Genomic DNA, 72,089 nt, shown 5'->3' with positions numbered 1-72,089 from the left:
GCTAAATCGCGATCATATTGTATGTAATTATTTCATTGTTCATAGATACAAAACATTGAATCTCTACATATTTCAATGAAATAGAGCTAAGAAGCAGAATCGACTTTCTTATATGAAGACCAAATAATAAATTTTTAATATCAGTTCATTTTTATTATCTGTCGTTATCGAAAACCTCGGTTAACGCGTGCAAGGACTTTAAATTTCTGTTTTCCCGCTCTTTTTTTTACAAAAGGCTAGCGTTGTTGACAAGGAAAAGAATTGTGTTAAGTATCAATTCCCAATCAAAAATTTTAATAAGGAAATTACGCAACATTAAATACTTAATTATCAAATCCAGAATAGTGTTTGGTTGTTTATTATTATTTTTATTTATTTTATACTTTATTGTACACCACAAATATATTACAAACAAAGCATAAAGATAATTACAGACAGTGAAGTACAATGGGCGGACTTATGGCTAATTAGCCATTTCTTCCAGTCAACTCAATGTTAAATTTATTTTCTATATGTAAGTATTTTCCTATATATATACATATATATGTACTAGCTGTGCCACGCGGTTTGCTAGCGTTATTAACCAAATTCCAAAAAATGAGGAGGTTCTCGTTTTTTTTTTATGTTAGTTACTTCAGAACTTTTGACTGACCGATGATTTGATAGACCGTGGACCGTGTAAGGTAGTGGGTGTTTTGATCCCATTAAAATTTATTTGAGATCTAATAACTACTTTTCGAGTTTTTCTAATAATGCGTTTTTACTTGACTATTTTTTCGTCGCCCTACGTTGTATTATACCGCATAACTTTTTGCTGGGTGGACCGATATTGATGATTTTTAATTTAATCGAAAGCTGATGTTTATCACGTGGTCATATTTTAATTACATCGAAATCTGATTCCAACTTTTTGAGTAATCTTTGATAACGCGTATTTACTTGACTATTTTTTCGTCTACCTACATTGTATTGTCGATGTAATTGAAGTCGGTTTGTTCTTCATTTGTGAGCAAACACAATTGTTTGAAGGTAAAAACTTAAACTGAATGAAATATTGCGTAACCTATAACCTTCCTCGGTTATCCGATACAAACATATTTTTTAAATTCGAACCACTAAGTTCTTGAAATTAACACGTTTAAACAAAGCAACAAACTCTTCAGCTTTCTAATCTATTTTTATACTAGTTGTCCTTCTGCGTTAATTTAACAAAAAAGGCACCAAAATACTATATAGTCTATTGCCTTCCTCTAAAAATGAAATCTCTAAGACAAAAACGACTTTTCAATTCGAACCAGTAGTTCTTAAGATTCGATTGAAAATTTTGGAGATTCAAACGTCTTCGGCCTGTGTATTTGAAAGCCAGTTGGATAGTTATCCCGCCATCAGTCGGCTTTTTGAGTTCCAAGGTCGTAGTGGAACTATGTTACCCCTTAGTCGCCTCTTACGACACCCACAGGAAGATAGGAGGTGGCTATATTCTTTACTGCCGTAACCACCCAGGACATATAGATTAATATATTCATTTTGAATAATCAAAATACCTACATGATACATGAGGATAATTAATGTCATATATTTATATATATATATATATATATCATTTTCGCTGTTAAAAATGCATCATTAGTAGAGGTCTATGTAAGAAAGCTGTTTACACAAAATAAATTTCTGAACGCACGCATCAATATTTGACAACCAATGTTTACATATGTCAATCTTTTTTCATAACTGACATTATTCTACATTTTTAAAATCTAAATTACACCATTAACCAAATAATGTGGATATATCTTGTCGATTCGGAACATTGAAACAGCATGAAAATTAAATATTTGACCCTTACGAAACCTATGCACGTTTTGTATTGGTTTTTTTTTTCTATTATTTTATTTTTTCGTCAATTTCCCAATGTTTTAAAAGTTATTTCGCTATTCTGGACGGAGACAAATATAATAAATCAAAAAATCGGTCCAGTGGTTCTCGAGTTATTAGTGTTCGAACAAGGCCGACTTTGTTATATATATATATATATATATATATATATATATATATATATATATAATTATGTATAAATGAATCTCTATTGCCCCCGGTTACGCCATAACTTGAGAACGACTTTACTGATTTCCTTTATCTATTTTTTTAAAGCTTTGTAATACTTTGTAGAAGTTTCTCACGAAATGAAAATTCAAGAAAAATGCGTATAAAATTGGAAACCTACAAGAAAAGTTAACGACTATTTTAACTTCGCGCGTACGATGACAGCTCTTGCGTTTGACAGTTAAGACAGGATAACGTCTCACGGGTCAACTTGTATCAGTATCATTACATAGTATAAAACAAAGTCGCTTCCCGCTGTCTGTATGCTTAGATCTTTAAAACTACGCAACGGATTTTGATGCGGTTTTCCTTAGTAAATAGAGTGATTCAACAGTAATAACAGTTAGCAGTACAATAGGAATTAAATTACTGAGCTGCAGCAACTTTTTTCATGGATATGGAATAATTACATTTCAAGATGAATTACAAATACATTACTAGCTGTTAGAATGAGTATATATTTAATATATTTTTTTATTTTTTTATTAAATGGTAGTTAAAGTAATTATAATAGGAAAAAATAAATAATTTAATAAAATTAGTTTTTATAGTTAGGTATTGAAGTTGGCATTCTTTCGTGGAATTTAACATACCGAACGAGTCCTACCTTTATATATTTTAGAACTGTCAAAACTTATAAAATTCTTGTGATAATCTAGGCAATTTGTAAATATCTAGAATTTATGAAAGTCGCATATTTTTTTTCTTAAATAACTATTTTTTTTTAAAGAGCCGTTACGGCAACAAAAACATATACGTTTTATTCATACTTACACACACAGACACATACACAGTGAGATCTGAAGAAATACACGCATGATAAAAGTAGAAAGGTCAAGACCACGACAAACATCATAGCTATAGTATAGTTTAAAAATAATGTTACTATACTGTAAACGCTGATGTCCCACTACTGGACAAAGATCTCTAAATGAATCGGGATGGTTTAGAAATGGACGACGAGTAGTTTAGGTGGTGACTTAAAAATGTATTTGAAACATGAGAGAAGTCACAGTACGCTGTCGATGAATATGTGATTTGTCTTATTGAAGTAAAACCTATTTATGCATGCTTAACTTGGGAAGTAATCTGGTGAATGCGTGACGAGAGCGTTACAAAAAGTGTGATCTAGCGAGGCAAACGGAAATTGAGGGGGAGGGGGTTACTGTAGGGGCAACTAAAGAAGTTCAGTCGCGTTGTCTAAAGCACACTTGCTTTTTTAGAATGTGTTACATGCAATATGTAAATTAAAATATTAAAATTATTATATCAACACAATATTTTTTAATTAGTATCTTTCGGACAAAATTCATCATATTTTTTTAAGGGCCTGTTTCACCGCTTATGGATAAAGTTTATCCTATAAATAATCTACGATTAGACTTTAACACCAGCAAGTAAAATAAGCCATTAGGACATCTTTCACCTCAAAAGATAAACTACAAGTTTAAGACTAATACTTGCGAATAAAAATATCTCATAAATACAGTGGAATCCGATTGTTAAAAAGTATTGGATATCGTCATCCGTCAAATAGCGTTATCCGCAACTGGTGAAACAGGCCTTAAATGGAATAAAGCGTTCTGGTATTCCAAAAGTGTTCCACAAGGGTCTAACTTAGATTCATTATTATTTTTCATATATATAAATGACTCCATTCTATTATGAAAACAATCAGATGTAGTATTATTTACTAATAACGCAATTATATTCATTAACCTAACAGAGAAAAAGAAAATAGATTTACTCTTAACATTAAACAAAATAAATTTTTCGCATTATTTTTTCGTCAACCAAAAAACTGAAATTAAATAATAAATGACGAAAACCCAGTATGACAGTACAGTTTTTTAAATCAAAGAAATTTAGTTTCGGAACTTTGATGGAATATCCATTTGTCATCCCCCACTGGAAGTCTCCGCTTTGCTGCATACGCGGTAAGAAAGATTCACCAGCTAAGCGACATTGACATAACTTGATAAGTTAATTCTTGCGCTGTAATACTAGGGGGCTCGAAACTCTCTCCGAAATTTTTATATCAAATTCACATACAACTATGTTAAAATATATTTATATCTATACTCATGTGATAAAAGGTGAAGAATTTTTTTTGTCGCTTTTAAAGAATAAAGTCAAAAACAACTGGATCGATTTAAAAACTTCTTCAACCAGTAAAACAATATTTTATGACTAAGTGACATTTGCTAATATTTAATGGAAGAAAACAAAAAAGCCAAAGTCGTGTAATTCACGCAGACGAAGGCGTGAACGAAAAGCTAGTTTATGATAATATTATTTTAATATATTAATATTGATTATTATAATAATAGCACAGGAAAGTCACAGATCATCTAACGTGTAATGAAGCTAAAATGGTAATGAGCTAGCCACTTCACCAGGAAGATAGATTCGTGTTGCAAGGCGTGGGCAGAATAGTGACCATGGGGTGAAATGCGTCCACAAGGAAGACCGCAGATGCATTGGTGTGATGACATAAAGAGGACTGCCGGTGTAAAATGGCTGGAAGCGGCATAAGATCGAAACAAATGGCATGATATGGAAGCCTACACCCTAGAGGATGAAAATGCCTGAAAAGAAGATTATAATAATGAAAACCTTGTCGTGTATTTTATTAATACAAATAGGAAGGGCGAACATTTAAAATAAAATATTCAAACTTAAAATGACAATGATTTTATAACAAAGTTCCACGAAATAAAAACAAATAAATTTAAAGTTGTTTTATACAAGATTTTATCACTTACTCATTATTCAATAAAAGATTGTATAAATGATAAAGGTGCGATAAGAAGCGTGGGTTTCATTGTAGGACTTTTAATTAAATTTACAATTCATAAAGTACTTTGAGATATGATAGGAAATGTCGATTTTCTTGCCATCTCATATCATTAGAATCTGTGTAATGAACAATGGTGTCAACTATAACTTTCAACTATGATATACTACTTGGATTGACATCGCTCTAGTGTAGTACCTACTGCGTGTGCCTCTGCCGACCCGTAGTGGAGCAGCGTGGTGGATTAAGCTCTGAACCTCCTCCTATCGAAAAGGAGGCCTTTGCCCAACTGTGGGATGTTGCAGGCTGCATCGTGATCCTACTTGAAAAAACGTAAGCTTACTGAATCGAAGTACCGTGATATTTTTCTTTTGGGAATATGTCGATTTTATTTTTAAAGTTTCCTTTTATAGAAACCTTGTCCTATATCACATTCCGTGTCGTATCATGTTCCATGCTGCTTCCTATGTCATATTTCGAACATAACAGAAAACAATTAACGGTCGTTCTGGAGTTTATTTATTTATTTGAAACTCTACCGCCACCTACATGTATATAACACTTTCGAATACATGGCTTAAAAACACAAAAAAATTACAAATAATGAAAATATTTGAACTTGAAATATACATTAATACACTTCAATATTTGTGATATTTAAAAAAAAATGACAGTTTATCATCATCATAACCAAAATAATCAAAATCAGAAATAAAGAATAATTATCATAATCAAAATAAATAAAAATTAGGAACAAATTAACATAATCTTAATATATATAAATCTCGTGTCACAATGTTTGTCCTTAATGGACTCCTAAACTACTTAACCGATTTTAGTCAAATTTGCACACCGTGTGCAGTTTGATCCAACTTAAAAGATAGGCTATATTTTATTTTGATATATTATGTTATTATTATATTTCAGAAAAAAATAAGGCGATACGAAGTTTGCCAGGTCAGCTAGTAATTTATACATAAATGAATACAATTTATATATACATTAATAAAAAAATTGGAAAATATCAAAGGAAAAAAAATTACACCCTATCACAACAAAAATAGTCGAAAGTTATGCGACATTTTAGCGGATCAATTTATAGAATAAATTATTGGAGAGCTTTTTTTCAGTGGGACCGCTGTATATCTACTAAAGAACATAAACCTACGTAGCATAGTACCTTTTTTGTACTCCATTTTGTTTTTGTTTGACAAAAAAAAATTGTTGAATCTCTAACTAAGAATCACTATACTAATGTGATAAAGCTTATAAGTTAGTGTGTTTATTTGTATATTTAAACACGCTAATCTTAAGAACTACCGGTTCAAATTGAAAAATTATTTTTGTGTTAGATAGCCTGTATACAGAGGAAGGTTATAAGGCTACCTTTTTTCCTCAGATTAACGTTTGTGAAACCGCAGGTCAATGCTTTTTTTCTTTTTATGTCACTAGGTCGGCAAACAAGCGTACGGCTCACCTGATGGTAAGCGATTACCGTAGCTTATAGACGCCTGCAACACCAGAAGCATCGCAAGCGCGTTACCGACCCAATCATCAATCCCCCCAGGAGCTCTGGTCACCTTACTCACCAACAGGAACACAATACTGCTTGAAAACAGTATTATTTTGCTGTGATCTTCTATAAGGTCGAGGTACTACCCCAGTCGGGCTGCTCCATATTTTGAGCAGGAAATTCCTGCTGTGCCCTACCTCAGTTAATAATGCTACTTTATTTATGTACCTACAATTTAAAACATTTAATTAGTAAATGGATTATAACGAAATTGTTAACAGCGGAAACGATTCGCCTGTTTTTTTTTTCATATAACTTGAAACCCGGAATGTACGCAAACCTTCTAAGGTTGGATTAGTTTAAATGTGCAATGGCTTGTCTTAGGCTGGCGAAGACATTTACTTCTGATTTATTATGTCAGCAAAGCATACTTAAAACTTCTATACGCACGCTTGAATTGAAAAGTAAGCTGGTGAATGCGTGACGAGAGCGTTAAAAAAAGTGTGATCGGGCGAGGCGAACGGAAGTTGAGAGGGAGATATAAGTTAGTAAAGATAGAAAGAGAGAAAGATACGTTTCGTAAGTTTTACTTCAGTCGTGTTGTCTAAAGCACGCTCGTTTTTTAATACACATATAAGTAGTTTATCGAAAAAAAATATCAATTGGCTGCTACCTATAACACTAGCATTAAGTTGCTTACTCTAGGAACAGACGACCGCGTGTGTATGTTATAGATTTTTTTAAATACACGGTCGTCTGTTCCTCTTGTGTTATAGGTAACAGCTGATTGTTATACATAGGTTTTGGTTTGATAAATATACACAGACTATCTCACACATAGATAGAAATTATGATATATGTATAGACTCAGGTGGGAGTCAAACCCGCAACCCGCGGAAGCAGAGCCACTACAAACTGCTCCAACGGACTAGTCATATTTACTTATTAATATCAACTTGTTATTTTTAGTGACATCGACTAAATCCATGATTTATTAAAATTTCTGTCTCAGCCTCTATTAAACGTCGTGGTAGAGACATATAGGCAGAGAAATAACTATATTTGTTTCAGGTAAAACTTGACAGTCTCTATAATATAAAGTTGCATCATCAAAATCGTCATATTGTCAATAGATAAAAATATGTAATAGTACGTATTTAGTACTGTATATAAAAGAAAATGTTTATATCAATATTTAAAAATATGATTTAATGACATTAATTATCTATACAAATAAATAAAATTGGAGTGTCTGTTTGTAATATTAAAATAACCGCTTTTTACTAAAGGCATATACAGCATAAATATACCAAAATGACATTTTTTAATTTTTTGTCTGTCTGTTTGTTCCTGCTAATCTCTGAAACGGCTGGACCGATTTTCACGGGACTTTTACTGGCAGATAGCTGATATAATAAGGAGTAACTTAGCCTACTTTTATTTAAGAAATTTATTTATTTTTTAATTCTGCAAACTGAACAACATTTTTTTTAAGTTCCACGTGGACGAAGGCGCGGGCACCAGGTAGTTAATGAATAAATTAATCAATTGGCGGAAATTGTTAATTTTGATTTTAAGTATATTTATTATAATGTACTTAAAATTAAAATTCATATTAATATATAAAGTTTCAATTATAAAAAAGTATGTAGGTACTCTTTATCACGTAAGAGTTATATATATAATCAATACATATATTTACAAAATATATCAACACATCAATTATAATAGTATATTAATTAATAACAACATAAAAAAGACTTCAAATAATAAACGATAGTTTCCCAAGATTGTAAATTATGAAACGATGCAAAACTACAAGAATTCCGAAGGCCAGTTACGTCCAGTGAAGTTATAGCCCCACGTCACCGCCGGTCGCTCCCCCAAATAAATGAAATTTAACTGAATGAGGGAAAAAAATCAATACCACAGTATCGGCCACTATCGCTGCTAATTTACCGAACCGATAAAAATAATAGCCGGACATATGACATGTGGACGAAGCTTTATATTCCTGTCAATATATGCATGTGTTTGTGTGTGTGTTCAAGGCGATTATAGTTTTTTATTTGAGTGTGTTTTTAAGTATAAATGTGTGTGCTGAAATATGTCAGGTTGATTTATTTTTTTTCGATATCATAAACGCGGCCTTATGTCAAAATATTAATTAAAAAGAAACTTACGGGTAGAGCAGCCGTCAAATATTTTGAAAGTTAAGCATCCTAGTTCAGGTCGACGAACCCGGCGTTTACACCGACAGACACACAGTCCGCCATCTTTTCTCCGAACGTCAATTTTGATATATATATTGTATGTGTTTATTTTTTTTCCGAACCCGAACTGTCAAACTCCCGAAACTTTGGTGAACTGAAACTTCTGCTTTGTATATTGTAATAACGCCTATCTATAAACACTTTTTGTATAAAACAGTATAAAAATATTAAAATTATGAACGATGGAAAAACTTGTAAATTAAAACGAAATATAAATGTATATTAATAATAATAAAAACGTTCAAGCCGCTCCGAGTGCGAGCGCCTACTGACTTAAAATTTTTGGGAATAAAAACATGCTACAATAGCCTCCCGGAGGGCCGGGCAGTCTTGATACTTGTGTGAAAGCGTTGCCGCGTTTGATAATAATATCGAAATCATCATTATCAACAACATTTGAACGAATTGAAAGGTCTTTGTTTATGAATGTACAAATATTGCACTGAATATACAAAACTAAACGTACTTCCAAGTCACGAAAATTTTTAAAAAATCTTGTTATTATTTCATTATAATGAAAATAATATGAATAATACATCTTTTTGATGTAGGACACGGCAGAAAACGTCTAGCTCAAATTTTGCGTTTCAAGCGGTACCCTATATACGCGTGCAGCACCAAAAACATCGCTTACTTTTACCGACTCTACCCTTGAGGCACACAACACTACTTCAGATCAGATAGGCTGCTGTAAATTTTAAGCAGGATACTTCCTGCTGAGTCCAACTTCAAATGCAAAATCTACAAGTCTACTAATCATTCGTACTCTAACTAGTTTCAACCACTAGTTCTATTTCAGGTACGAGTTATCCTCGAATCGGTGTCGAGTTTAAGGCATTTGTAAAAAAATATGATTTTTAATTAGCGTTATTCGATAACTCGTTGTTACTAAGCATTTAAGTAGCAATTTGTTTTTGGTTTAAACGAACATTTTAATTTTAAGAAAATTCTAATTAAACAATTGATTTATTGATAGAATCATTCTGTAACATCGCACTGCTAGCCACGGACCTCTTTCTCCATGTAAGACAAAGAAGAATGAAAACCTTTCTTTCTACAAACTTATTAATTTATGTCTATATGTCGTCGTTTTATTCTGTCTAAGTTTTTCTTATTTTTACATAACTCAATTTACAATGCATTAATGTAATATACTTATATATCCAATACATTAATTGTACACATACATAATATAAATAATACTCAAAAAAAGTGAAAGAAAAGTATCAAAACAGTTCGAGCGCTGTACCGCACGCATGTGTGCGTGTGAGGGGGCTCAGGCGGGCGTCCGGGGGGGTCGCAGGGGGTGAAATTTTTCGTTTTTCGCCCACTTTTCCGTCCCGCTCTAGTTTTTCCTCTCCCTCATTTTTTCTTCGCCGCTTTCTTCCTAGTGCCCCACCACATGTGTGCTGGATGTAGCACTGTTACGAATATCAGAGTAATCCTCATTTCCGGTATATTTTGAAATTCATTAAATGTATTTTATTATTGAATATGTTTTGAAGGTATTTGTTACTTTAGTGAGATGGGTTTTAAATTTACTTCAAAACAGTTTTAACGTCGAAAACTGCTATAGGTATATTGTCATAGCAAACATAATAAAATCACGAACTTTTTCATTAAAGGAAGCTTTAAAAGCACTTTAATCATTATTGCACAGTAATTTATGACAATGTTATATATTTTAGAAATTTTGCTGCAAATTCGTTACAACTTCGCTAAAATTATTGATAATAAAACTTATATAGAATAACAATACTACTTATAGATATTGTATATAGAAAAAACCTACACAAAACACTAACTAAGACTTTCAGGCATTGATCTATACTTTCAGAGCAGTAAACGTAAAACCCGTATCCAAGTTCGTTTAGCGTCAGAGACATAAAATACATATTTTAGTTTCTATTGATCTCATAACTTTTATTCGTATTATTTAGACGTTGACCTATCTTGAGAATTGTCAAATGCGAGTAGTTGAAATTGCCGTTACGTTATTAAGAACCTTCTAAAAATATTAGACGAATTAAAAAAATTGCCGAATTATACGTGCCGTTTCGTGTTTCGAGTTTAGATATTCATATTAATTAAATAAAAAACCAGCAAAGTATTAGAACAACTTAAAATCAAATTAATTAAATTGATGCAATGTAACCAAACTCCGAGAACACATTTAGCGATTAATTTTTATCTATATAGATATATGTAGTTTAATGTTAAAACGTTCGATATACTAGAAGACGCGTGGCGCGCCCGCCCCCGGCAGCGCCTTGCCGCTGTACAGCGTGCTACACTTGCTAACTTATTGTGTTTTTCTTTACATTTCATTATTAGATTATTATAATACCACTCCTTACATCAAATATATTTTACAATTATCTTGTAAACGTATACATTATTTATCGTATGTTATTATTATTTTAAGTTTTTAAGACTTCAAAATAATTCTTTAAAAGTTCTTTATACGGTCACGAATGACATAATGTATCTTTATATGCTATTAAAAGAAGTTAAACTAAATACTAAAGTGTAATAATAATTATATAGTGTTTGAAAATCATTATTAATAGTTATTTTAGTAAAGTTATTGCAATAAATTGTTATATGAATAATAAAATAATACTTTTTTTTACGATAGACTTATATGAAATAATCTATACTTATCAAACTGATTGTAAAATAACCAAAAAAATCGAAAATCAAACGAAGCACACGGAAACACATATATAATAAATACTTAAAATCCAAGGCCACAAATCACTAACAAAGAGGCGAACACCCCGTATACCCCGAACAGAACTAGGAAACGAGGGGGTAAGTACACACCCCCACCCCTGGGGGAGTACATCGCAAATACGCGAAAGCAATAGGACTTTTAAAAATTCTCCAGAAATATGATTTATATGTTGACGGCAAAAACGCCTCCTTTTCTCTTGCTCAAGGACGGGCCTGATTCGATTTTTAAACCAAGTCACTTTTTATTTTTCAGCGAAACTTCATTGTTTCATTGTTGTATTCACTCTGTGTACCTTCATTAGCGAACGTAAATCTAATATGTATTTAGAGTAGTTTTACCAAATATTATTTTGCTTAAAAAATTGCAATTATTTAAAAAGTTATTAAGTTCATTTTGCGTATTATTGTTTCTAATAGTTTACACGCGTATAAAAATTACAATCTCAAATCTCTCAAATCTCAAATAATTTTTCTCAATAATGTAATTTTTTTTTAATTATACTATTTTATAGAATACTTTTTACTTTTATTATTTTCTTTTTTAAAATTAGTTGATTATAAGTCTGTGTTGCAATTTAAATAATTGATTTTTTCGTAAATAATTTATTAATTAATAACTTGCTTTAATCATTTTTTTTGTATCGAAAAATTTACATCACCATTTCACATAAGAAAACACTATTCTAAAAAATACAACAATAGAGTAATAAAATTTAATTTAAGCCAATGTCAAAATGAATTATTTTAAATATATTGACTTGCGTCAAGAAAGCACTCTTATTGCGGCCGAGCAATAATTTTGCTTATTAATTGCTCTTGTTATTGCTTATTGCTAGTATCATCTATTTAAAATTTGTTAAAAACGTCGTGTATATTAATTTGCTTAGAGAGATTGGACTGTATAATCTTTTCACTGTAACATTATGTACATAGTTTCGTCTACAAACACATATTATGCCTGATAGTAAAGCTACATGAGAGAGAACCTACATATATTGACAGAAATTAGGCACGTCTACGCTAGCTAGCAATAGAGCCGCGAGACGGGCTCGGCACTCAGTTTCTCTTGTTCCTCTTGTCTCAGTTTCCTTGACAAAAGTACCTCATTACCTTGGTCGTTTAAGAGTCAGTTATCTTGGTATTTTAATAATTTTAATAGTTTATATCATTTTACAAATTTACTACACATTATTGTACAAATAAAAAACATTCTAGGTAAATAAAATTCAATCTACTAGAGACTGCCTCTTGGTACCCAAATGCTAAATGAGCCTCTTCTCAAGCTTTTTTGAGGAGAAGGATTTGATGCCGTGGTTGAGATGTACATGTTCTTTCTCGCAAACAACGCGTTGGCGCAGCGATCACAGCACTGATTGTTGCGCTTACGGTCGCGGGTTCGATAAATAAATTAAGTTGTATCCTAAAATTTTTAAGAGGATGTTGAAATAAATCATTTAAGCATTCATAAAGCCATAATCAATAACTTTAGTGTCGATAACTATTTTAGCGAAAGTAAACGATAACGACTGTTTTTTAGTAAACTTAATCATAAAACATTTTAAATTATTGTTTTTTTCATATCACTACATAGTATAAAACAAGGTCGCTTTCTCTGTCCCTATGTATGCTTAAATCTTTAAAACTACGCAACGGATTTTGATGCGGTTTTTTTAATAGATAGAGTGATTGAAAAGGAAGGTTTATATGTTATAATACGTGCATAATATAGTAGAGGAATACTGGTAGTTTTTGCAACCGTGCGAAGCCGGGGCGGGTCGCTAGTGTATTATATATCGAAAGTTAGAAATAAAGATCAGTATGCAAGATTGTTTCTAATAAAAGATTGGTAAAAACTTGTAATTATGAAACAGCATAATATAAAAGAAAAGTACATTTAAAATTTAAACTAAATATAGAATAACTTAAATATTGCTTAAAGAGAAAGATAGAGTCCATACAAGATAAAGTCCACGTGTAAAAATTAATCTTAAATTTTATTTATACTCAACGACAAATTTATATTGAAGTAAATATTTTAAATCTTGTGGCACTATTTAATACTTTAACATGCAATAATATGATGTACTATGAACTATTTATTTGGTATGGAGACCGCGTGTTGGGGAACGCAGTGTGGGACGCCCTCCGGCCCGCTGGACCGACGATCTAAGATTGCCGGTGTAGGCTGGATGAGGATTGCGGAAAACCGGGATGTCTGGTGCGTTGGGGAGGCCTAGGTCCAGCAGTGAAAGTAAAGTTCAAAAAATAATTAAGCACTTAAAAGGTGCTAATCATATTTGAACCTTCAACAAATACGTGTTTCGTCAACTTTACTATATAAACAATTTTGGCTACCTAATTCAATATTTCCTATATCCAATGGTTTTACTAACGTAAACGTTAACCTTCTCTGTTAAAGCTGTCCAACTTTGGAAATCTCTTCCTCTTCCTATTAGACAAGCTCAATCTCTCTTCTCCTTCAAAAATACTTTAAACTACACTATTTGTCACTAAACAAGTCATGTTCGCCTATATCGTCTTTGTATGATATAATATATATTTATAATATATTTACCTATATATGTATGTATTTTATATATGTAAGTATTATGTGAAACCGCGTAGGCGCAACGGTCACAGCCATGGATTGTGCCTGTTGCGCTGGCGGTTGAGGGTTCGATCCCCGCACATGACAATCATTTGTATTGGCCATACGGATGTTTGCCATGGTCTGGGTGTTTGTGCAGTCCTTTTGGGTCTCCCCACCGTGCCTCGAAGAGCACGCTAGCCGTCAGTACCGGTTGTTACCATGTACACCAGATAGCGATCTTTAAGCTCTGATCCTCCTCATACATGGGGAAAGAGGCTTATGCCCAGTAGTGGGATATTACAGGCTGAAGCGATTATGTATGTTTATTATTAGATATTAGCTATTTGTAATTTATTTAAATATTCTAATTCGCACACCAATTATTTGTTTACTTCCTAACTGCAGTTTCTATTTCGTGTCCTATACCCAAAGGTTGTCTGGAAGAGATCACTCTTTCAGCGATAAGACCGCCTTTGTACATCTTTCATTTTATGTTTTTTTTTGTTGTTTCTTTTAATAGTGTATAATAAGTAGTTTCTTTTAATAGTGTATAATAGTGCTGTGTGGCTACGGCACTAAAGAATTTAGCCACCCCCTCTCTTCCCGTGGGTGTCGTAAGAGGCGACTAAGGGATAACAAGGTTCCACAACCATCTTGGAACTTAAGAAGCCGACCGATGGCGGGATAACCATCCAACTGCTGGCTTTGAAATACACAGGCCGAAGACGGGCAGCAGCGTCTTTGGTGCGACAAAGCCAGTACTGCGGTCACCAACCCGCCTGCCCAGCGTGGTGACTATGGGCAAAACACATGAGTTCACGTTATTTTTGACGTAAACTTGTGGAGGCCTATGTCCAGCAGTGGACTGTATAGGCTGTAATAATAATGATGAATAAGTAGCATTATTATTATTATTAACGATAATACACAATGTACTTACAGTCTATATATAGAACAATATTAAGAGAAGTTTAACAGTCTTATATAGAAGTCATCACAGAGTACTCGGCATTTAGGTTTACGAGACTCCACAGGTAAATGGCTACTAAACAGACCATTAACGACTAACTGCTGAGCAAATCTGAAATATAAAATAAAACTGCTAACATATCAACACAATTCAATTTCTACAGTAATATAATAAAAAGGAAGAATTACTAGTTTTTTTTTTGTAATAAATGGAATATGAATCTATTAATTTATCTTGACAACGTTACATTACGTATACGAAAGTATAATCTGAAATACTCGTAATTAGATCAAGTTTAATAACTTTAAAATGTCACAAAGAAACACAGTCTAACACTTCGCAAAGTGACGAGCTACTATGATTTTTCTGATTTTATTGTACACTTTGCGAAATAATATGAACTAGTCTCTGCGTAACTAGTATGGACGCCCAGTGGTCGAAATTCATATTAAATTAAAAAGAAAAAAAACATAATGAAAATAAAGATTTTTTTTTAAATTTTTCAATTTGACTACGACTTTGACAATCAACAAAAGAGTTTATTATAAGCGTTTGTGTGACATGGTAGTGTGTTTTTTTTTTATTGTTTAAATATATTTTTATGCATAATTTAAAAAATATATTATCATTCTGCACTCCTTCAATACTATTTTCAAGCAATGTTGAGTAAGGTGACCAGAGCTCCTGGAAGGAAATGGGGATTAAGTCGGCAACGCGCTTGTGATGCTTCTGGTGTTGCAGGCGTCTATAGGCTACGATAATCGCTTACGATCAGGTGAGCCGTACGTTTGTTAAATTAGACCTCTTTAACAAACAACCTACATTTGTAAATGAAGTGTAATAGCTATACGAGTAAATAAACACCTCACAGTCAAGTAACTCTAACATTACTATATCATGTATCCAATAACACATAACAAAGACAAACTCCCACACACGTCAAATATCTCTATGACCCATAAACAAGTTAGCCACGAGTCAAATAACAAAACAGTAGATACACGTGTCGCTTTCCTTCATTAAATTAGCAGGAAGAAAATGAAAAAAAAAAATCTCATTTAGTTATATTTAAATAAATCAATTTACAATACATTTTTTTTTTTTGTAACATAAATATCAAAGTCTAAAGTCAAAAGCTAATAACATTTTCAATTTCAATTTTCTACTAAAATAATGAGAAGGAAAAACATTTTTGTGCCTACACAGAGAGTCTTACAACGTTACACGTGTCTGAATTTATTATAACTTAACAAGCGTTTTCCTTGGCGACGTTCACTTATATCCATTTATTATTTTATAAAGAAAAATATTTTTATAATCTATAACCACAGACCACAGATATATAACGATATCAATTTTAATTTTTTTATTATTATTGTAGTATAAGCAAGCTATTGTGACTTGTATAAATAGATTCGTAATATCACAAGCTTAAATCTTACAGACTCTTGTACTAGTTGTGGATTACGCTATTCGACGGATAACAATATCCAACGGATAAAAGATTTTGATGTATTATTCTTTTTAACAATCGAATTTAACTGCATTTATAAGATATTTCTATTCGCAAATATGAACCTAAAAGTTATATTAAAGTTATTAAAGTTTATTGATTAAGGTCAAAAGTCAAGTCAAAGACCCCTTCTGCCTTCTACTGTTAAAGTCTAATCGTAACTTATTTTCAGTATAAACTTTATCCACGACCGGTCAAACAGGCCCTTATATTTTCTTGTGGAAATGATAAATAAACTAATTAATGTACTGTCGATGACCATTCTATAACGCTTCAGCCTTTAATATTTCACTGCTGGGTTTAAGCCTCTATCCCCTCTGCTGCTCCAATGCGAGTTGGCGGATATATTATCTACTATGAGTAACGATCGCTATCAGGTGTACATGATAACAACCAGAACCGACAGTTTAACGTGCTTTCCGAGGCACGGTGGAAATACCCACATGGACTATCAACTAGACCGGAAATAAATATTTGTATATACACAAATATCCACTCCGAACGGGAATCGAACCCGCGACCGTCGGTGTTTAGGCGCCACCGACACGGCACACGCACCATGACACCAGAGCGGTCGTCAACGTTGACGGTTTTATTATAGTGGTGAATAATAGTGTTTTATTAATGCCTAAATACTTTTTTGGTCATTTTGTTAATCCATGTTATGTTTCCCGCTGAACCTCGGAGAATACGTAAATCTATCCGATCTCTTTTATTATTATAACCATCTGAAAATTGATCATTATTGTCAGTAAAGTAATTATACAATAAACTGCAGGGGAGAGGCGTGGAGGACTTAAGACCTGCTCTGTTCTTATAATAAAAGACTTTTACTCAACTGTGGGATGTACAAACATTTTCAATTCATCTTCTCTTAGTATTTTATTGTGTTCAGTTTATTTGAACGTATAAACTGAAATGAATTTTCTAATATCTGACTCGATAGATGTTGTTCTAACTTGCGACAAAACAAATGCTATAGGATTTATGGTTTACGACCTGTTCTCATATCCATCAAACATACCCAAACAATTTCATAAAAATCAGTCGAGCCGTTTCGGGGGAGTTCAACAAACTTCGTGACACGATTTAAGATTACAGCTAAATAATACTGTTTTGAAGGAGTATTGTGTTCCTGTGGTGAGTAAGGTGACCAGAGCTCCTGGGGGGGATTGGGGATAGGGTCAGCAACGCGCTTGCGATGCTTCTGGTGTTGCAGGCGTCTATAAGCTACGGTAATCTGTTACCATCAGGTGAGCCGTACGCTTGTTTGCCGAACTAGTGATATAAAAAATAAAAAAAACACGAGCTTTTTTGTATATTAGATTAAATGGCTATCTGTTTAGCCAGGGATATCCATATGTATGTACTACACGCCGTATTGCAAACATTTCTCATTTTGTTATACCTTCCACTAGGGAGGTAAACAAGCTATGATCTATGTGATGGTAAGTGGTTGCGTTCACATACATTCAGACTGTAACATGCTGGCATGCTGGGCATAGGTCACTTTCTACATGTAGGAGAAGGATTGGAGCTTAATCCATTACGCTGCTCCACTGCAGGTTGGCGTTTATGTTCCCTACTATGAGTAACGATCGTTATCAGATATTCATAATAACAACCGGGACTGACGGCTTAACGTGTTCGCTGAGGCATGGTGGGGAGACCCACAAGGATCCAAACTGGGAAGAAATATTTGTACAAATACTATTATCTATCCCGAGCGGGAATCGAATTCGCAAACTGTCGATGTTTTAGGTGACTACACGCACCATAAGCGGTAAGTGATTACTGTAGACTAAAGACGTCTGCAACATCAGAAATATGTAAATCTTGATATTTTTATAGTACTAGAGTGGCAAACAAGTATACCGTCGATCCTCCCCAGGAACTTTGACAACCTTACTCACCCCAGGAACACAGCGCTACTGACTGAGAACACTATTATTAGGCTATAATTTCAATGAATCTTGATGTTATAAATATATATCCGAGGAAAAATTACTGAACCGTCTTTTAATTCTGAAATCTAATGATATTCTCGATACAGTTAATATGTAATATTTTAAATCAAGGATAGCAAGAGGTAGATCGTTGTAGGGAACACTTGGGGAGGAGCAAAAGAGCAAAACAATCAGGTAACCGGTGTCTAATACAAATAATAAAAAATAATTACGTTGCTTCCATAAACAACCATGTTTAGTATTTAGTAAGTAATACAATAGTTATAAGATGACATGTAACATATAAGATTGTTAATAAAGGCTTTTATTATTATATTACTAAATCATTCATTATTGCTTATAAAATAAATAAGGTTAAAAAAACATTCATTATTTACACTAGGTAACAATTTATTCAATTTTAATGAAACTGATAAAAATGTACTATAAATTAGACAGCTGAAAAGTCATAAATATAAATCAAAACCACAACTTATAGCCTCCACTGGTGACAGGGTGGCTGGTTCATTTTTATCCAATGGATTTGAATTGCGATTCTCTCGGGAAATGCTGCTATCATTCTTGATATCAATAATTCTTTCTAATCTTTAAATAAAATGCCATGATTGTTGTGATGTCATGGATATTATTTTTTTGCTAAGAAGAAAAGAAACTTGTGTCGAAAATTCTATAATTTCTTCAAATTTTGCATATTATTATGATTTTCCCTGATTATTAACGGATTGCTCCTGTCGGGAGTCCAGAAACACACAATACACAAGCACAAACGCTGAGATCACGACAAACATCCGTATCAAAATTTAACAATAAGCTCCTGTGCGGGGTTGTGAATATTCCTTACAATGAGTTACGGTTGCTATCGGTTTCTGTGATAACAACCGACACTAACAGCTTTACATGCTTACCAAATCACGGTAAGGAGGCCTACAAGGTTACAAAACTTACGACTCACGAATTTTAATCAGCGATATTTCAGTCGATTTGAATTGACGATTAGCACGTGCTAACTGCTATTCACAGTAATAGTAGTTATGAGCTTGATCACGCGCATAACAAAGATTTGTACATGCCAAAAAAATGTGTGGTCTGGGTGTTTGTGTTCCTGTAATTTTTTTTTTTATACAACTCGGCAAATAAGCATCAACTCACCTGATGGTAAGCGATTACTGTAACCTATACACGCCCGCAATATACAAGTATCACAAGCGCATTGCCAACCCTTCCCTCAATTTCCCCTAGGAACCTACCCCCAAATTCCCCCAGGAGTTCTGGCCACCTTACTCACCACATGAACACAACACAACTTGAAAGCAGTATTATTTAGCTGTGATCTTCTGTAAGGTCGAGGTACTACCCCAGTCGGGCTGCTCCAGATTTTGAGCAGGAAATTTCCCGCTGTGCCCTACCTCAGTTAATTTGTTATTAACAGTTTAACTAAAGACTTCAATTAAAGTAAGTTACAGCAAACAAAATATGGAGATGTCCGACTTGGAAGGTAGATCAACCTTACATAAGATCACAGCCAAATTATACTTCTTTCAAGTTGTGTTGCGTTCTTGTGATCAGTAATATCGAGGACAGACGCGGTCGATTGCTCCTGTTGTTGGAGGTGTCTATTGGCTTTTGTGTGGCACTTTTAAAGTATATAAAGAGACTTATTTTTCTCCGTATTATGCAACTATATAACATCGTATACCGATTACCAGCTATTTATTGATTATTTATTACGCACATTAAAACGTTTCCTATAAATTGAACCTCATGTATTATGTATGCCAGTTGGGGTTTATTTCTTATAAAATAACGAGAACCCTCATTATAATATCGTTTATAATGTTTAATATTATTTAATGATTAATTTAAGTATTTTATTTATATATTAATTTTAAACTACAATAACTAAAGGTACCGGCATTACCTGCAAATAAGTGAACTTGCAGAACCTGTACGCTAATGAATTTGTCAATCAACACTATTAGTCATATATCTTATACCAGCTGCCATTTTATCTTTCAGACGCTTAAAGTTGAAATAAATAGTATGTTTTCTGAAATTTCCTTATTATATAATCAATTCTCTTAAATTTTCGTTTCGTGAGAACTTTCTGCAAAGTATTTGATTAAATATAAGATTAACAGAATTGATCCAGTTGTTTACGAGTTCAGCGCTTAGCAACACATTCAGCGATTAATTTTTATTTAATATAGATAGATATGTAGATAGCTTATATACAGCCACTACTACATAAAGAAAATGATGTTATCCATCAGATTAACAACATTCGATCCTAAAATCTGTAGAACAAACAAACACTTAACTTTAATACTTAACGTGTAATGCTGATACTAAATATATAATAAATATTTGCAATGTAAGCGCAAAAAAAATGTGTTTATTTACGACATCACATTAGAAACCTCCAAAACTATCAGGGTCCCTCCACTATGTTATGAATGTATTATACATATAAACCTTTCTCTGGAATCACTCTATTTACTAAAGAAAACCGCATCAAAATCCGTTGCGTAGTTTTAAAGACCTAAGCATACAGACAGCGGGAAGCGACTTTGTTTTATAAAATGTAGTTATAACGAATTTTACAAAATATGTTTCAAATAATAAACAAACAGTCAGATGTGATTTTAATATACATATATTAAGAGAACTACTCTCTCTCTAATAAAATGTTACGAAAGATTTTTAACAAAATTATTACATTAATATTTTTTTTTTTTAATTATTTTTACGAGGAACCGCGATACCTAAGTCAAGAGGTCTAGTGATTGAACACGTAAATCCTAACTGAAAATTTTAGGGTCCAAATGTAACGCAACGCTAAGATTCACGCATCGTAACAATTTACTCTCATCATTTTTCGCTAACGGGCCAAAAAAAAAATATAACTTGAAAAAAAACATTTAAAGATTCATCATCATCAAGAAATGTGCCGTGAGATACTTTCAAGTCCCGAACGAGTTTCTGTGTTTAGATATTTAGCGGATTCAAAAGCTTCTAATAGTGAAATTATTACCTATACTTTGTACAGAACATTTATTTACCAGAATACAATACATGCTTACTTAAATATACTATGATAAGAGGTTATAAACGAACATACGTAATTAACATATTTATTGAAAAATGAATACATATTAAACATATGAAAGAACACTCTAAACAACCTTTTATAACTATTACTACATACTACAACTGTAATAAATAATGTTGACAGTTATTGATAGTCCGTCTTAAAAATAAAAATAAACATAAGCTGTTTCGGACTTTTTTAGACATTTTTGTAATATATAATTTTCTGTTACACTATTTTGATGTATTTCCTAAGGCTAGATAAATATTAGACATGAAAAAATACAAAAAGAATATTTCTACGAAACATAAATTGTTTTTATTGACCATTCATTATTTTCTCTATTTCTATTTGTGAAAATCGCATCAAAATCCATTGCATCGTGTAGAAGTAAGGGCTAATATTTTGGTTCATCTGTTCGCGGTTCACAATTAAACAAATACATACATCAACCAAAGAAAATTTAATGCTATATATCAATATAGATACATAATAATGATAGAGGTATATTATTGTGCGTCGAAGTATATTTAAATCACATTGCTTAAAATAATATTTCATTGTTATAAGCTGTCTACATTTTTAGTTAATTAAAAAGAAATGGATGAACTGTTCTGTCAGAAAAAGTAACTCTACCTTGTGATCCTCCGCCAATCAGGCCAGATTCTTCTCCTTGCTTTTTCCCTTTGTTTGGTCTCTACATCCAGCTCATAAGGACAATTGGATCTTATCTCATTTTCGATATATCAGGCAAACGATGCTTGAGGTGTCTGAGTAGATGTGTTTTTCAACTACACGGTCAATACAAGCTACGTGTTCCTTTTCAAACTTGGCTACTATTATAAATTTATACATTTTAAAATAAAGCTGTACTGAGTAACGATTTGATGTGTGCCCAGTGTATTGTACATCCTAATATGAATCCATTTTTTGCCTAAGCTAACCTCACTTCTAAGGTAAAATTAGATTCAGTTAAATTCAATTTAATCTAAATCAATTTCAGGGTTTAAAAATATAAAACGAAATATATTAAAAGAAAACTGAAACTTTAAAAAAAATTACCTTAAAAAAGTAAAAAAGGCATATCAACACCGTATAATAGAAACAAATCCGGACATACATTGAGTCCTAGTCAAACTCCTCACTTACTACTTTCATCTAGAATTCTTTGCTAGGTATTATAATTTAAATAGTTAAACACATTATCGTTTTTACATAATTCACACCCAATATTACACTACATCATTTTTTAATAATTTAATTAATATAATAATAATTAATGTCGTTTTTTGACTCCTATCAGTAATGTTTTTAATAAGCTCCACTTCCGCGTTCGTAGGAGAATCTTTACGAAAACTGTATTATTCATAATGAAAAAGTTTCTTATGTTAAAACGAACAAAAAGTTGTTTTAAGGTAATTTTTATTGAATATTTTACTTAAAGGAGAAATAAAACTTAAAGTATTCAGTTACGGTGATGTTTTGTTTTTTAGATTTTACAGAATACGCTTGTGGACTAGTATTAGTTTTCGCGTGAAAGCTAACAAACAAACTTACATTCACATTTATAATATTACTAGCTGACCCCGCAAACACTGTTTTGCCATATATGTTATCAACCCCCTTAATCCCCTTACAACTATGGGGTATGAAAAATAGATGTTGGCCGATTCTCAGACCTACCAGATATGTACACAAAATTTCATAAAAATTGGTCCAGCTGTTTTGGAAGAGTGTTGTAACTAACACGAAGAGAGAATTTTATATATTAGAATTTATGGGATATTAGTCGTATAAAACTAATTCAGTACACATTGTCATTTTTTACTTTAAAAACTGTCTAACTCGACAGACATTGTCCTGTCTGTCAAATGCGAAAGCTTAAATATTCGTCGAGTCTTCTAAAATTTTATAATTTTCAGCGAAGTTTTCTTAATAGGTCATTACGTAAGGACGTTCTACAGAGTATTTGAAAACTTGGAAAAAATACGAATTAAATATGTAAAAATATTCTCAATTTATGGCCTGATTACTCATTATCTTATCCATGTGCAATATCAACTAGGCCAATTTCAAGATACAGAATAAAATATCTAATATATAAAATTCTCGTGTCGCGGTGTTTGTAGTTAAACTCCTCCGAAACGGCTAGACCGATTCTCATGAAATTTTGTATGCATATTGGGTAGGTCTGAGAATCGAACAACATCTGTTTTTCATACTCCTTAGTGGGGGTGGGGGATTGAGGGGGTTAATAAAATATTATGAACTTTTGTGTGCATATCGGGTAGGTCTGAGAATCGGCCAACATCTATTTTTTCAAGGGGATTAATAACATATGGCAAAACTACGTTTGCGGGGTCAGCTAGTAATCATATATATATCTAATTTTAAATAAACGTAACAGCACTAGTACGACTTCTACCCAAATTTTTTTTTATCCAAACGAACAACTTTAATTAACCTCTTTTTACAGAATTTAATTAAAAAAAAAGTTAAAATTTTCAATTGAGATATATTTTATTAATAAAATAATATTGCAGTAAGGAAAATACAGTCTCGTGGGGAAATGTTTGCTATCTATAGATAGTAAAGACGAGGAGATGTATGGCCGTGGCCACTGATACCGCGTTCTTACATAAATATCTATTTTAAGGTTTTAAAATTTATTATCATTTTAAAGGTCGTAATCTCGACCGTACCACCCTCTGCTTCGTGTCGTCTCTACTCTACGTTATATACGCTAAACCATTTGCTCTATTTTAGCATTATTGAAAAACGTTAATACGAATAAATAATCAAAAAAACCTATATAAAATAGATTTTTTAAAGCCAGGAATGCACCCATGACTTTTCTAATGCTTAATTATTTGTTGGTTATAAAAATATATATTGTACACCTGTCATTAAGTTTTTCTTTTACAATAAGGTGAGCAAACGAGCGGACCATTCTATGTTAATGGCTACTGTCGCCCATTAACATCTGCAACATTAGAACAGTTACATGTGCACACATTTTTTTAACTGAGGTAGGGCACAGCAGGAATTTCCTGCTCAAAATATGGAGCAGCTCGACTGGGGTAGTACCTCAACCTTACAGAAGATCACAGCTAAATAATACTGTTTTCAAGCAGTATTGTGTTCCTGTTGGTGAGAAAGGTGACCAGAGCTCCTGGGGGGGATTGGGGATTGGGTCGGCAACGCGCTTGCGATGCTTCTGGTGTTGCAGGCGTCTATAAGCTACGGTAATCTGTTACCATCAGGTGAGCCGTACGCTTGTTTGTCGACCTAGTGATATAAAAAAAATGTGCATTGCTGGTCTTTGTCAATAAATGAACGTTTATTTTATCTATAGATATAAATAAAAAAAGAATTCCTCAATGTGTTGCTAATTGCAAAGCTCGAGATTAGAGACCAATTTGACTATTTTATTTTTATACTCTGTACAAGGAATGAAAAATAAAAATAAATGCAAAATATTTACGCATTTGACAGTTCGCAAGAAAGCAAGAACAACGTCTGTCAAGTCAGCTAAATATTATTCAATTTAAAAAATATTCGTTGCTTCAGTGGCCGCAACGTACAACCCCTATAAACGCCACCCTTCCCGTCCCAGGGCGGTTATTTTGCTCGCTTTAAAATATATTCAGCATGGCCTACATTTTGTTGATATCCGCAAAGAATGTTAAGATACAAATTGAAGCCTGTGACGATTACGATGGTGCTTATATAGGCGTATCATTTTTGTTGTCAGTTCTTTTCATATTTAACACTTTTTGAATAGAAAATTGTTGAAATGTAAAAGCGCCGACGTGGCCTAGTGGATAGAACACCGATTTGACTGGAGAAGTCGAAGGTTCTAATACATAATGTTTTGTTAGGATATACGCAAAAAAAATTAAAAATTAACAGATAAAAAAAATGAGACATATACCGTCAATACCGTCAGCGTCGGATCACGGCCCAGTTTTACTAGGAAATCACAGCAAAGACGATGTGCAGTCTTAAGTAATATATCGCCTGTAGGATAAACATCAAAAATCTAATTTTTGATGTTTTTTTTATGTATATTTTTATTTCAGATTTACTCTTTGCATGTTGTAATTACCTTTAAAAAGAAATACAATTAAACTTCTTTAATCAATTGTGTATAATAATTCTTTTGTTTTTATTGTTGTAATTTCTGTTGGTAATCCTAAAATAAATAAATAAGCGAAATGCAATGAATGATGTTTGAATAAGGCATGAGCAATTTAGAGCCAGTGGATACTGTTATATACTGGATAATTTCAAATAAAAAATACATACATACAGTTTTATAATTGTTCGCTTTACGTCTTACCGTCATGTTATAACGTCACACGAACGTTTTTATCTATACAAATAAATAAAATTTGAGTATCTGTTTGTAATATTAAAATAACCGCTCTTCACTAAATGCCTGTCTCCCTGTCTGTCTGTCTGTTTGTTCCAGCTAATCTTAATCGGCTGGGTCGATTTTAATAGGATTTTCAGTGACAGATAGCTAATCTAGTAAGGAGTAACTTTTATTTTAGAAATTTATTTGTTTTATAACCTCTGTGAACTGAACAATAACATTTTTGTTAAAATCCACACGGGTGAAGTCGCAGGCATACCTAGTAAATATATATCCTTAACAAAAAAATATGTATTTGGACGGTTACCAAAAATAGAGACATTAAATAGGCAACCGTGAACGTATCTTAAACTTATTTAATATGAAATGTAAAAGTATAAATACATAAATATTATATAACATACACACGTGTGTTCCTGTGGAAAGCAACTTAATGCTTCTGTTACAGGTAACAGCCGACTGTCATAGCTATTTTTTTTAATGTACATAAAATAATACAGATATATCTCACTCGACTCAACTTACCGTAAGAACAGACGACCGTGTGTGTATATTATAAGATATTTATTTATTACTTACGACTGTTAGGAGTTCTATAAAGAACTATAGACGGCGCCGTGGTTGCTTAGGACCGAATATCATCATCATCATCATTCCAGCCTATTACAGTCCACTGCTGGACATAGGCCTCCACAAGTTCGAGCCAAAAATGGGTGAACTCATGAATGTTGCCCATAGTCACCACGCTTGGCAGGCGGGTTGGTGACCGCAGGGCTGGCTTTGTCGCACCTAAGACGAACCGAATATAAAATTATCATATCAAAAATTTCGATCTAGAGAGTACATCGTTCCATAGCTTAATTGGCTAGAGCACCGATACGGTCAGTCGGAGATGCAGGTTCGATCCCCGCTGGAACGGTCGATTTTTGATATGATATTAAAAATTGTTTAGAATTCCCTAATGTGTAACACAAAAATAATTCATACGATTATTTATTTATTGTTCACAAACAAAAACGACTTCAAATACGCATTACTAGAGACTCAAAAACTACTCAGAAATCAGTAAAACGAAATCAGTTTAAAAAATTACAAAGCAGCGAATAAAAGAAACTCGATAGACCCTTTTTTAAAAGAACCATTAATAAAAGTCCACGGTATCACGTGACCTAACCGTAGTACAGCGAAAACCCTTTCCTGAAGTATGTACGCATTTCTGGAGGAATTATGAACAACTTAATTAATTTCGAACAGGAATTAATAGAATATTTAGAATAACTCCTAGAATTATTCAGAATTTCATCGAAATCGACTCGCCCTACCCGACCCTAGTGATCCTACTTTCGCTCCAGAGGTGGTGAGTTCGATTCTCGCCTCAAGTCTGGGCATTATTTATACGTATGTAAACAAAAAATATGTAGCTAAATCTTTTATTTTTAGGAACAAAAGACTTTGTGTGTGTTAAAGATATTTATCACCTAATGGTAAGCCGTTACCGTAGGCTACAGACGCCTGCAACACCAGAAGCATCACAAGCAATATTAATGTGTTCAAAGAGAGACCAATGAATTACTGTCATTTGCTATTACTACTATATTTCATAACAAACTGTACCCGCGACATCGTTCGCGTATACATTTTACCTTCATCCCCTTACCTAAGGGAATTGTAATGAATTTAAGGGTAATGTATCTAAGTCCTAACTATATAAAGTCCTGACTATGTAACTCAAGTATTACACACAAAATTAATGATAATTAATTTTGATATAGATAGACAGACATAAAAAAAGTTTTCGTTCCAGTATCGACTATAGAATGCCCTCCAAAAAATTTGACCTATTATATTTTGGCTCACCTAATGTAAATGATTACCGTAGCTTATAGATGTCTGCAACACCAGAAACATCGCAAGCGCGTTGCCGACCCTATCCCCAATTCCCCCCAATAGCTCTGGTCACCTTACTCACCACAGGAACACAACACCTCAGATACATTCTAAATAAGTAAAGAACAAAATGGTCGTCATTTGAACCAGTTGTTCATAATTCTAAGTGAATTTTGTTTTTATGACGTCATTGATTCATGAAATGCTGTTATGATTTCATGCAAGTGTCAGGTCAAAAATATGTAACTACTACGCTCGGAATAAGTCCAAAGCAATTCAGTGGTAGCTAAGAATTCACTGTAATTAATTAATTAAATAATAATTATGTAAACTGATATACTTATATACAGAAAGTTTTAATTTTTAAGACTTCGAAATTCGTTTTAAAATTCATTTAATCAAAATAGTTTTATTCAAATAGGTTTCATAAACACCTTCGAATTTTCATCACAAAATAAATTTTCTGAATATAGATTCTGTAGAGAAGAACCGGAAAGAAACTCCGTGGTTACTCTTTAAAAAATAATCTACTTATTAAAAAAATCTTCAAACTTATTCCTGTCGCAAACACCTTTGTCCGCACACTAGTTTTAAAGATATTTTTTGTACGTAAAATAACCTTGGAATAACAGCTATCGTTTCGTATATAGTTATAACAATAGTAGATATTTTTATACTACACTCTATTACAATATCTTTATTTCAAAAAGTAAGTATAGTAAAAGTAAGTATAGTAAAGTAAGTATAGTAAAAATAAGTAAGTATAGTAAGTATAGCTAAAAAACATAGTCAAACAAAAATTTTAATTACGTGTGGTGTTTTAATTACAGTGGAATTACGCATATCCATATAATATTATTCCTTAAAATCGGTCGATGTTTAATAAAAAGTAATTTTTCAATCTTTAAGTCATTACTCTAAAAACGAATATAATAATTAACTAGCTGTACCCTGCGCGCGTTACTACGCTTTTTTTTTGTCGTACCAACTCAGAAACCTTTGTGACCTCATGCACAACACTGCTGAAGATCATGACATGATCAAATGCATAGTTTAAGATTCTATAAAGTCAATTCAGACATACATTCATTCTTATATTTATAGATTAGCCAACAATTTTTCAGCCAACCCGTTCGCGATTTATTTTTTACTCTACTAAAATAAATATGAAATAATTTTTATTTAAATTAAATTTAAAAGATGAGCGAAGGTCGTTTCTAGTTCAGACCTTAGACCATTTAGTCCTCAATTTAGTCTATTATTTTAAAAAATAATATCGTCTTCCCTGTTCTATGTTAAATAATTAATAACTTAAACAAAACACACACACAGAGGAATGAGAACAAAGACGCGAACGTCATCTAGACGAGTAAATCTAACGATATTAACGAATATACAAAATGTATATAATAATAATACATCTAAAGCCACCCTGTTTCTTATTAAGAAAATCTTTAATTGAACGACGCACACACGCAACACACAGAGACAAACACTTAGTATATGAATAGTTTAGATATATAATAAAGTATAAATGATGAAAGTTACATATAGGAAAATATTATATATCTACCCGCATAGCTACAGCGATATACATCGTCGCTTGATGGAATACGACGACCGTCGAGACGCTCGTCACAGTAAAAATTAATATTTTTTTTTTTACTTCCTTGTGTTGAGAAATATTTTAATTAAAATTAAATTATTAATAAATGAGTTAGACTGGCTATCTTGTACTTGTTTTAAAGATAATTCACAAAATAAGACAATTAAAAATTTGTTTTATAAATAGGGTATACTAATCCCCTTACTTTTCGTGATTTGAACAGTTATGTATTATAGTAGTAACTGAGGTAGGGCACATCGGAAATTGCCTGCTCAAAATATGTAGCAGCCCGACTGATGAAGTAGCTCGATCTTACAGAAGATAACAGCTAAATAATACTGTATTAAAGCAGTGTTGTGTTCCTGTTGGTGAGTAAGGTGACCAGAGCTTCTGGGGCGAATTTGGGATAGGGTCGGTAACGCACTGGCAATATTTCTGGTGTTGCAGACGTCTATAAGCTATGGTAATCGCTTACCACCAGGTGAGCCGTTCGCTTGATTGCCGGCTTAGTTAGTCGTATATAAAAAAATAGCTTTAATTTTTTAAATAAATTAGTTTGATTTGATCGAAGACATATTAAAAACCTTCGTGGATTTGTTTTTTGTATGACTGTGTGTGTGTGTGTGTGTATTTACGACACATAATGTACAATGACTTGATGTAATTTATTTCATTTATATTTGTAAGATACATTTTTTTATAAAACTTTCAATATTAATTAATAATTTTATGTTTTACAATAATATAATAAGGAAAACAGGTAACATTCATTATTATTTCTTTTGTACAAGATTTAACTTATTTTTAGGTCGAATATGATTAACAATTTTTGTAAATAAATGAAATTAGATCATATACATATTATAGGCTTTTCTATTCTAATTGCATAAAAAAAACTGTATATCCGTAAAAAAATACACTATAAATGTAACTAATGTCATGTAAGACCGTAGAAAACATACAAGTTCTAAATTAGAGATCAAGTGAAAACATACGGGAATACTTGTGAGGAAAAAAATTAATAATCTCGAAACAAGTTTCCACGACGCCGCGTCCACGCCACCGCTGTACAGAACACACATACGCAGACCGAGGCGCTCCGTCTTAAGGACGACATATGAAGTAATTTTTTTTCCAACCGCCCTTCACCCTAAAACCCATCCTATATTCCTAACAATAGAGTCTAAAATAACATTAACCGCGAAATATTTTTTCCATTTCATATTTACGAATATGCCCCAAATTCCCCAAAAATTAGAACCGTGAAAGCGGGGGGAGGCAGGGTGAATTTTTCTACTCGGGGTGGGGGATGTAGATAGTTTTAGATATACGTTCGTACCCGTCAGCGCTTTTATTTGATTTGTTTTAAGTGTAATGACGTTAATTGCGGAAATTATTACACTAAAAACTCTTTTGTTGTAATTTAAAATAATAGAAAATAATAACTGCCTTTTTGTAATGGAATAAGTAGAAAGAGTTTTTAATTTGTAAATACTCTATTTTAGAACTGGCGTCTAACATCTTTTGAATATATAAGAGTGAAAAGACATAAATCTGATGACGCTACAAAATTATCCATGAAAAGAAATAATGAAAAACAAAATCATTTTATTTGAACGAATTCGTACAATCTGTTTAGATTTGTGTTTTGACGTTACCTGATACACTCATTAGTGGTAATATCAAATAAATTCAAAATCTGATACATCCATACTTTTCATTTTATTTGATTGGCTTTATATTTCTTAAGGTAAAACTACGCGTTTTATTTAGTTCATTTTTTGTTTTAAAATTAATTACATATTGAAAATCGTATCACGGCTAGTGACACCTGTGACATTCTAAGGATATTTAAACATAGACATTTCATTATATCTGACATAGACAGCAAAATAATACTGCAATAAAAGATTATTGGGTTTCTGTGGTGATCAAGGTAGCCACAGCTCCAGGGGAGGGTCAGGGGGGTTCGGCAATCACTTGCGAAATACAATGCTTCTAATGTTCCAGGCGCCATAAGCTACGACAATTGCTTTACGTCAGGTGAGCCGTATGCTTATTTGCCGACCTATTAGTATAAAAACTTTATGAATACATTTAAAAGAAAACGATGTTTAGAGTTTCAAATAGAATTTCTTATTGCAATTATATTGAAATATCTGAAACTTAAAATAAGAAACATAGTATGTATCCCGTTTTACATACATATACATATACTTACAGCTACGATACATTCTTAACATCGGGTGGGCCGTCCGGTTGTTTGCCACTCTATTCCTTTCAACAATACGAACTAAAGACCTTACAATAGTGTACAATTAGAAAAACAATGTAAATATTTTGGGTCTGCTGTCTCTGCTACAGTTCATGAAAGTTGTTGTGTACCTTCTAAGATTCTAGCTCAAAGGGAATTGAAAATTTTCGAATCTACGACTATGATAGATACGGCCCTTTCTGGATTTCTGGAAAAGATCCTTTGCAGGTAACAACAGGGTATCGCAATACTTTTGTACATAGGTTTACATGGTTATAACCTCCATCAATAACTCAACTCCGAATTTATAAAATTATACTCTAGGTCGTAGGATTAGCACGTCCAAACAAGAAAAAAAAACTAGATTAGTACCTCGCTTTTGGATATGGATTGACTTGGGGCCCTCTTTCACCAGTTTATGGATAACGCTGTTTGACGGATGACGATATTCAGAAACAGATTTCCTATTATTATTGATTTTCCTATGCATTATTAACTTTTCTCACTGTGTGGCTACGGCATTAAAGAATATAGCCAACCCCTCTCTTCCCGTGGGTGTCGTAAGAGGCGACTAAGGGATAACACAATTCCACTACCACCTTGGAACTTAAAAAGCCGACCGATGGCGGTATAACTGTCCAACTGATGGCTTTGAAATACACAGGCCGAAGACGGGCAGCAGCGTCTTAGGTGCGACAATGTCAGCCCTGTGGTCACCAACCCGCCTGCCTAGCGTGGTGACTATGAACAAAACACATGAGTTCAATTTTTGGCGCGAACTTGTGGAGGCCTATATCCAGCAGTGGACTGGAATAGGGTGCAGTGATGCAAATTTAATTAAAATCGGTTAAGTTGTTTAGGAGTCCATCGCGGACAAACAACGTGACGCGTAATCTTCTAATATATAAAATTCTTGTGTCGCGGTGTTTGTAGTTAAACTCCTCCTAAACGGCTTGACTGATTCTCATGAAATTTTGTGTGCATATTGGGTGGGTCTGAAGATCGAACAACATCTATTTTTCATCCCCCTAAATGTTAAAGGTAGTCCACCGCTAAATATATTTTTTTAATTTTAGATAAATTATTTCTTTTTTATTTTATTATGATTTTTATTATGGTTTAAAAATAGAAACAACCATAAATTTTCACCCTTCTACCACCAACCCCTATTTTTAAATAGCGTTTAGCGGCACAACGTTTGCCGAGTCAGCTAGTCTATATGTATTAAGATGACCAAAAATCTATCTCCTTATTATACCTTTCTTGATTAAACAGGAATAATTACAAATACAAATTCGATACTTCCTGGAAAACAAAGAATAGGAAACCGTGTTGTCGACCGGTGTGATTTTGTTTATTTGTGAACAAAACAAAAAGAGTCCGGAATTCAGGATAAAAATGTCTAATTACCGGAAACGGGACGAGACTTAAATTCCGAGACATATCCGAATTGTTGGGACTACGGTCTAGTCTAAATCGGGACAACAGGGTCCAATTGGCAAAAATTAATTTAAGAAAACGGACTAATTTTTTAAACCTCTCCAAAAATTGTTTATATTTGTTATTAAGCTTTTAATGTCAACATTCCATTATTGCCTTTAGATATCTAACCTTTATATCGTAATCATTTTCATTTAATTTTTATTTAGTTATTAAGCTAATTTAACGTCACCTTAAACATTTCACATATACACGTCATATTATTTGCCCATGATGTTCGGCTGGTGATTAACGCTCCCAAACTAAATTTATACATTTACATTCTTCCCATAACGTACCTATCATCTCCCTGCTATCATGGCCCACACTTATGAATATTTCCATAGTAGTCGTATTAGTTTTAAATTGTCAATGTCCGCTGTTAGAAAAAGTAAATCAACATACTTATGTCGGCATCGTTATTGATAACAGATTTAGCTGGAAGCCTCACATAGACCTCGTCTGCTCTAAATTAAGATCTCTACTTAGTAGATTGTTTATATTGAAACATAAGCTCCCATATAAAATTTGTAGAGTTAGTATAGACTTAGTTACTTATATTGCGTGATTTTTATAGTGTGAAGCTAGCTTAAATATAGCATGGTTATTAACATAATAACAACAACATTCAAATATGCGTCGTTAGATTACACGTTGTTACAGAATGCGTTGAGGAAATAAAGGTTCACTGCTCGTTCCCGGTGATAGCATGATAATATGTAACCTATATGTTGACCCGACTTCTTAATAATATTCGTGCCAAATTTGAAGTAAATCCATGCAGTAGTTTTTGAGTTTATCCCGGACATACAGACAAATAGACAAAAATTCTAAAAACTATATTTTTGGCTTCGGTATCGATTGCAGATCACACCATTAGGTATTCTTTTAAAAAAATATTCAATGTACAGTTTTGACTTTCCTACCATTTTATTATATGTATAGATTTATGCTTTACAGTTATGTTTATTAAAAACCACTATCCCAAATTTTAAAAATAAAAGTATCTTCTGAAAGTGATATTTTTAAATATTGTACTGTCATGGATGAATTTACATTGGTGAAATTCAATATCCTAATTGAAGTGAATGACCTTCTTTATTAATCGATAAATGTAGACCCAATACCCTAAGAAATATTCAAAACTCAAAAAAAAAATTGATATACCGAATGCTAGAAATTTTTAACGGAGCTAGAATGTTAAACACCATTATACCTGCATTTGTTAATGAACTTCCCGAAGACCTACAATAGTTATACGAATCGTTACTCGTACCTACCTGGACAAACGCAAATATAGAAGATCACTAAAAGAACATTTATTGATATCTTTAAGCGTTTAATAGTCACAAAATTTTGTTTATTACCTTAGTTTAGATTTAATTGCTATAATATGGTACGGTAACGGTATATAGATATTATATGATAATATGGTATGCGACGTGGCGGCTTGTCCGGATAAGCTCCTGTGAGTTTTCGTGGCAGGCTTATGGTTAAGTGTTAAGTATGTTTTTTTGTATTTTTGAACAAATAAAAAAATATATACATCTATTAGCTCACTCGCGCCACACGCCTGAATCAGCTGCCAGATCAAGTGGACATATTCTGTTGTACTCTGAATGAATTCACAAGAGTTGCTTTATTTATTATATGTTATGGGTAGTGGTTGTTTCGGTTACAATATTTTTGTATAATATGTACTATCGCATTAGGTAATAAGCCTATAATGGTAGTATATTTAGGGCAATAAATAAATAAGTAAATGAATCTTATATAAAAAAAAATGAATGTTGCTAAGCGCTTAACTCGAGAATGGCTCGACCAATTCGGCTAATTTATTTTTTGGTATGTTCCTTAAATCCCACGGAAGGTTTTAATACTACAAAAAATTAAAATTAAAAATAAAAAATATAATTTTTATCAGAACGAAGTCTGTCCGGACAGCTAGTCTATATTGATAAAAATGAATGTTGCTAAGCGCATAACTTGAGAATGGCTCGACCAAGTAGGCTAATTTTTTTTTTTTTTTGTATGTTCCTCAAGGCCCACGGCAGGTTTTAATGCTAATAAAATAATTAAAAAAAATACTATTAACTTTGACAGAACAAAGTCTGTCCGGGCAGCTAGTTTATCAATAAATTACTGAGGAATCACATCTATACTAAATATTATAAAGCTGAAAAATTTGTTTTAGCGCGCTTATTTCAGGAACTACTGGTTAGAATTGAATTATTAAGTACTTTTGTGTTGGATAGCCCATTTAACGAGGAAGGCTATTGGCTATTTTATTCTCAAATTAATGCGTGTTAAGCCGCGGGACACAACTAGTTTTATAATAATTGTAAAATTGGACTGGTACTTCCTCGTAATGCGTTGTTTTCTTAACACAATCATTATCAACACATGTAAGTACTGTTAGTAATGACATGAAGTCATATTTATTTTACAGTAAGTATATTAAATAATATTTACATTATCAAAGGTTATTTTTCAGTGTTGCCTAGTTATTTAAATCGCAAGGTAATTTAACTTATCGTACTGATCAAAATAATAAATAAATTTAAAATATAATTATGATTTCTTGCTACCAAAAAAAAAATGACTTCAATCGCATGGACCAGTAATACACGCGCATTATCAGAGATCTCCTCTCTCCAAAAGAACTAGTCAATAATCAATCAATTGATTCAATGGAATTTAAATGGGGCCACATAACAAGCACCAGCTTTCGATTAAATAGAGAATTATTGAAATCAGTCCATCCAGTAAAAGCTATGAAGTATAATATAATGTAAATCGATAAAAAATGATCAAGTAAATAAATAAACATTATTAGCGATAACCCAGACTACTTGTCGTATGTCAAGTAAACTTAAAAGGGACCACATGACAAAGGTGATCCCCACATTTCGATTAAAAGAAGAATAATCGAAATCGTTCCACCCAGTAACAAGTTGTACTTAAGACACCCTAGATTGACGAAAAAATACTTATGTAAATACGCATTAATAGCCATAACTCAAAAAGTACTAGTAAGATCTCAATTAAATTTAGACTGGACAACAAGACATAACCTTTCGATTATAAAAAATTATCGAAATCGATCCAATCAAAATCAAAAAATACATTCGAATTGAGAACCTCCTCCTCTTTTTGGATTTGGTTAAAAAAATGTCAGTTTGTAAGGATGGATATTGATATTTTTTTGTGTTTGTGTAGTTATTACTTTATTAACTACGAAATCGTTTTTGTCATCTGAAAACTAATACATAATTTTGTCATATCATTGATTTCTCGTATTTGTACACGTGGCTCGTATTTTATTTATAGTCGTATAATCTAGAAGTTTCAAAATTATCGAAACTTCGCTTTTAAAATAAAAGGTATGAACAAAAAAAATTCAATTAGTTTCATTACAAATAAAGTGGCACCATCTGTTGATGCAGGCAAACAAAACGTTGTTGGCTACTGTTGATTCTCGACATAAGTGTCATCTATGCTTTTTGTTCTGCATTAATTAGAAACGTAGTATTCTTATGTTGTGAATTGTAAATATGTTTAATGTTTAATAAACCATTGTTAATAACTTATGAAACGTAGTACCAATTCGATATAAATTTTATTAGAACTATGGAGGGTAGCGGGGAGGAGAATCATCTTTATATATCAAAAAGTGTCGGCACATTAGCATCAGGGTAAATCTTAAGCTTCACATTCTCTGTACTTGTTCACTTCATATCATACCTTTGGTGATATTAGCGCCATTCTGGTCGAATTTTGAACTATAATTGCTACATTCATACCATACCCTCATATTAATAAACAAAAGGCAGATGGAGTGTGTGCAACAAAAAGTATGAAACCACTTTTCGTTCATGTGTGCGTGGCGACCTCTTTGGTGGCGACTATAAATGGCACTGTAGGAACACGTGCATCTATGTGTGTATAATGATACCATAAAAAGAAAAAAACTCCCTGTATTTTTTTAAATGTCCTATCAAGACAATAGGTGCTAGTTTTATTTGGATACATGAATTTATAACTAAATAAATACTTTGGGTTTGCACTTGGATTGAACAATTTTCATGTAGATTGTAAACGCCATAGAGCAGAAATCAAGAGATCTCGTGTTTTATTAAATTAAAGGTTAAAATAATATGTCAAGATTTTTATAACTAGTGGTCTGTCCGCACTTTGCTACGGGCATTAATTTTGTTTTTATTTAATAAGGTTTAAATGGACTTTACACTGTTTACCACACTAGATAATAAAACGTGTTTTTCAGTAGTGTCATATTTATTTCATTTGACAGATTTAAAAAAAAAAAACATAAATAATTTAATATATTTATTGATAATAATAATAAGATTTCTGTTCTCCAGTCAGCGTTCGTCAAAAAGTACCCTAAAAGTATTTGAAATCGTTGATTTATTCCAACCAACATAAACACAAATGCTTGAGATGCCAGAGTAGTAGGCTCCGTTATTTCATCGCCCATATCGATAACCCCTATGTTTGTGAGTATTTAATTTTTTTTTCCAGAACTTCTTAGATATAAGTGATGAAAAAATTCGGTTGCTACAATATTCTCATTTAATAAATTGTGTGTATCGCAATTAATAAATTTTTTATCCTTCAAGTCTTTCAATGTATTCTTAAGTGAAGTATTCCTTTTTTGCAGTCGCCGAATTTTTTGTTGTAATGTTTTTAACTTTCGCTTAGTAGTGACTCGTAACAATTTGTGTTTCCTTAAATGTTTTCTTAATTGGCTCTCTCTAGGTGTATCAAATATAGATTCCAGGTCTGTGTCTCTAACTTCAGGTTCAAGAGAATCGTCTTGAATAGAGGTTCCAGGTATTTCTTTAACTTGGAGCGATTTTGAAGAACCAGATTGGTCTTCTAAGGGAACAGGATTCATTAAATTTTCAGTAATATATTCCGATTTTTCAGATGATGATAAGTTTATTGTCGGTTTTGATGTTTTTTTAATCAACCTACGACCTTTTTCGGTAAAGTAGAAGTCATCTTCTTTAAAATGTAATGAACACACAACGCAAAATTTTGAAGCCTGCCAATTATTGTCTTGCCTGCTTTGGCGAATAATAGAAATCCATTCCTCGCGTAGAAAAACATCTGTTGGTAATCTGCAAAAAACATTAAATAATAAAACTTGACACTGGTTACAATATGTATTCTTTAAATATATCTAGCATCTTCGCTTAATTCCACTAATATTATAATCTAGCTATTGCCGACAACTTAACAAAATATACCATATTATATGTATAATTACTTTATCATATATATATTTATATATATATATGGTATATTTTGTTAAGTTGTTTTGTTATTGTTATTTATTACATATATATATATATATATATATATATATATATATATATATATATATATATAGGCGTCATATATATATAAGAAACTAAATTGTTAAACATATACATTTTTATTTAAGCTCCTGCATTAGATATTAACCGAATCACGGTAAATGGTAATAACAGATAAAATACATCTAAATTCGGAATAACATTTTGGGTGTGATATTACGTGTGGGAATCGAATACACGTCCGTACATTTAAAAGTCAGTCTCACTAACGCCTAGACCATCAGGTAGTTTCCCCAATTGAAGGGAAAAACATTTCGCCGAAAACTGGCAACACATTTGAATTAATGTCGAGGTTTTGTTTCGAGATAACCGATGATGTGTGATATATGAGTGAATAAATAATAAAATCAATTATATAATTTTGTTTATTACCTGTGAAATGAAATTCCATCCTCTTTTTTTTGTTTTTGGGAACAACTTTTACAATGTTTAATTACACAAGACGGCATTTTTTGACACAAAATAATGAATCACTCGAGACGTTTATACAACACGACGCTATCTTTAGCACTGCTACGACATTGTATTCGCTTTTGAATTCGTATTCGCTTCGGCGGTTTCACTCGCATGTTCGGCGCGCTCCATCTGCCTTTTGTTTATTAATCTGAGACCATACCTTTGTCTACACCAACGTGATTGTGGAAGATTTTTGAACTGTTTTCCTGTATTCATAACATACAGCTGGACACTTTTTTAACTTTTTTTCCCATATAACATTATATTCCTCCCTTCTACACTCCATAGGACAATTCAATTGTCGCAAGGTCAACGGCTGCGGGGCGCGGCGGCAGCAAGCGGGAATTACTATGTGTGCTGTTGACGAATTTCTCTATTAGAAGTTTAGAGAACACCTTGAAAACTTTTAACGAAAATGATCCGAAATTCGTGAGAAATTTTAATGTTAATAATAAAATTTGTACAGCCTATCAGTGTCACCAAGATCTGTATGATAACATGAAGAAAGAAGCGAAGCAATCTTGAATTTATAGTTTCTTTAAACCAAAGGTTTAATTTATTACTAATCATTATATTTTGCTTATAAAAGTGATAACATAATATATATACCAAAATAAAACTACTAATTTTTATAAGTAAATAATTATTTTAAAAATTACTTTCGATAATGAAGCATATTGTTTCCCAAAATAAAAAAATTAAAATCTGCATGTAACCATACATGCAGTTATTTAATTTGTATCCTTGCTGACCCCCTAACTCTTGGATTTTAGTATGATCACTGGCACGGATCTCGAGCACTTGGTGATAGAGTATCGCTTTGCACATCGTGCACGAATGGCAAAGCAAAAGGCAATCTGGTTAACAACTTATGTTCACCTTAACATTAAAAATATTTTTGGCCCTATTTATGACAGTAAAATTAATTTATTACATAATAAAAAATAATTTATTTATTTATTTATGCATAAAAACCTTAGAACTAACATTACAGTAACCCAATGCGTTAGTTGAGTTGATCACAAGAAATAACATTAAATTTAACAAACAATTTAAACAATTCATTAAAAACAAAATAATCACTTTAAAAATTCATAAAAACAAACATTCAATATGTAACATTATCAATTAATTAAAACAATTCAATAAAATCAATTAAAAAAGAATAATAATTTTACGTCTAATAAATCAAATTATCAAATAAAAAAAAACAAAATTCATAAAAACAAAAATTCAATAATAATAACACAAATTAGTACATCTATATTAATACAATTAAATTCAATTTTTATATGTCAGATTAAATAAATAATGTTGCGATTGATTAATTTTTTTAAAGAATAAAAAGCTTACCAAAAAGAAAAAAAAAAAAGTTTTCCATACCTACAAAGTTTTTCCATGCAAATACTATAATGAATATTAATTAAAAGTGTAAAAAAAATAGATTTATTTAATGTTTAAAACTACATCATTAATTTAACATTCAAAGGTGTGAGACCACAAAATGAATCATCATCACCGCTACTGTCTGTAGCCATTTCTACATCTTCATCATCTGTGAAGTTTTGAAGATTTTCCGCTAATATTTTTTCTATTTTAAATGCTGTATGTTTATCTTTGTGACTTTTAATAATATTGTTCAACTGTGGTTTTAACATGCCATCAGTATATTGTAAGCCTTTTTCAGTTATCTAGGCCTGCATTTCTATTCTTTTAGCGGTAGACGTCGGTGCTAGGTCAAATTGCTCATTATGGTAGGAAGCGTTACCGATAACCACAACAGAATTATCAGGCAGATTTGGCACTAACTCTTTATGTAGCGATTTCTCATATTTTTTATAGTTTAGACTATCAGGGCAGTCCCCTGTCTTATCTACTTTAAATATTAGAAGTGCATTTGGAATAATGCCTAAATCAGACCCAGCATGAACAATAACTAACCGATGTCCTTTTATAATCGGTATTTTTAGACCTTTTCTGTACAAGCTTTGGCAGTCAAATGAGCAAAATCTATAGGATTCGTCTATATATACTACCTGGCCTACCGGCCTTCCTTTTTGCTTATACTGGCATATTATTCTTCTTTTTTGCTTATATTGGCATTGTGTGTATATATATATATATGTAATATGTATATGTATGTTTACGTGTTATATGTATATATTATGTATGTACACCTCCATGCCGTCTAATTCTTTTGCCATGTCCTTTTCATGCTATAGTTGTCTGGAAGTCTCTTTTAGCGATAAGACCACCTTTTGTACATGTCTATATTTTATTTTTCGGTGTAAATTTTTTTCTTTGATAGTGCAATAAAGAGTATTTGTATTGTATTGTACTGGCTAATTTGCTTTAAGAAATTATCCTTTTTAAGCGAATATTAAATGTTTCTATTAGGACTTGCCTATTCTTTTCTGGCTTTCTCCATTTGAAACCTAAACTCCTAATTATCCTTTAAAATTCATTTCATTTTGTAATTTCGTTTGCGGTTTTCAATTTGTTGGTAACTCTTTTTCTGTTATATGAAAATTTTGTATACATCTTCTAATTACCCCCTTGATTCCAGTTATCTGTGATAGGTTTCATCCTAGTTATCAGTCAACCTGGGGTTCTGAAAACCGAAATAAATTCACCTTTACTGCTTTCATTTACAATACGCCTGACTGTTGCAACAGATGTTGGCCTTTGCTGTTCTTTTCTCTCAATTTGTTTTAAATTTGTGATACCGTCTTCAGCTTCCTTTTTCATAAAACAGTGTAAGTGGTAGACCATTAATCTTGTCTGGCCGTTTAAAGTCAAGATTTCTCCTGGCATTTTGAGTCTAAAAAAATTTAAAAAATATGTTATGTGCAAATACAACATATACAGTAAATTAAAATATTATTTAACTAATTGGCACAGTCAATTGGACCAATATCACTTAGAATGGAGAAGACATAATTAGGGATGATCAGTGTTATTGAGATGATGATGATGATGATGATGTGTAATTGAGACAATAAAGTCTTTTTTAAGAGAAATAGCCGTTGCTAAGTTACAAAATTAAAAGACTTCTTAATAGCTAAAGCACCAGAAATTTTTTGAATTAATCTCTTTATAACATGATTGAAATTTAAAAAATAATCTTCATCAAAAACATATTAATTAGGTATTATTATAATACGATTAGCACGATTTTAACTGTTCCGTTTTCTTCCGTGAAAATATTCCCTGAGCCATTCAGTGATAATGTAACATTATCTTAGAGTTTAAAACCAATCCATCAGTTTTTCAGTTTATCTATCATAAACAAATAAAAATATAAATCTGTCCTCTTTATATTAATATAGATTAATTTTTATTTTTTGCATTTCATACAACAAAAAAATATGCTCGGTTTCAACGTTATTTACACTTAATTTTGAAAATGCAAGTTGTAATTATAAAGTAGGTAAACAATATGGTAAATTGGTAGGTAATGGTAAACAAATGTAAAATGTGAATCTCATGTGAATCAGTGAATGAGCATAGATTAAGTATTAGTTACTACCTGAACAAGCAAGTTATTTTACTCTTTGGTTAGGTACTACGTTGAATAACTGAATGAGTGAATCTGCTCAATCTAGGGATGGGCAAATGAAAAAAATATATCGATATTTCGATATATCGATATTTTTAATACAAATTGAAAATTAATACATATTTGGCAAGTATATTAATTTTATTACATATTATTAAAATGGAGACTTAAGTATTATGATAACAATGAAGAATATATATATTATTGTATATATGAATTACATATTATTACTAGCTGCTGTGCCCGCGACTTCGTCCGCGTGGAATTTAACAAAAAAGTTATTGTTCAGTTCGCAGTTATAAAAAAAAATCTAAAATAAAAGTAGCCTAAGTTACACCTTATTACACCAGCTATCTGCTAGTGAAAGTCCCGTCAAAATTGGTCCAGCTTAATGAACATGTACGTACATGTTACACCATAGATTAGCATTAGATTCACTTTGGTATTTGATCACACTTAAATTAAGTCTAAAGAAACTACCCATAGACATGTTTTTTGGTTGCGTTCACAAACTACAGAGGGATATAGACAGCACTAATACCAAAACTCGCAAACTCTCGCGCGCTCTGTTACAGTTTTTTTGAAATTTTAATTAATTTTTTTATTTAAATATTTTTTTGAAAAAATATCGATATTTCGATATATCGATATTTGGTGCCCTTCCCTAGCTCAATCTGCTCACATTTGGCATATGATAATGTCACATTGTCAAAGACTGTCGTTTTTTTTTTTTTTTTTTTTTTATGGACTGCACGTTAGTGCATTGCCAATGACGAGCAGGAATTAAGAAAAATGTTCAAAAATTGTGGATAACGGACAAGAGGAATTTATGAGAGGATTCAGAACAGGATAGGAAGAAACAAAATAATATATTTTATGATGAAAAGGAAAAAATAAAAATAAATAAAAAACATATACAGTATATTAAATGTCTATATTATTAAGAAATATATAATCCAATACGATTTTATATATATCATACTTTCTAGAAGACAATAAACAATTTATAGATGTAGGAAAAGGAATTTTATATTCAATCAGTGACTCTAGGAAACGGGAGCGGTTGAAAAGTGGACAAGAGAATAAAAGATGGTTGATATCCCCCGTTTCATAACCACAAAAACAGGACGGACTGGAAATAATTTTAAATCTAGCCAGATGGTGTGGAGAACAAGTGTGACCAAGCCTTAGTCTCGATATTATGCTACAGCCTTTTCTATTGAAATCCATATTATAAAACCATGGTTTTACCAAAATTTCAGATTGTAGACTATAATAATACGTTCCTTTTTGCCTACTACTATGATCATAGGACTCTTGCCACGACTTATCCATACAAAGTTTGGGCAAAGTTAATAAATCTGGGTAGGAAATTTTATATGGAAAAAGGTCACCACTTATTGTAGCTTCTCTAGCCAGAATATCTGCTCTAACATTTCCCTCTATTCCACAATGGCTAGGGATCCAAGCAAGCGTTATTAAAATACCTTTCTCAGTAAACTCAGTTAATAATTGTCTAATGCCAAATATATAAGGATGCTGTTGTTTAATTTTAAAAGGATTCTTGACAAGAGCTTGAATAGAACTTAATGAATCTGTGAAAACTATGGATTTTTTAAGTTTAGCTAACCTGATATATTCTAAAGCTTTAAAAATGCCTAAGCATTCCCCAGAGAATACTGTACATTCAGGAGGGAGTTTGATTTTTTGAACAATATTATATTGAAAGTGAAAAACTCCTACTCCGACATTACTATTGGCAAAATGTTTTGACGCATCTGTGAAAATATAATGATAATCGCTAAATCGTGTTTCAATTATTCTTTTAAATTTTTCATCAGCCCTACAAGAATTTGTTTTTTCTATGTCAAAGTTTACAACATTAGGAGTAGAAATAAGGGCATTGTATGAACAAGAGAAAATTGGTAAATTACAAGAGCTTTGAATTGGATCGGAAAGAGATTTCAATTTAAAATAAATTGTAACTAAACACGGGTTTGGTTTATTTGTCCAATACGAACTATTAGAAACAAAGTAAGCAAGTTGTTGGAGCTTTGCAATAATTGGATGATCAGTGAGTTGAAGGCAGCGAAAAAGGTATTTGTCTGCCAAATATTGACGACGTAAATGCAAAGGAGGGTCACAGCATTCAGCCTGTAAAGCATTAATAGGGCTAGTTTTCATGGCCCCACAGATGATCCTAAGACATTTACTTTGAATTTTGTCCAATGCTTTAAATCCCGACATAGACCCAGGTTCTAGCAAGAAGGTGCCATATTCTAATATGCTACGTATTAATGCGTTATATATCAATTTTAAGTAAAAAGGATGGGAACCCCACCATACACCTGCAAGACATCTCATAATATTTAAATTTCTCTCACATCTATTTATAATAAAATTAAAGTGAGGAGTTCCTGAAAGCTTTTCGTCTAAAATAATACCTAAAAATTTATGATGGTTTTTTTGCGGTATAATACTATTGTCATAAGTCACGTGAAGTAATGGAGCTCTACGCATTCGATGAAAAAGAACGACGGAGCTTTTTGATGGTGATAAATCGAGACCATGATTATCTAACCACCGTTTAAGATAACACAGAGATTCCGTTAATTTCGCAGACGCATCATCAATATTATTTCCTTTTATGTATAAAAGTAAGTCATCCGCATATTGCAAAACATCAACATTCTTGTCAATTGCTAAATCTAAATCATGGGTATACAAATTGAACAACAAGGGGCTTAAAACTGACCCTTGAGGTAAACCTTTGGTGAGGATTCTTAAATATTTTTGGTTATTATTGTAAAAAATTATTGATCTATCAGTAAGCATATTTATTATAAATGAAATAATTTTGCTGGGGATTTTAAGACTGAATAATTTTTGTCTTAGTATTGATACAATGACATTATCATAGGCATTCGACAGATCTAGGAAGGCTGAAAGCACAAATTTATTTAAAGAAAAAGCTAATCTTATATCCGAAGTATATATACCTATATTGTCGTACGTGCTTTTATTTCGCCGAAAACCAAACTGGGACGAAGAAAGAAGAGAGTTACTTTCTACGAACCACTCAAGGCGATTTTTAACTAAATGTTCAATTATTTTTAAAAGGACTGATGAAAGAGCTATGGGGCGATATGAGGATGGGAGGAGAGGATCCTTGTTAGTTTTTAATATACGGCTAATAAGTTGACATTTCCATTCTAATGGGATATTGCCAGACTGAAAAATAATGTTTATTATTTTTAGGTATATTGTCAAACTATTGTCATTAAGATGGGAAATAAATGAGTAATATATACCATCAGGTCCAGGGGCAGAGTCTGAGACATAAAATAATACATTTTTTAATTCCGTTTTGCTAAAGGAAGAATTTAATCCTGGAGATTCGTCATGTTCGTCTGCTATGCTATTTTTGTCTAATAGGTTAATATTTATGTTAACTGTTGGAGGAGCAAGTTTATCTAGAAAATCATTTGCTATACTGCTGGGGAGTGATACAGAATGCGTTGTATTATATGCTGACTTGAATCTTCTTATCTTTTTCCATACATCTGATGGAGGAGTATGAGGAGATAAGGAGGAGCAGAAATTTCTCCAACAATCACATTTTTTTCTTTTGAAAAGTAATCTAGTACTGTTTACAATATTTTTTAACGCCAGATAGTTTTCCAAACACATATTGTTATTATATTTTTTTTCAGCCTGTTTTCTTTTTTTAATAGCTTCCGTACAATCTTTATCCCACCAAGGAGGACTAGGAATATGAGAAGTTTCATTTTTTACTGGGAAGATTTCATTAGCACTTTCAATCAAGACATCCGTGAAAACAGGAGCATCAATAAGTGCATCATTAGACAATAATTGTAGCAATTTTGTATCTACTTTATTACTAAATTGCTCCCATGTTTCTGATGTAACATTATTAAGATTATATCTAGGGAGCAGTTTTATATTCTGTTTTGGTATATTTACATTATTAAAAGCACAAGAAGTGATTACAGGAAAATGATCACTTCCATAGGTTGAACTTAATACAGAACATGTTAATTGTGGCACATACTGTGATGAACAAATAGTTAGGTCCACCACGCTTTTACCTTCAAAAGGCAGAGTCCGCCTAGTAGGCTCTCCAGAATTAATAATACACAAATTATTTACATCAAGAATATCTAAAAGCTTTTTACCATAACTGTTACTTACTGAACTACCCCAGGACTGATGCTGGCAGTTAAAATCCCCTGTTATTATTAACGGCTTTGGAAGTGATGCTAAAATATTATTTATTTCATTTAAAATATTATTAGAAATATGAGAAATATATACAGACACAAAAGATATGTTATGTACACTTATAGCTAAAATAGAAAGTTCAGAACTATGTACAGGAATATTAATTAAATTAAAAGGAACGTTTTTCTCAATGAGAAAGGCTACTCCGCCAAAACCATCTAGTCTATCTTCTCTGATGGTATTATAATTACGAAACCTAAGATTATTACTTGGCCTAAGCCAAGTTTCTGAGATAGAAAATAAAAAAGGTTTATAATTATTTAATAAATAAATTATGTCGTTTTTTTTATTAATTACACTTCTGGCGTTCCACTGTATTATTATCTGGGAACTGTCCATTTTGAATTATATTTAGGATACACTGTATTAAAGGGGCAACGATGGACGGTAAACTTTTGTTGTTTTGTAAATAACTCTGTAATAGTGAAAGCACATCTGAAATTTTGGCAAAATCATTTTTAGAGTTAATAATATCTATTGGAGTTGAATTTTTTTCAAATTCATTGAAAGAAAATTCTTTTATTATATTTTTATGAGCAATTTTATCATAACCTATATTAGGCTTAATAGGATCCCGAGGTCTAGATATAAATGTTTTTTTGTATGATTTATTAGGATTTTGGTTAATATTTACTTCTTTACTAACTTCTGAATAAGATTTGTATGACGTTGGTATCTCTTTATTAGCCTCTGCATATGATACACACTTTTCAGCCATATGTAATTTAATAGATTTTTGCCTATTGAATTCAGGGCACGCTTTACTATTTGCCATATGATTGCCAAAACATAAACAGCAAAAATAATTATCATCATTGGCATTGCATGATTCTGATGTGTGCTCCTGACCACACTTTAAACACCTAGGCTTAGACCTGCACTGCAATTTTGTGTGTCCATAACGACAACATTTGTAGCATTGGATTGTGGGAAAGATGTAAAGCTCGACTGGAAGAGAATTGTAACATATAAAAATTCTTTTTGGGAGGACCCTGCCATCAAAATAAATTACTACTGATTGTGTGGGCTTCCACACAGTAGCGCCTTCAACAACAGTTTTGTAATTTAAACGTCTAACCTTTACAACTTTACCACAACCAATAGGTGTAGAAATATTTTTTATAATTTCTTCTGGGGACCATTCTATTGGCACACCCCTAACGATACCGATTCTAATAACATTAAAAGATGGTATAAAAGCGTGATAACTATTTTCAAGAAGCAGGCTATTATTTAAAAAAGAATTCGCATCTTTAAAATTATTAAATGCTACAGAAATTCGGTTTCGTCCTATCTTTTTCAAGCTGCCGTTAATAATATTATATATTTTATTTTTCATAAGGAAATCTCCGAATGTGATTGGGTGTAAAATCGTTCCATCGTTATCACCTTTTGTAATTTTTTGAACATGAATTAAATAAGGAGACACGTCATTTTCATTATAAATATTTCTGCCTATGGGATTTTTAGAGACAGTGTTATCAGGTTGGAGCTGTGATTGTGGTACCGAAACGGGGACATTTTTATTATTTTCATTTTTATTCGTCTCATCTGATTTCTCAGACTCCGAACAATGACAACCAACTTTTTGGTTTCCCGCGTTTTTTCTAACTTTTTTATTACATTGTTTGAAAATTTTGTGAAGACGAGATCTCTTAAGTGGCTTTTTAGTCATAGAGTGATCAGTTTCTATACTTGATTCATCGTAATCAATAGTAATAAAATTGCTAGGTTGCGGAATATATTGAGAATTAAAATCATTCCCGCCACCCGGGTCCGGAGGTTCGTTCATTCTATAAATATTTACATAAACTTACCGAAAATAGAAGAAAAACAAACTAAATACAAAACTAAAACTAAATAACTAAATATATACACTTTACACCTGATCTGAACTATATTTAAAATAATTTTAGCAGTAGCAAGAAAAAACACAACCGCGCGCGTTTAAGTTTCCCGCTCGTTTTTTCAAAAGACTGTCGTTGAGGTTTGCTACTTATTCTTTCCCTTGTAGAAAAGCAAAAGACGTATACCGTACAGCCTAAAGATTGCTAAAACTTAGATAGATTCCATGATTCGAAATTTCCAATACCTATTTGATTGATTCCACTAATCAGCATATTGCATTTGCAGCCTCATTTGTGCTTGTTAAATTTTATACTATTTTCTTCAAGTGTTTTTAAATTTATCTGTTATAGACATTTTGTTTGCAAGATATTTGGGTCCCATACGAATTAAAGCCGAAAGACGTTGAAGACATGCATGAGTGAAATTCTGCTAACTAGGCACAAAAAGAAGGTTCTTACTTCGAATCGTCACTAGTATTGAAAAGTGGATACATTAACTTAAGCTTCAGGTTCCGGTGAAAGACTTATTTGGAAAAACCGAATGGGGAAGTGTTACCCCACCCGCCGCATTCACCAGTTATTGCGCCGTATGACTATCATCTTTTGAAGTCAATAGCACATGCTCGGTTGGAGCAGCGGTTCACACCATATGAAGATACCAAAAATTAGGTTGATTAACTGTTTATTACAAAAAATTCTGAGTTCAGAAAATTCGTAGTTCTGCAGACGTGGAATCTGAATGCTGCTAGAAAGATGGGAAAAAGTATTTGCTAGTAATGGACATTAAGACTTTGTCAAACTTAAACTCTTCTTCTCTCGTTCTGTCACAATAAATATTTAATTTTTGAGAAACATCAGCGGAAACTTATTTATACACCTAATACATATTAAAGTGAGCATTTTATTAGTTGGAAGGTATAATTATTGATTTTTTTCTTAACTATGTTTTAACTATTTTTATCAATTTTGCCTATTTTGTAACCTTTGAAATTTTATGAAAAAGCTAACAGAAATATTTAAAATATAAAAAATAGTGTTCCTCATAGAACTGCTCTGGCAGAAAGTGGAGGCTCGGGCCGCCAATAGTTAAAGGTCCAGACTGAAGAACCTCCTCGCGAATACGAGCCGTTTCAAGCAACACTGCCTTTTTAACCGGCTTCCAAAAAAGGAGGAGGTTCTCAATTCGACTGTATTTTTTTTTATTTTTTTTTTATGTTGGTTACATCAGAACTTTTGACCGGGTAGACCGATTTCGACAAATTTTGTTTTAATCGAAAGGTGGTGTGTGCCAATTGGTCCCATTTAAATTTATTTGAGATCTAACAACTACTTTTCGAGTTATATCTAATAATGTGTTTTTACTTGACGCTTTTTTCGTCAACCTACGTTGTATTATACCGCATAACTTTTTACTGGATGTACTGATTTTGATAATTCTTTTTTTGTTGGAAAGAAGATATCCCTAGTTTAGCACTATGATAAGGAAACCAGGATCTGACGATGGGATCCCAGAGAAATCGAGGGAAACTCTTGAAAATCCGCAATAACTTTTTACTGGGTGTACCGATTTTGATAATTCTTTTTTTGTTGGAAAGAAGATATCTCTAGTTTAGTATCATGATAAGGAAACCAGGATCTGATGATGAGATCCCAGAGAAATCGCGGGAAACTCTTGAAAATCCGCTTAACTTTTTACTGGTGTACCGATTTTGATGATTTTTAATTTAATCAAAAGCCGATGTTTATCATATGGTCATATAAATTTCATCGAGATTTGATTACAACTTTCATAATGCATATTTACTTGACTATTTTTTTCGTCTACCTACGTTGTATTACTTGTCGATGTAATTGAAGTCGGTTTTTTTCGTTTGCTAGCAAACAATTATTATGAGCATGCGTCAAGAGCGCAGATACGGTCAGACGCCAAAACAAAGATTACAACAAGTGAACAAGATATGAAGATAATTATGAAAAACAAAAAAAAAATGATTGCTTGAAACTAGTTTCAATATAAAAAAAAAAAACTTTAACCAAAAAGTAAACAAAAAAATGAAAAAAAAAAACACGAAACAGTAATTATCTGTTTAAATTACTTAAATAAAATGTTTTCATGTGAAAATCTTAAATTCTTAATAGTTTAATTCGTAGCTTTGGAATTTATGAAATAAAAGACAATAATGTAGATAGAAATTATTGTTTATTAAAAATCATTTTTAATTATTAGTAAGACTCAGTCTTTGAGTTTGTTAAATCTTAATTAAATCCTTAAAACTAATAATTACTGATAGGTATATATGATGGCTAATACACTTAACGTTTCCTCTTCTTCTGTGGAGCTTTTGATTCTTCTACTTCACCATTGGGTTCTTCTTTATCATCAGAATCATGCAGTTTTCGCCGAACAGGACCGGTTTGTGAAATAGGCACAATTCTCTCGTTTTCATTCTCCGATGTACGTTTAGGAGCTGTGATTGTCAAAACTCCGTCAGAAGATAATTTAGATTCAACCAATTCTGGATTACAGCCTTCAGGTAACGCGTACCGGCGTTTAAATTGTCTCGAAATAAAACCGTGTTCGTCCTTCTTTTCTTCATGTTTACCTTCGACGACCACATAATTATCGGTTGTCTTAACGGATATTTCTTCTGGTGAGAAATGTTGAACGTCTAAATTAACTTGAAATTTATCTTTATCCGACTTGATCGTAGAACCGACATCGCGTGCTAGAGACGCTAAGTTTCTCCACGGACGCAAGTAGCTCCGAGACGGACGATCAAAAACATCAGTTAGAAAGTCATCTGGAGACAAATCCAATCCAAAAAGCTGGTCACGGAAACGTCGCGGTCTTAATTCACAATCCAATAAGTATGGTATTAGCGCCATTTTGTTTACAAAAACAAAATTGTAGCACGTAAAGCACAAAAGTTCGCTTGATTCGCTCGCTTGAAATCAGTTCAAACAACTGCCAAGCAGACTGGTAGCGACACTTTTATACGTGAACTTACAGATTCTATACAAATCTAGAAAAATATAGAATGTTACTGATTTATCTACCTAAAAAGCGACATCTATGGACTAATAGCGTAACTTGATACTAAATTAAACTTTACCTTTCCTTAATTTTTTTTCTAAAATAAAGCTATTGAATACTACTTATTAAAAATGATAGGATGAATTAACTGAGATATAATGATACATATTTTTATTAAATAACATATTTTAAATTTGTTTAGAATAGCTACATATCTTATCTTCTAAGCGCCATCTATTAGGTAAGTGAAAAACTTTTTATTCTTAGATACAAACCAACGCATAATGTTAATATTGAACGATAGAGGGCACTACAAAAAAAATAAACAAATTATTAGAAAAAACAACAAATTAAATAATTTAACATCGAGAGTGTAATTCGCATCAAATAAAATCCAATTTTTTCTACTTATTATTTTAGTATTTCTATGACATGAAATTCTTCAATTTATTAATTTATGTGATTATGTGTGTAACCATGTGTAACTAAGTACATGGTACAAAGGTACTAAAATAGTACAATCAACGTGAAATAAAGTTGGTCTACTAGCAATTCTCTTTAATCAATAAGTAAGTAAAAATATGTCGAAAATGATACAAAATGCGTTCTCAAAACTACAAAGCGCTAGCTTTTCTCCATTAGTCGCTAGGCATACCTACTTATGGTTTTTAGGTTATGATTGCATTTTTATGCCGGTTTTTTAATTCATAAAAGTAGATAGTACAAATGATAAAAATGATCATATAACTTTAAATGTTATAACAACAATTAACTAAAACCCAATATGTATTATGCAGATACACTAACGACATTATAATAATTTTGTATCTCATGCGTTATTAATATAGGTTAGAAAGTTTAACTTAGATTCCTGAACTACTACGAAAATGAAACATTTACTACCTATTCATTAACATTTAAAACGACTTAATTTTGTAAATTATTGTGATTAGAACAACAAAGAAGCAAATAAAGTAGGCACCTACGACTTATTAGCATCTTATAAGCGCAGCAGATGCAGCTAAATTTGAAAGCTAAATACCTATAACAAAGACGATTTACTAAGTACTTATAAATGACTTTTCAAATTTATATTAAACAAAAAAATGTAATAATTAGTTACAGTCTGTAGATACGTACTGATTCTCTTATTTCATTTAAGTTTAGGTTAACTCCTAATCCTAACAGAAAACATTGTAAGATAGTATTGTAAGTACATGTAGGTATGTTTTGAGTGAAAAAGTATGTATTGCCAAATTTACCTATGGAAATATTTATATTTAACGTAGGTTTATGTCTTTTTTCTGTAAAATCTGTAAGACCTAAGTAGATACCTATTTTGTACGGTAAATATCTAAATTGGCATGAATATTATTCAATACAACTTGCTTTCAGTCAAAGTATTAAAAATATGCATCTATACTTGAAGCATTATTCATTAATTTATAATTTATACACAAAAAGCCAAAAAATCAATAAAATCTTCGAACAAGTATCTAGAAAAGGTGTTCGTAAAGTTCCGTAAGAAACAGGATACACACAGCGCTTCTAGCGGCGAATAGTAGTAGTTAAGACCGGAAATATATGGAACATTCCAGATAGCACTCTATTTTCGTAAATTAATACAAAATTATGAATGAATATCTATTATCCTTAGTATTATTATAATTTTTAATCATAAGATGAGCAATGTTTTATAAATATTTAATGCAATTTTGTTTTAGAAAAGGGTTTACTGATAAAATTTCTGGAATGTTCTCGAATGTTCTCGAATGATCTCGAATATTTCATTCAAACACAAAGTATTGATCGTGCTGTAAACGTGTGGCGAATAGCAGAACTAACAAATATAGGTCTGGTGTTATGAACCTTTTTTTTCAAAGCATAACACTAATAGTAAACTAATAAATTAATAACAATTATACGAATATTTAATAACAATTATACTTAGTGAATCATTACTAAAAAGAAACGATAATATTTAGTGGTCTCGACTTGTTATTATAAAATATTGATATTATATTTTATGGTTATGCTTTGGTCCCAATATTTAAATTTTTAATCTACATGGATTCTTTTAGAATTATTGTTTTAGCTGTTCTGCTAATTATTATTTCTATATTTAATATTATAATATTTTAATACTAAGTCTAGTTGCAGCGTTTTTTCTAGCTTTTCTTCCTCATCTGTAATAAAATTTTCCAAAGTTTTCAACAATTCGATTCATTTATCACATGTTTGAAATTATTGTACCACAAAGAATTTTAAATATCAGTACACATATAACTGGTAATTTGTTTTGTATATTACACTGATTACAAATCAGTTTCATAATTATTACAAGTTTTAAAACACTTCAGAATATTAAGTTTCACTGTATTTTATTGGATAAATGTTTTTATATCGATACTTTTACAAACACCGGACTAATATATTATTGTATTAATTTTACTCCAAACTTTCTAATTCTCTACGTTATAATATCCATTATAAATAATATTGTATTTTAACATAACGCTTTTTCTTCATATTCTTAAATCTTTTTCCATATATTTTATAAACCAAACCAAGAGCTATCAACCTCTGGGAAATAACGCGCCAAATCCAGAAATTTCTACTTGTTCATAGATGTCGCTCGCAACGTGAACCTATATAAAGGACATGACGTTCCGCGAAAGCGTCATTTAAGAATATTAACCTGCGAGATACAAAGTGTTGTACGCTGCGCTATTTTACCACGTGTTTTAACCCGCGATTACATTGATTCTTACGAGAACTATAAAGCACTTTTGTAATAAGTTTAAAGTTATCGTTAATTGAAACAAGAAAATGCCTGAAGAAATGGAAACCCAGCCAGCGGAGGTGGAGACCTTCGCCTTTCAGGCGGAGATCGCCCAGCTCATGTCCCTGATTATCAACACATTTTACTCCAACAAAGAAATCTTTCTCCGTGAGTTAATTTCAAATTCATCTGACGCCCTGGACAAAATCCGTTATGAATCTCTCACCGACCCGTCGAAGCTCGATAGCGGTAAGGAATTATACATCAAAATTGTTCCAAACAAAAGTGAGGGCACATTGACAATCATCGATACGGGTATCGGTATGACAAAGGCTGATCTAGTCAACAACTTGGGTACGATCGCCAAGTCCGGCACTAAAGCCTTTATGGAGGCGTTGCAGGCCGGCGCAGACATCAGCATGATCGGTCAGTTTGGTGTAGGTTTCTACTCCTGCTACTTGGTAGCTGACCGTGTCACAGTACACTCCAAGCACAACGACGACGAACAGTACATGTGGGAATCTGCTGCTGGAGGTTCGTTTACGGTCCGCCCCGACCATGGTGAGCCTTTGGGCCGTGGTACTAAGATCGTGCTCCACGTCAAAGAGGACCTCGCTGAGTACATGGAGGAACACAAAATCAAAGAGATCGTCAAGAAACATTCCCAGTTCATCGGCTACCCGATCAAACTTGTCGTTGAGAAGGAACGCGAAAAGGAACTGTCTGACGATGAGGCAGAGGAAGAAAAGAAGGAAGAAGAAAAAGAAGATGAAAAGCCCAAGATCGAAGATGTAGGTGAGGACGATGAAGAGGACAGTAAGGACAAGAAGAAAAAGAAGAAGACTATCAAGGAAAAGTATACTGAAGATGAAGAGCTGAACAAGACCAAGCCCATCTGGACCCGTAACGCTGACGACATCACACAAGAAGAGTACGGCGACTTCTACAAATCCCTAACCAACGATTGGGAAGACCATCTAGCTGTAAAGCACTTCAGCGTTGAGGGTCAGCTCGAGTTCCGCGCCCTCCTGTTCGTACCCCGCCGTGCTCCTTTCGACCTCTTCGAAAATAAGAAACGCAAGAACAACATTAAATTGTACGTACGCAGAGTATTCATCATGGACAACTGCGAAGACCTCATTCCCGAGTACCTAAACTTTATCAAGGGTGTGGTCGACAGCGAGGATCTGCCTTTGAACATTTCTCGTGAAATGCTTCAACAGAACAAAATCTTGAAAGTAATTAGGAAAAACTTAGTCAAGAAATGTTTAGAACTGTTCGAGGAACTTGCAGAGGACAAAGAAAACTACAAGAAGTTCTACGAACAATTTAGCAAGAACTTGAAATTAGGTATCCATGAAGACTCTCAGAATCGCTCTAAGCTTGCTGACTTGCTCCGCTACCACACATCTGCCTCCGGTGATGAAGTCTGCTCTCTCAAGGAGTATGTCTCTCGCATGAAGGAGAACCAGAAACACATTTACTACATTACTGGTGAAAATAGAGACCAAGTAGCTAACTCTTCCTTTGTTGAGAGAGTCAAGAAACGTGGCTATGAAGTTGTCTACATGACTGAGCCCATCGATGAGTATGTAGTCCAACAAATGAGGGAGTATGACGGCAAGACCCTTGTCTCTGTTACCAAGGAAGGTCTTGAACTTCCTGAGGATGAGGAAGAAAAGAAGAAGCGCGAGGAAGACAAAGTCAAGTTTGAAAGCCTCTGCAAAATTATGAAGAACATTCTAGACAACAAAGTCGAGAAAGTAGTAGTTTCTAACAGGCTTGTGGAGTCTCCGTGCTGTATCGTAACTGCTCAGTATGGTTGGTCGGCCAACATGGAACGTATCATGAAAGCTCAGGCCCTGCGTGATACATCTACTATGGGATACATGGCTGCCAAGAAACATCTTGAAATTAACCCTGACCATTCTATAGTAGAAACGCTAAGACAGAAGGCTGACGCTGATAAGAATGATAAGGCTGTCAAGGACTTAGTTATTCTTCTTTATGAAACTGCTCTACTTTCATCTGGCTTCACTCTTGATGAGCCTCAGGTCCATGCTTCCCGGATCTACCGCATGATCAAGCTTGGTCTCGGTATTGATGAAGACGAACCAATCCAAGTTGAGGAGTCTAGTGCTGGGGACGTCCCACCACTAGAAGGTGACGCAGATGATGCGTCTCGTATGGAAGAAGTTGATTAAGCTATCCGCCTATAACCAAATTGTAATGGTGTAACTTGTCATTGTTGATGAAGTGCCAATACCTAAATATGTAATTACACAGCTATTTCTAACAAAAACTCAATAAGTGTAATGAGTACTGAATAACTTTAGTCTAGATGTTATGGTCTTGTCACTTCATCGGACCTGTGATTGTTCCGCAAGTTTTTTTTGTGCACTGGTGTACAGCCAAAGACTGATTTTAGTTCAAATTCCAATTAATAAATAAATAATTACAAATAATGTAAAACAATACCTGGGTTATTTTTATTTCTTCCCCTTTTTTTTTCAATAGTTGAAAGTAAGGACTTCTTAACATAATTATTTTAACTTTGATAATATATTTCAGAAAAGTGGCCCTTGTTTTATTTGATTAATTTTAATTTGAAAAAAAGTTATTTCATCAAAAACTAAACTGCTAAAAATTCTAAATAATAAAGTAACTTTCTTATTTTATTTGATTAATTTTAATTTGAAAAAAGGTTAATTCATCAAAAACTGTAAACTGCTAAGAATTACAAAGTTAATTTGTGTTAACTAAATAATAAAGTAACTTTTTAGGTGTACCTAATATAGGTAATTTAGAATTTTGTCAGCTCTATGTACCTATTTAAAAAAAAGTTGAGAACCCGCAAACAAATATACAAATGTATGTATGTATATATCCAAATAACATTAGCTAGGTACATTATATTAGAACATCATCGGCAGTCCTGTCTAATCTTAATATATATAAATCTCGTGTCACAATGTTTGTACGCGATGGACTCCTAAACTACTTGACCGATTTTAATCAAATTTGCACACCGTGTGCAGTCTGATCCCACTTAAAAGATAGGCTATATTTTATTTTGATATATGTAATTATTATATTTATGAAATAAAAATAAGGCGGTACGAAGTTCGCCTGGTCAGCTAGTTGTCTATAAATCCTTACTGTTATTAATAAAAAAACGTTTCATTAATACCATCAACATGAATGAACGTATGATAGGTAGCTAAATTGCTTTACAGCGCCATCTATGATAAGTTTTCATACGCATTCAGTTTCATAAGAAGATGACGCCTCTTGTCTACTAATTTAAATATGTAAAATCTATACATATAATAAAATGGTAGGAAAGTCAAAACTGTACATTGAATATATTTTTTTATAGAATAATTGGGGTGTGATCTACAATCGATACCGAAGCCAAAAATATAGTTTTTAGAACTTTTGTCTGTTCGTCTATATAAACTCAAAAAGTACTGCATAGATTTACTTCACATTTGGCACGAATATTATTAAGAAGTCGGGTCAACATATAAGCTACATATTATCACGTTATCACCTACGGAGAACGAGCAGTGAAACTTTATTTCTTCAACGCATTCTGTAACAACGTGTAATCTAACGACGCTTATTTGAATGTTGTTGTTATTATGTTAAAAATCATGTAATAAGCTAGCTTCACACTATAAATAAAGACATTCTGTAGTATATTTAGTATCAGCATTGCACCCGTGCGAAGCCGGGGCGGGTCGCTAGTATGTAATAAAATGTAAATGGGACGTAGGAAATGAAATGTAGTTATGAAGGGTTTTTGATGGGTTCAATAAAAGTCAAAATTATTGTTTTTAGAACTTTAATCTGCCGTCTGAAAATTATAAAATTTGATGCAGCTTTCACAGTTGTATCGCTTAAAAGGTCTAAATTAAAACTGATGCATGTTTTTTTCTTATACGCCGTCCGCTTAGAACCTTAGATATTTACAATATAAAATATGTACACGAACGAAGTCAGCGGGCACATGTAGTGCCGCAGTATATATTTATAGCGAAATATTTGTGATTCATCATTGAATCATAAAAATGTCGTCCACATGTGTAAGATTAGTAAGATTTATATGTTATGAATCATGTTTACATATCTACGCTTTGTAAGTTCCAGTACTTTCTACGACTAGGTTCTGCGCCTGTGTGACCTTATGACCTAGATTCTTTACATTGACGATCAATACTATATTAGATGACCTAACTTATTTACGTATAATGGTATTTTCTAGATTAGGTATCTATTTATAAAAAAACGTATAGAGAACAAATTCGCCCTGTTATTGAAATTTAATAGGCATAAGGAAACTGATTACAAAAATACACTAACATGAATAATAGCGTTTTAATCGTAAATTGTAGATGACATTTTTTTATGGTTAAGTAAAAATTTAGCTTTGATTTTAATGATTTTTTTTTTATATATTTATATGATTATATTAAAAATATGAGCTAAAACATTTTAATATTCCGCCGAAAGTCATGTACCTTCCTAACCGTAAGTAAGAATCAGATAGGTAGGTACCTACCCCTTTTTTATCAACTTCAAAAAAAGAAGGAGGTTTTCAATTTGTCTATTTTTATCTGTGCCGCCTCTGAACTTTTTTCTGGATGGACCGATTTTAATGATTTTCCTTTTTTTAATTCAAAAGCTGGTGCTCATGTTCCATTCAAGTTCTAAGGAGATCTGACAAGTGAATTTTAAGTTATCATTTATCATGTGCATTGTACTATACTTGTCGATAAATATGTAATTTGAAGTCGCTGCTTCATATATACATAGATCTGATAGATACATTGGTGATGTTTAAGTAGGTACGTATGTAATAATTGTAATGTATTCATACTGTTTGTAAACACTTTATTGGCGAATTTCCATATGCACTTTTGGTTGATGATTTATTCACGTTTATTTAAAATAAAGATATCAAACAGAATACTTATGCAAAACGTGATGTTATAACTCAGTGTATAGCTTAATTAGCTAGAGCACCGACACGGTGAGTCGGAGATGCAGGTTCGATCCCCGCTGGAACAGTCGATTTTTAATATGATATTAAAAAATTGATTAATTTACATTATATAACTTCTTATTTACTAAAATTAAATAAATATTACGAACTAACAAACGAACTTAACAAAAATGGTTATGTGGTTAATTTATACGCGATAGAAGTAGAAGCGAGAGGTATACCAGCAAAATCTCTACAATCTTCTGAAAGACCTTGGCCTGTCGAGAACTGCAGTAAGTTCTATTTTAGAACGAGTGAGGTAGAAGGTGAGCGTTGATGCGCATCTCAAAGGGGAGCCTCCTTAAACCTACACCTAGGTCGCAAGTCCTGGGAACTGCTCTGAGTTTCTCCTTCTACCACACGATGGACCCGGCATCCGCACGGTAAATCTATGAAATGCTAAGAAGTTTGTCTCTATCCCTTCAGTCACAATCAGTAACAAATAAGCTTTTTCAAGTGCATTTTAGTTATTTACACGATATACGATTTTAATTTTTTTTCTGTTTATTCGGGCTAATCTCCAGAACTACTGAATCGTTTTTCATGGGATTTCACAAGAAAGTAGAGGAGGTTGTGGAGCAATATATAGGTTACTTTTTATCCGGAAATTCCCGCGAAATCAGGATTTATGCAGGGCAAATCGCGCTTACCGCGCGCAAGTCCCTACCGCCCAGATATAGATATGAAATGAAACAACCATACATTTTTCTATTAAATGCGATAACTTTTACGCGCAAAAACAACTCGAATCCCAAAAGGTTTGTTATAAAAGATATATAAAATAAAATATAAATAATAAAAAACTAATAAAATTGAAAAGAACTACTTTCTGCGTACCAAAAAATTTACTGTGTTTTGTCAAGTCTATATACTATATTTTTTATTTACATGATAAATTTAAAGCGTTTTTAAACATGTACATTATATGTCTGTGTAACTGTCTCTAAAACGGCTAAAATAAGATACAGGGGCACACATAGTTCTTATCTAAAAGATAATGAGTATCTAGATAAAAAAAATAATGAGTATCCAGATAAAAAAATAATGAGTATCCAAATAAAATAAAAAAATAATGAGTATACAGATAGAATTTCGAAAGAAGTCGCGGCTACAACTAGTATTTAAATAAGAAATTTGACGCGAACTCGCGGGCATTAGGTAGTTTTACAATATAAACTGAATATCAACTTTTTTTATGTTGTCACTATAGATACGTCACGTTAAATCATATTTTGCAAAACATTAAAGCTATCTAGCGAGATAATTCTTTAAGAAAAATTCTGAAGTAAATTGTTACGAGTCACAAATAAATAAAAAATATTTTAATTAAAGTAAAAAATGAATTTTCATTACTTTTTGTAATGAAAATGAATGAACTAAAAATAATATCAAAGAGAGAACATTCTGGCAGTTCCAGTTGTTTTCCAGTGTCATCGACGTACATGCGTGCAACGAATTTCTAGAACATTTGCGAATTTTGTAGATATCTCCTGTATTGTTCTGCTGAACATTGAAGGCTATTATTTAATTCAAAATTGAAAATTATGAACAAAAGCTATTTTATTTTTTATTTGTCACAAATTAAATAAAAACGTAGAAATTTTTTTAGTGAAAATATATATGTGTAGATAATGAGATACGTTAGCAAGAGAAATGTTACCATAGTTGGAGAAAATTAAACAAATTACTTTAATTATAATTAAGCTATAATATAATTGCCTCGGAAAGCACGTTAAGCTGTCGGTCCCGGTTGTTATCTTTTACAACAGATAGCGATAGTTACTCATAGTGGTGAATATATCCGCATTGGAGCAACGTGGTGGATTAAGCTCTGACCCTTCTCCTACGTGGGGAAAGAGGCCTATGCCCAGCAGTGGGAAGGTTGAAGCATATAACTATAAACATTGTATGTTATATTCAACTTTGTAAAAGAAAACAAGAATGGAAACAAATGCAGAATTAAATTAATTGGTTATTGTTATGACAATTACTATTAATAAATTATATAAGTAAGTAGTAGCTCGAAGAACTAACGGCCGATGGGGCGGAAAGGTTCTCGAGTGGCGACCGCGTACCGCGCGCCGCAACGTTGGCAGGCCTCCCACGAGGTGGACCGACGATCTGGTCAGGGGTCGCGGGAAGCCGCTGGATGCGTACCGCGCAGGACCGATCGTCTTGGAAAACATTAGGGGAGGCTTATGCCCAGCAGTGGGCATCCGTGAGCTGATATGATGATGATGATGATGATGATGATGATGAAGTAAGTATAGCATAGTATGAAGCCTATTGTGTTGTGCCTCAGTTGTGGATAAAGTTAAACGATGACGATACAAATAGACTTTGAAAGCGGGAGGTAGAATAGGCCAGTAGGAACTGTTTATTCTCAATTCATCACTCATCATCATCACATCACTCATCATCATCACTTCAGCCTAATACAGTCAACTGCTGGACATAGGCCTCCACAAGTTCGCGCCAAAAATGGAACGAACTCATGTGTTTTGCCCATAGTCACCATGCTGGGCATGCGGGTTGGTGACCGCAGAGATGGCTTTGTCGCACCGAAGATGCCGCTGCCGGTCTTCGACCTGTGTATTTCAAAGCCAGTAGTTGGATGGTTATCCAGCCATGGGTCGGCTTTTTAAGTTTCAAGGTGGTAGTGGAACTGTGTTATCCCTTAGTCGCCTATTACGACACCCACGGGAAAAGAGGTGGTGGCTATATTCTTTACTGCCGTAAGCACACAGCACAGAACTTAGAGATTAATATATGCGAATAGAAATCTCTTATAAATATAGTAGGTAGTTTGATGGGAAAAAAAATCACAAACTTTTTACTATCGGATACTGTCCGTCAAATAGCGGTATCCACTACCTACTAGTGGAATAAGCCCTTAGTAAGTTTCAAATAACTGAAACTTCTAGATTATTCTCCCAGCATGCAAAGCAACAAAAAGCATACCTAGCCTTAGTCACTTATTGTTCTAAAATGTAAAAACAAACATTAATGTGTTGTTTATGAGCTCAACTGTTTTTTTTTTCTTTTATCTAGGCAATTATCGTATGAGTGCATATTCCATGGAGTTATAATTAAAAAAAAAAAGCGACCGCCAAATATTTATGTAAATATTATACGTCGTAATATAAACATTTCTGGAAAGTTTTGACGACGCGTTGGCGCAGGGGTCAGTCACATCACTAGCTGTTGCGCGGGTTCGATCTCCGCTCACGACAGTTTTAATATATCATAGCACGACACACGTTTGCATTGGCTACATGATGATGTCTAAGCTTTGTGCTTATGTATTGCGTGTTTTCGCATCCCTGACACATGAGAAAATCCTACTGGGGGACGTTGTGTGAAGCGTTTATTTAAGTTTCTTTGCTAAAATGACTGAACGTAGTTATAATTCGAAGCAACACTTACACGGGACACCGCGATTTTGTTTACAAATTTCTCGATATTTCGGCGACGTAGCAGACGCAATAATCAAGGGCGACTCGATATCTTACAAACATATACCTACTTACGTGATGCGATTTAGATTTTATTAAAAACACGTGTACCTAGTAGTAAAATAATAATAGACTAGAAGCAGAAAACAACTCTATTTATGATAAATACTACTTCCTGATATGAAATTCAATAAATAATAAGAAACGATCATTTTAAATTAAACAATAAACAAAAGTCATTTAATAGGAAAACCCTTTTGTTTATTAATCTGAGAGGAAAACAATGTCTGCACTCTTACTCAACATTACTTCGATAAAGGAAACTTTTTTTAATTATATTCATAAAATTAAATTCATTAACTTCCAGTCATAATTTTTCTATCATATATAATACATACTAATAAATTTTTAAAGCTTTTATTCTATGGGACGTATGGGAGTTACTGCGATTGACTTATTGAATTTCTCGATATTTCGACGACCTTACAGACGCCATGGTCAGTGTCACAGGTGACTCGTCAAGTCGTCACCCAGACAGACTATACTTTTTGGACAGTATCAAAAAGCTAATCAAAATCCTTTCTTAAAGTTCTAACAAAATCAAAACTACTATAAGATTGTTATAAATAGAAACTTTATAACGTTTCATTATATATTTAGTCTTCAAAAGCGTTATTCTTAGTAATCATCGCGTTTTCCATAAAACCCACGCAGATTGAAATTGTGTTCTAGATAAATTTTATAACCGAATATAATATCTAGTACCTTCAATATAAGACCTCTTTTACCGTATATCGACTCTCGCAGATGACAAATATTTTTACCTATCTAAATAAGTCTATTTTGATAGTAAGTATAATAATTAAGTATACTTTCCTACATATAATATTAACATTAATGTGTGAAAAAACACCTAAATTTATTTTATAAATCTATTATTTAGGTTTTAAACTTAAAAGTTCTTTTGAAACCTAATTGTATGAAGCATTTTTTATTAAAAAATAAAATAAAAAAAGAACTAATACGTAACGCTCTGATAGCGCACTTCTGATGACAATTTATTAAGTTCGCACGTAAAACATTTATATTGTAACGTTCTTTTCACGTATACCGAGGGGTGAAAAGTTGAAAACACAATAAATTATTTTAGCAAAGAAGATTATTCTAGCAACGCCGTCCAAAGTTCCAACGAAATTTTGAAACACATAGCCATAAAAGCGTTTTACGGTTCCGCACCCCTCTCTTTCTAACATATGTATTTTAATGTAGTGTTCTCTTTCTAGTTCGTCACAGTCTAGATTCGTCCGGAGCGATCCTTAGTGTGGTCAGCTTATTAGATCCATTTTCCACACATTATTCACAATTAATACGGCTAAATTATTTTACTTGTTTTATTTTATATTTATTCTATATAATAAATAGTATAAAATATAATTAAATTAATAAACGCAATAATAGAAATAAATAGAAAATCATTATCGTATTTGTTTATTCTTTCTTTCAGAGTTTAAGATATACGTACCTATATAATTATCTATCGTATCAATCGATCAAGTATCCTCAGCTATCTTTTTTTAAAGGTATTTTTTTCTTTCCTAAGTAAACTGAAATTGTTGTATTCCTAGATGAAAATGAAAATAATCATCAAATAAATTTAATCATACGTTATTACGTATATTAATAGCACATTCTTCAATATATTTATTGAAGGTTATATTGAAGAATGTGCTATTAATTATACTCGTATGTACGATGTAAAATATGTATGTACATATTTTTAGCTCTTCCTTGTAATTACTAAAATTAAATTTTCCATGAAAGAAAGCTAAAATTGCGAAGTAGCAACACAAAAGCGCTCTTCGTCGATATTGCTGTTTCTTTCTTTTCGGCCGACCTACGTTTCTATTGGTCAATATTTTGAAATTCTAGAAATTTCGAAATACGACATGATTTTATTGGTGCATTCTAGTGACGGGTAGATTGTTCGAGACTCCTTATTCGTTTAATATATAAGCGGCGAGCTTGGCGCGTAAACTCAGTATAATTCGAAAAGCGATACAATAAAGACGAAGAGAAGTGTTCGGTATTAACCGAAGCGAAGTATAACAAGCTTTATAAATATAAGTGATTTATTTTACTCGTGTGAATAAATTAATCAAAGAAATGCCAGCTATTGGAATTGATCTTGGAACAACGTACTCTTGCGTTGGTGTTTGGCAACATGGAAATGTGGAAATCATCGCAAACGACCAAGGCAACAGGACGACACCATCATACGTTGCTTTCACAGACACAGAGCGTCTTATCGGCGATGCGGCGAAGAACCAGGTCGCGTTGAACCCCAACAACACAGTTTTCGACGCGAAGAGGCTGATCGGACGCAAATTCGATGACCCGAAAATTCAACAGGATATGAAGCATTGGCCTTTCAAAGTCGTCAACGACTGCGGCAAACCTAAGATCCAGGTCGAGTTCAAAGGTGAAATGAAGAGGTTCGCGCCAGAAGAGATAAGCAGTATGGTATTGACGAAGATGAAGGAGACGGCAGAGGCCTACCTCGGTACATCAGTACGGGACGCCGTCGTCACAGTGCCAGCTTACTTCAACGACTCTCAGAGACAGGCCACGAAGGACGCTGGAGCTATCGCTGGTTTGAACGTCCTTCGAATCATCAACGAACCAACTGCAGCCGCGCTAGCATATGGTCTGGACAAGAACTTGAAAGGCGAGCGAAATGTTCTAATCTTCGATCTCGGTGGTGGTACCTTCGACGTCTCGATCTTGACTATCGATGAAGGGTCATTATTCGAAGTCAAGGCCACAGCCGGCGACACTCACCTGGGAGGCGAGGACTTTGACAACAGGCTAGTGAACCATTTAGCGGACGAGTTCAAACGCAAGTACAAAAAAGATTTGCGTTCAAATCCACGCGCCTTGCGACGCCTACGTACGGCTGCGGAACGCGCAAAACGTACCTTGTCATCAAGCACGGAAGCCACGATCGAAATAGACGCTCTCTATGAGGGAATCGACTTCTACACCCGTGTGTCTCGCGCCCGCTTCGAGGAACTTAACTCTGATCTTTTCCACGGTACTCTGGAACCAGTAGAGAAAGCCTTGAATGATGCCAAAATGGATAAAAGTCAAATCCATGACGTGGTCCTCGTGGGCGGCTCCACTCGTATACCGAAAGTTCAGAGTATGCTTCAGAGTTTCTTCTGTGGAAAGAAGCTGAATCTGTCCATCAACCCCGACGAGGCGGTCGCTTATGGCGCAGCAGTTCAGGCGGCTATACTGAGCGGTGAAAGCGATTCAAAGATCCAGGATGTGTTACTAGTTGATGTGGCTCCTCTGTCCCTGGGTATTGAGACGGCGGGAGGCGTCATGACGAAGATCATCGAGCGCAACTGCAAGATCCCCTGCAAGCAGTCTCAAACATTCACGACGTACGCCGACAACCAACCAGCCGTCACGATCCAAGTGTACGAGGGTGAACGGGCGATGACTAAGGACAACAACCTGCTCGGCACGTTCGACCTCACCGGCATCCCACCAGCGCCTCGCGGCGTGCCCAAGATAGACGTCACCTTTGATCTGGACGCCAACGGTATCCTTAACGTGTCCGCGAAGGAGAACAGCACGGGCCGCAGCAAGAACATTGTCATCAAGAACGACAAGGGCCGGTTGTCACAGGCGGAGATCGACCGTATGCTGTCTGAGGCAGAACGTTACAAGGAAGAGGATGAGAAGCAGCGCCAGCGAGTCGCTGCACGAAATCAACTTGAGTCCTACGTCTTCAGTGTACGACAGGCATTGGATGACGCAGGCTCGAAGCTTAGCGATGAAGACAAGAACCGCGCTCGCAGCGAGTGTGACGAAGCGCTGCGGTGGCTTGATAACAACAGTCTAGCTGAGAAGGAAGAGTACGAGCATAAGCTGAGTGATCTGCAGCGTACCTGCTCTCCCATCATGAGCAAAATGCACGGCGCAGGTGCAGGTGCAGGTGCAGGAGGCATGCCAGGCGCACACGGCAGTGGACCTACTGTTGAAGAAGTTGACTAAACAAAATTAACATTTAAAAATCTATAGCTCTTCATCATCAATGATCTGAATAAACAGTATTGTGATACTAGATGTTAAGACTGATAATTTATTTTGTCAATAGCATTTGTTATAATTTAAAGTAAAATATGATCATCTGTTGGATTCAATAAACTTTTTTTTTTTTATTTAACTGATTGTTTTATTTTATAAATTTCTTTAAATCTATATCGAATCAAGATCATCGTAATCGTAAATTTTAGTTGATGATATTATAAACGTTCAGTTTAGCAAAATCGTTTAAAAATTAAGCTTTTGTTACCTTGTTTACTGTTTTAATTGCATAAAAAAAATTCTAACTGAAACTACCGTAGAATCATGATTTAAAAACTCGATGAAATTAAAATGCATCACAATAAAGAAATAAAGACGAATGTATGTACAGGAAAATGAGATAGAATAAATTACCGCGTCTTCGTCCGCATGGAATTTACCAAAAAGTTTTTGTTCAATTCGAAGTTATAAAATAAATTTCTAAAATAAAAGTAGCCTTAGTGACTCCTTATTACATCAGATATCTACCAGTAAAAGTCTTGTTAAAATCGGTCCAGCCGTTTCAGAGATTAGTCGAAACAGACAAATTGTAAAAGATGCTATTTTGATATAATATGTACCGCATTGAGCTATTATTACTAAGTACTAACGTAAGTATATTGTACTTTAATGATGTACCGATGCATTTCGTAAAAAGTGGTTATTTAATATTACAAACAAACTCGTAATTTTATTTATTTGTACAGATTAGGAAGGTTACATAGTACACTGTAAAGTTGAAAACTGATCATTTATAAATTTACAATGATAAACCCATTCTGTACGTACATCCCTGATTAAGATTATTACGCTTTATTGACAATAATCTAAAAATAAAATTACGTCACCTAATTGTAATGTTTGTATAGTGATTTAGTACTGTATGTTGAACAACTAAATTTTATAAGACGCAGTACATAAGGTATTTAAAAAAATATATTTTTCAGAAGTTGCAAGTTGTGTTATTTCAATATTTTTGATATTTATAAAATAGGCTTGAATAATTAATATATTTGATCTAAATAGACGACACAGGCAGACAGCAGTGTGCAAATTAAAATCTAAAAATAAACAAAATAGCGTTTGCGTAGACGTTTTTGAAATGAACTAAATCGGTCTGTAAGCATTCCACAGCTGGGCAAAGGTCTTTTAATCTTTTTAAATAGTGTGAGAGTAAGGGAACATTCATTAATTACGTGAGCTCAGAATGGAAGGGAGGGGTCTAATGAAATCTCACCAAATCTCATTTAAACCGAGGTGAAATAATATAATTGTGTTTGCTCGCAAACGAAAAAAAAACCGACTTCAATTACATCGACGAGTAATACAATGTAGATCGACGAAAAAATAGTCAAGTAACTACGCGTTATCAAAGATTACTCAAAAAGTAGTTATCAGATCTCGATAAAATTTATATGTGACCACATGATAAACATCAGCTTTCGATTAAATCAAAAATTATCAAAATCGGTATACCCAGTAAAAAGTTATTACGGATTTTCGAGAGTTTCCCTCGATTTCTCTGGGATCCCATCATCAGATCCTGGTTTCCTTATCATGGTACCAAACTAGGGATATCCCCTTTCCAACAAAAAAAGAATTATCAAAATCGGTACATCCAGTAGAAAGTTATGCGGTATAATACAACGTAGGTCGACGAAAAAAGCGTCAAGTAAAAACGCATTATTAGATATAACTCGAAAAGTAGTTGTTAGATCTCAAATAAATTTAAAAGGGACCAATTGGCACACACCACCTTTCGATTAAAACAAAATTTGTCGAAATCGGTCCACCCGGTCAAAAGTTCTGATGTAACATACATAAAAAAAAAAAAAAAATAATACAGTCGAATTGAGAACCTCCTCCTTTTTTGGAAGTCGGTTAAAAAATAAAATATTACAGATATTAAAAAATGGCTATTAAATCATTTACTTTTGCTTTGAATTTTATTTAATTTAAATAAACTAACTATAGTATACTTGAACAGTTTATTATTTTCCCGTCAATCTCTATTATATTCAGCGCGTAAGGGGAGGGTCCAGGCAAATCTCTATAAATTTCACCTGTAGGCGGGGGGGGGGGGGGGAGGTCTAAACTGATAGAAAAATAGCTCACGTAAGTAATGGTTGCTACTAAGATACTAACGATAGTTAAAGTGTGTTTATAATAACTATAACGGACGACTACATTCTCTATGAGGCACTGTGAGTAGATCCACAAGTACATTGCGTACACTCAGACCACAAATAAATATTTGTGAAAATACAAATATCTGCCCCAAACAGGATTAAACTTGTTACCGTCCTACGTTAATGTGACTACGTACTATTATTTCAGAAAATGTCACTGAATTTATTTGTACAAGATTGTTTACGTGGACATTATCGGGTTCGACAGTCTGACTGACTGGACAGTCGCGGGTTCGAGTATTAGTCGGAGCAGATATTTGAATTTTTATATTTTTAATCTGAGTGTAGTGGGTCTTCCTACCATCTCTAGGTCAGAACACAAAGCTTTCCTTCCGCTAGCAATATTGCTAATGAGTATTTTGTTGCTATGCATTGTAATAAGGCACTTTTAACAGTTTTAGACCGTTTCAAGTTCTATCATGCCTCTTTATTTATTTATTTACTGGCATATAATGAATATAACAAAGACTAATTAGGTATGAGTTGGTCGTAATAATAATTTAAGATAAAATAAAACTTTCCAATAACTTCCAATTACTACTTATTTACATAAAGTTATATATGTTGCAGTCAGAACTCTTAACCAGTCAAAAGTACTATTGACTAGCGAAATCAGTCAAAAGTACTTTTGACTGGACAAGTTGGTCAAAAGTGGTTTTGACTGAAAATTATTGGTTATTAGTACTTTTGACTGCAAATTCGCGGTCAAAAATACTTTTGACTGACGCTCTCCGTCAAAAGTATTTTTAACTGCAAAAAAAGCATCAGTCAAAAGCACTATTAACTCGTTAGATGTGAATAAATTTAGTCAAATGATCCTGATAAACCATAATAAATTTATGCCCACGATCTTCTTGCGACTGTATGTCAATCAGATCGACTTGGCAGCGGCTGTTCATTTCAGTGTGCAGGATCGGTTTCTAAACCTGACCCATCCTTTTGTTGCTTTTCTTCCTTTGGCATACTTTGCACATTGATAAATATATATTAATCATTTCTTTTGTAATATTAGCGTACTTTTTTGCCGTTTCATTCTTAAGTCTATCGCGACCACCATGCCCTATAGAAATATGAGCAGCATCAATAATGTCGTAGATTTCCTCAGCCGGCAAAAATATTTGACAGGTTCTGTGTTTGTAACTAATTTTTTTATACCACAAACTTCAATGTGTTAAAGCGTTGTAGTCTACTGTACTGTAATGGTGTTTCCTTTTCATTAAATTTCGCGTCTTCCACATCCATTGCAAACTTTTTAAATTTTTCTTTTGTCATCACATTGAAATGATTATCTATTACTTATTCACCCCAAGCAATAAACTATTATGGTGAAACAGGTCTTAAACCTCCTCCTGTCAAAGTCTAATCGTAACTTAAATGGAGGTTAAACTTTATCCACAATTGGAGAAACAGGTCTCTATAGTAAAAATTATAATGTTTATGGTAATACAATTAAATAAGTGACATCTATTGGCTTGTACACTTAACTTTTAATCCAAGTGGTAGACTATGTAAAGATGCTACTCAACAATAGGTGGCGCTTTTTAGATAAAAAACAACAGTAACAGTCGCAATTAAGGTTAAATTATATTATTTTCACATAACTATGAAAAAAATAAAATAAAAAAGACAACGCAAGTATTACAGTGATAGGTACGAGAATTGTAAAATTAAGATTTAGAATTGAGAACTATATACATAAAATGTATATATTTATCGCCTCTCATAACTGTGGTCTGCATTTGCCTATGTTTTTTATGGGGCTTATGAGATTTTTTCCATAGGATAAATTAGTGATTAATTTATATTTTAATAATATTGTTACATTATTCACTACTAACATTCCTGTATGTACAAACGTTTATTTATATAAAATTGAGTCGGTAAGTAATCTACCATAATTCTGTACTCAAATAAGAACTCGAGTGAACTCTCATGAAAATTTTTCAGTCACCTTTATCAAGGAGTGCAATGCCTTAAGCCAATTGCCATTGACTCTTTTACGTCCTGAGAATAGAAATTTTAAAAAGAAAAATATAGGTATTATTATCACTGCATGTCGAATATACATATTAAATACTTGTAATATATTTGTTTTTATTTTGATTGTTATTTACTGTAAATAGCCCGGATTTAAATAATAATTGTACAAATTTCATAATTTAATTATTAATAGATACCTACTCTTTTTCCTGTTTACATAGGAAAAAAATGTTTTGTTTAAAACCAAAATATTTTTTAAATATATTTTGTACTAGTCACCACTCATCTAAGATGAAAACTGCAGGAGAAATGGCAGACAATTGTAATTAAAGTAATTATCTCAATCTATATTTATATTACATAATCTTTCTTCGGAGAATTGAAACTAAGGAATTATCCTTTCCAACTAAGTCTAATGTAAAACTAATTCATAAAAAAAGAATATTATTTCTATTTAAAAATATCCTATTACAAACGAATTTATTCTCAAATGTTACAGCTAACTACAACATTTAGAATTATTGAAAAAGGACATGCGATTGGCGAGTGAAGTTTGAAAATGAGGTCCTGATTTTGGACCTCTACTATACCTAGGGTCATTGCGCCTGTTCGCGTCCACTTAGTGCAGTTGGCAAGTTTGAAGAAGAAAATAAAAATGTCCCCGCACTAATTTCTATGAAAAATTTATTTACTGTGTTCATTATATAGTCTATTTAAAGATTAAATTTCAGTTTTGTTCGAAACATCT

The 72,089-nt window shown here is 32.9% G+C and overlaps 3 protein-coding genes across 3 annotated transcripts; 2 read left to right on the top strand and 1 right to left on the bottom strand.

Annotated features, from left to right (window-relative positions):
• Positions 1-50,901: 50,901 nt before the first annotated feature.
• Positions 50,902-51,693, bottom strand: LOC123666561 (protein lethal(2)essential for life-like). Its single transcript, XM_045600670.1, has one exon. The coding sequence runs from the start codon at positions 51,604-51,606 to the stop codon at positions 51,034-51,036; it is 573 nt and encodes a 190-aa protein (XP_045456626.1). The 5' UTR covers positions 51,607-51,693; the 3' UTR covers positions 50,902-51,033.
• Positions 51,694-54,436: 2,743 nt separating this feature from the next.
• On the top strand, positions 54,437-57,013 carry LOC123666547 (heat shock protein 83). The gene has a single exon (XM_045600660.1). The coding sequence runs from the start codon at positions 54,584-54,586 to the stop codon at positions 56,738-56,740; it is 2,157 nt and encodes a 718-aa protein (XP_045456616.1). The 5' UTR covers positions 54,437-54,583; the 3' UTR covers positions 56,741-57,013.
• An 8,154-nt stretch (positions 57,014-65,167) lies between these two features.
• Positions 65,168-67,253, top strand: LOC123666491 (major heat shock 70 kDa protein Ab-like). The gene has a single exon (XM_045600579.1). The coding sequence runs from the start codon at positions 65,202-65,204 to the stop codon at positions 67,098-67,100; it is 1,899 nt and encodes a 632-aa protein (XP_045456535.1). The 5' UTR covers positions 65,168-65,201; the 3' UTR covers positions 67,101-67,253.
• Positions 67,254-72,089: the final 4,836 nt, after the last annotated feature.

The sequence above is a fragment of the Melitaea cinxia genome, chromosome 26 (genome assembly GCF_905220565.1).
Source record: "Melitaea cinxia chromosome 26, ilMelCinx1.1, whole genome shotgun sequence".
NCBI classification, from domain to species: Eukaryota; Metazoa; Arthropoda; class Insecta; order Lepidoptera; family Nymphalidae; genus Melitaea; species Melitaea cinxia.
Note: the sequence above shows the minus strand (reverse complement) of the source record. Positions and strands in the feature narration are given on the sequence as shown.

Bases quoted from the DNA above. Each gene is read 5' to 3' on its own strand.
- LOC123666561 (XM_045600670.1), bottom strand. From the start codon at position 51,606: ATGGCGCTAATACCATACTTATTGGATTGTGAATTAAGACCGCGACGT.
- LOC123666547 (XM_045600660.1), top strand. From the start codon at position 54,584: ATGCCTGAAGAAATGGAAACCCAGCCAGCGGAGGTGGAGACCTTCGCC.
- LOC123666491 (XM_045600579.1), top strand. From the start codon at position 65,202: ATGCCAGCTATTGGAATTGATCTTGGAACAACGTACTCTTGCGTTGGT.